Below are 64,349 nucleotides of genomic sequence, written 5' to 3'. Positions count from 1 at the left end.
ATGGACTGATAGGTTGGATCTTGATGGTTCCTGGGGTCTATTCACACAGAGAACCTAACGTACACCACCCTGGAGGTGATTTTCATGATCACGGCAGCACGTTTTTCAGTCATTCCAGTTGGAAAAAATTGCTTCCAAGGAGCCACAGCTGGGATTGGGTGACACTTTAAAGTGCTCTGAGGGCCTCATTAAACATTATCTGCTGATGCATGCAAACAAACCCCAACATAACTGCAACTCCTTTGCAAGGGAGGGAGCAGTTTACAGCAGAGTCCTGGCAGAGGGATCCATTGTATCAGGACTGTGCTGCAGAATGAACCTACAATGAAGCATTAGTCCGGAGGGGCCCTCAGTGAAAAGCAAGTGAAGAATGACAATTATAGAATCAATTTGCTCGGTTACTCCTCTTTCTTTGATGGTTTCATGTTCAGCCTGTTTTCCACTATGTGTCTGAAGACAGAGTTTAGTAGATAAAAACTCTTCATGTGTTTTCCAGAAGTGAAGGTCTCAGAGTTGAGACTACTTACTTCTGAGAAATCACATTGCTTCCTGAAAAGTATACTAAAATCCCTCGGACGTTGCTGTGTCGCAGTGTCCTTTGATTTAGACTCTTAGCAAGGAATCTTGCTACTTTCCCCTCTGATCAGATAGTGGTTTACTGAATAGGTTTACAAGGCAGCCAGTCTCGAGTATTATTTATCATTTGTTCTTTTTCTTTCTTTCAGCTCTATGTCTTGAGCCAAGGGCAGTGCATTTACCGTGGGAAAGTGTTAAACCTAGTCCCTTACTTGAGAGATTTGGGTTTAAATTGTCCAACGTACCACAATCCAGCAGATTTTGGTGAGCAAATGGATTGATTTCTTGGTTGTGCTTACTGTATTTGTTTTTGTTTTGAACAAGCTCTTGAGAGCAAAACGGAAATTTATTTTTAATATATGTCATAAAATGATAACGTCTTTCTTGTTAAATCACACCCTCTAGTGGTAGGCAAGCATGCTGAACTCAGCACATGAATAAGTTCTTAGAAATGAAAAATTTGGGCACAGGCAATGTCATGTCTCGTTTCCTACCATCATTTCCCCAGAACAACTGAAATGATTTTAAAAATCTGAATTTCCTGAGGTTCTTCCTTCTGTTCAATAGAAAAATCCAAGAAGTCCAGTTTTCTTTGAATTTTGAAACCGTAGTGGCTGGACTTGCTAATAAATTTGATATTTTAAAAGTTTCAAACTGGCTTGCCATATTTCAGAAAATGAAAATCCAGAGATTTTTTTTGGCAAAGTTGTTGAGGTGGGGTTTTTTTTTTGGGGGGGGGACATTTTTTAACTATTTCTGAGCAAAATCATAAAAAATGACACTACCGACATGGGCGACCATATGTCCAGATTTTCCCAGACATTTCGCCAATTTTCACCTGTTTGCGACTGCAGTATTCCGGATGTATGGCAACCCTGCATTTCATCAACATATAAAGTAAAGGTAACCAAATAAATGTCAGGGGGTGTTCAATGATAATTATTTAATTAGTGGACAACCCTATACAGTAGTACTTCGGGTTACATACGCTTCAAGTTCAGGTTACAGACTCCGCTAACCCAGAAATAATACCTCGGGTTAAGAACTTTGCTTCAGGATGAGAACAGAAATTGTGCTCCGCCGGCGCAGCGGCAGCAGGAGGCCCCATTAGCTAAAGTGGTGCTTCAGGTTAAGAACAGTTTCAGGTTAAGAATGGACCTCCAGAACAAATTAAGTACGTAACCAGAGGTACCAATGTATATTACAATCATATGGGTCTGGTCTTACAAGGTGTTACACTTACTTAGTCCTGTGATTAAGCCTATAACATATTTCAAAGCTGTTACAATCACTGTCCTGACTTCTGCAACCTGTTGCACCTGGATGTTTTGGACTACAGGATAATGGCAACTGTAGTCCAAAACATTTGGTGGGCACCACATTGGGGAAGGCAGCAACATGCTTTTAGCTACTTCTATAGTCCAGCTTTCATTTAAAGTGCCAGTATAGTGTGTACTGCATGTCTGAAGAGCAGGTGACCTTCTTCAGGAACTGTCTAATAATCCTAGTTTGCGCTATGATGTTGCTCATGGAGTGAACATACTGGGGTGTGTGGCTTACAGAGTTGCAACCCCTGCCCCTGTCATGCGTTCATCATAACTTATGAACAGGCTGCATTGTATTCATATTGTATCTCTGCATGCAACCCGTGACCTGCATTTCTTCAGAAGTAAAATATCACAGGTTTAGATGCTACAAGCATTTCCTTGTCCCAGAAACCTGCTATAACCATGGGATTGTTGAATTTCTTAGATTGCCATGGCTGGATTTTGTTCCAAAATTTCGTACTCTTTGAAATAATTTCTGGATGCAGTTTCTGCGTCCCAGTTGCAATTGTCTTTCATGGTGCTTTAATAGCAGCGGTGGGGCTCTTCAGATATTGGATTTCAACTCCCACCAATTAGCAGTGGTCAGGAATGATGGGATTTGTAGTTCCAACAACATCTGAAAGAGCACAGGTTCCCTATTTCTGCTGTACAGTTTCGCCCCCCCGCCCCCCGTGGAACACAGTTTACCATCCTCAGTGGTCCAGTAGGATACAAGCCTCATCTAAAATAATCATGAGTTCAGTAGCTGTTGTAATCTAGAGCCCACTTTCTCAAATGCATGGAGTATTGAGATAGCTACTGCTACCCTTTGAACTTTAGGGCCCACCATTTACACAAATGCACAAAAATATCTCTGCACCCACTTCTGAATATACCTGCCAGCTGAGATTGTTTTGTGCACCAGTCCTTTTGCCTTTTCCATAACTATTTCAAATGGAGGTGGATAGAATGATTCTTTTCTGTTCTGTTTAGTGATGGAAGTTGCCTCCGGAGAGTATGGAGACCAGAACAGTCGTCTAGTAAGGGCAGTCCAAGAGGGAATGTGCGATTCCGATTTCAAGAGAAACTCTGGGGGAGAAAGTGAACTTAACCCTTTCCTATGGCACAGACCATCTGAAGAGGTAATTTAAATGAAAATTGTGACTTAAATGGCTGAGGAAAGGCGATCAAGCTAGTTGCTACAGTCCTTCAAATGCCTTCTTTGGGGGGCAATGCTACTGACATAAGCCAGAAATAAGCAGTTCAAGAATGGCAATTCTACATCATGATTGGTGCCATTGCTCCAAGGTTACATAAACCAGACATTTGAGGAGACATTTGCATGGAAATGAACTTTGTTATTAATGTTTTATTCAGCCAAGACTTCTAAGCAAGATTGTTAAGCAAATTCTCCTAACTTGGGGTTATATCGAACGGTAATTCTACTCAGGGTAGTTCTGTTAAATTCAATGGGCGTGACTAACTGAAGTCCATTTGTTTCAGTGGGTCCTCTCTAAACAAAACTTAGTTTTATACAACCCTTGAATTTGTTTGAAAGCATTCATATTCACATTCTCCTTAATTGATTTCTTCCAATATTCTCAATGCTATGGGATTTTTGGGGAGGGAGGGAGTCAAAACAAAATCTCAATTTGACAAGCTGATGCTTATCATTCTTGCCTTATCATTGTGCCTTTATTCTTGTAAACTGCTTGGAGGGTTATTTATTTATTTACACTCAAACAGTATATAAATTTTATGAAATAAACAACAAAAATAAAAGGTCAATAACATTCATATTTGAGTTTTTTAAAATAGAAAAAGGAAAAAAATCTGAGCTGAGTTAAAAAAAAATTTCACGTGAAGCGCTTCATCCAGAGTTATTTTTTGGAAGTGCTTAATATTCTTTCTCCTCATCTGAGACTGAAGGGAAACTCAGGTAGAAAGTACTTGTTCCCGCAACCCACCATTAAGCTGTGTGGCAATGGGCACTGGTTTTTCAACAGAGATTAAATGCATTCATGGATGATAAATCCAACAGTGGTGACAATGGCTGAATGGGGGAACAACCGGCTCTAGTGTACAACCATATACTGGTTGCTGGGAGACGGCCAAAGAACAAGGGAGAAGTGTTCCCTTTCTACTTTGCTGGTGGGCATCTCAGAAGCATATGCTTGGCTGCTGTTGCAAAGAGGATGTTTGACTAGATGGGTCCTTCATTTCATTCAACAGAGTTCTTGCATTCATTGATCCAAAACCTGTCCTGAGTGGTACATTTAACTACCTTTTTGTTTGTCTATTCCTTCAGGATTCTTCATCCACAGAAGGCTGTCACAGCTTCTCAGCCAGCTGCCTTACTCAGTTCTGCATTCTGTTTAAAAGAACATTTCTCACCATAATGAGGGATTCGGTAAGGCTGGTTTCAATGCTTAAAAAAAACTCCTCCCTTTAGGAATGTCCAAACGATGATGAGAGTTGAAGTCCCAAACATGTATTAGCTTGGAGGAGGCTGGTATGGAATGTGGATAGGCTGTTGCACGGTATACAAATGATAGATCCATATCTACCAAATTAAGCTATGTTACAGCACTTGTCAACTCAAAACATTCTTAACACAAGCATATCTTTGCCTTCCTACCAGGTCCTGACGCATCTGCGGATCACATCGCACATTGGCATTGGACTCCTCATAGGATTGCTGTACTTGGGGATCGGAAACGAAGCCAAAAAAGTCCTGAGCAACTCTGGCTTCCTCTTCTTTTCCATGTTGTTTCTCATGTTTGCTGCACTCATGCCAACAGTCCTTACATGTGAGTCATGACCTGTGCAGGAGGCATTTTTTTTTAGGATTTCTGTGATGCTGTTGAAATCTGAGAGAATTTTGCCAGTGACTTGGCTTCCAACCTCTTGACTATTTAATTGATTTTAATCAAACAAGGAAATGTAATGGCCTTTACAACTATTATTATTATTATTATTATTATTATTATTATTATTATTATTATTATTATTATTATTATAAAAATCCCAAAATGGTGTGTTGTCTTTGTTCATTGCCCACAAATTGACACAGAAGTAAACCACCATTCAGCCTTTTGTGATTCCGTATTTTCTGTGTCTACAGCTAGTAACTTGATAGGCCACCTACAGGATTTATAAAATTCATATATGAATATATACATAGGTAGATATAGGATCCTGCTTTTCCTCTAAAAGGAATACATGCTTACAGTGCTGACCAGTGCATGCATGTAAAATCACCCCCCAACTGGTGAAGCATGAGCAGGTATGGCCAGGGCAGTGGAGGTCCATGTGGGCACTTGCAGCCCATGGGCCAAATTAGGCCCACTCGTCACTCACCTCATATCACATGAAGTTAGCTGTGGAATTGGTAAGCCGCAGCTGCAAACCTAGGACCTCTTCCACTTTACCTGCTCCTTTATGCTGACTGAATACAAGGAACACCACCTTGTAAAACCCAGCTATCACATTTGAATCGTAATGTTATAATCTACAATTGCTTTCAGTTTATCAGTTGTTGTTTTTTAATTGTTCAACATAGTTCCTCTAGAGATGGGCGTATTTCTTAGAGAACATCTGAATTACTGGTACAGTCTGAAGGCCTACTACCTGGCTAAAACGATGGCTGACGTCCCTTTTCAGGTAGATCTGTCGTTTCACATCTCTCTCTGTAATTTTGTAGAACAGCAACAACAGTAGGAATCCTGAACACACTCTACTCTACTCTTATCTTTTCCATATAAATGAATGGGTGCATGTGGGGCAGCTTTGCAGTGGGGACAGACAGGGGCGGAGGAAGGGGGTGAGGTGGGAGCGGATCGCCCCGGGTGTCTTCGCTGAAGGGGTGACATTTAGCAGTCACGAGCGCACGGCGTGCCGAATGTCCACCGTTGGTGGCTTGCTCCACCCTTGACTGCAGGGGATGCACCGCTCCGTGCACCCGAGCCACTATCCCACACCTGGGAGGGCACCCTCCATGCCCCTTGCTCCTCAGGAGTGCGCCCTGCCCCCCCTCAGGAGCGTGCCCACCCTGGTGAGTGTGGGCATATGCTCCACTGCTGGGGACAAGGCATACCATGACAGCTGGTGGCATGGCCTCCCTTGGAGCAATCTGGGGGTAGGGGCAGTATGCAGAGAGTTTAGACAAACATTCTGCACACCACTATGTGATATATTTTCTAAAAACAACAAAAGTGAATTTCGAAATATAGTTAGCGCTCTTCTGAAAGGTGCTGGTGGACACTGGTTGAAGTTCAGTTGCTAAACAAAATATGGCTTACATGATGAGATGAAGAAAATGTATTATCCCTCTTCCCATGTGTTTCATCACTGCATGCGGGGAGGAAAGATGCCAACCTACAGTGATACCATAAAGAGCTGATGTAGCAGGAAGCTCCCATTCCTCCCTCCCCTAAGCAAAAAACAGTGCCGATTACCATATTTTTCCATGTATAAGACTATATTTTTTCCTATCTTTTTGAAGTTTAAAATAAGAGGTCGTCTTATACACGGATAGTGCATAGTGCATTTTCTTAATTTTGGGTTGAAAAAATAGGGGTCGTCTTATACATGGGGGCGTCTTATAGATGGAAAAATATGGTATTTATATCAAAAAAGAAAGAAGTTGTATAATGCCATATTCCTTAAAAGATGTCTGTCTCTTTGCAGATTATGTTTCCTGTAGCATATTGCAGCATTGTGTACTGGATGACCTCACAACCCTCTGACGCGCTCCGATTCGTCCTGTTTGCAGCCCTGGGGACAATGACATCACTCGTGGCTCAGTCACTGGGGCTTCTGATTGGGGCAGCATCCACTTCACTCCAGGTCTTGGCTCTTGCTTTTTTGTGATATTACACCAGCCTTGGCCAAGCTGCTGCTGCCTTCCACCTGTGTTGGACTACAACTCCCATCAGCCTATGCTGGTGGGCACTGATGAGATCATAGAAGTATAGAGTTGGAAGAGACCACGAGGGTCATCTAGTCCAACCCCCTGCAATGCAGGAATCTTTTGCCCAATGTTGGGCTCAAACCATTGGCGCTGAGATTAAAAGTCACATGCTCTACCAACTGAGCTGAAGATCAGACATATAGTCCAAGAGCTCTGAAGGTCACCGACTTGGCGAAGGCTGTATTACATATCCCTGTTCCTTTCGGCAATTGTAGCTTCAGTTTATTGGCATGCTTAAGGATGGTGCATGCCATCCAACAAATGCCATTGGCACTGAAAAGCCTTCTGTTAGTGATGGGTCTGGCAAAAATGCAACCCTCGTTTTGCTTTAGTTTTTAATCTTGATATCTGCCTGTTTTTTTTGTTATAGGTGGCAACATTTGTAGGCCCTGTTACAGCCATCCCCGTTCTCCTCTTCTCAGGATTTTTTGTCAGCTTTGATACCATTCCAGCTTACCTCCAATGGTTGTCCTACATCTCATATGTCAGGTAAATGTGAAGGGTGCTGATTGGCACTTCAAGTACAATTCTAATAAAGTTTCACCATTGATTAATGCATCCTCTTGGTTCAGAGAGTTAGCACTTTTTAAAAATGAGAGCATGTGCATGAAATGGATGGGTGTGGTTTGAGTTTAAAGGGGCCATGTTTGGCTAAGTCTGATCAACTTGGTAGCATATAGGACCTGAGCCAGAGAATCCTGTTTTCAAAGCTTAGTTCAGAGAGTGTTAGCACATACTCCCTGTGTGACCACAGCTAGGCAATACACCTTTCTGCCTTTCTCTACTGAAGAAATGGAAGTTTTAGCCTTATGTCATTATACAGAGTTGTGGAAGTGCCCCACTTTACAGATCCTTGCAGGTTTTCTTCAATTAATCGCCCTCGCCAGCTTCCCAGCAGGTGACCAGTCTGCAGAAACTGGAATTTATTTAGTTATTTAAAACATTTGTGCTCCACCCTTCACTTGAAGGTCCCAGGACAGAAATACACACATCAAAATCTAATGAAGAATCTAAGCCAACAAACTAGGAAACAAAACACAACACAACAAGTTATACAATAAAATTGCAAGTCAGTGAAACAGCAAAAAAAGGGAAGACAATCTCATCTCCCAGCTTCTCCTTTACCAAAGGCTGGGGCATCCCTTTTCCCCTGCTGATAAAGCCAAAACAGTGATATGGTGAGGGGTGCCATCTGTTTGATGGTTTCATACATGGCTACAATCTAGCAAGAATTAGTTTGAGTTCATATATGGGAAACTGCTTCTGCAGTTAAGATTGTTCTTACCTAATCTGGGTATCCAATAATATTTGTTTAGGGATTTTTTTTCTTTGCTCAGCTGGCTTGTTTTCTGATGTATGCCCCCCATTTTACCTTCATAACAACTCTGTCAATTAGGTTAGTAAGATCTTATGATTTGTCCGGAGTTACATAGCGAATTTCATGACTGAGCAGTGGTTCAGAACTGCATCCAGATCTAGCATCATATTCCCACTGTGCAACACATAACAATCACAAGCAGAAACTAAAGCTACTGATATTGTCATTATTGCTTTTATGGCTTAGCTTTGGGACTGTACGTGGATCGTCATGGATGTAAATATAGTGATTAAAATGGCCAACCCCTTAAGCAATAATTAATTCAATTACTGTTGTTTTAAGGTACTTGATTATTATTTTTTGCCTGATAGATTTGATTCCGCTTTGACCTTGCAAACTATTATTTTCTCTAGATACGGATTTGAAGGTGTCATTCTATCCATCTATGGTTTGGATCGGGAAGATCTCCACTGCGACAAAGATGAAACTTGCCATTTTCAAAAATCAGAGGCCATCCTCAAAGAGCTGGATGTAGAAAATGCTAAACTTTATTTAGACTTCATCGTGCTTGGAATTTTCTTCATCTCCTTACGCCTCATTGCCTACTTTGTCCTCAGATACAAGATTCGAGCAGAGAGGTAGAGAGGAAGCAGATGCAACAAACAACATTCAGTTGTAGACTGTTATTGTCTGATTGTGGCAGACAAGTCTCCAGTGCCGAGCTGCAAGTGGGATTGTGATCTAGCCCATAGAAAACCATGTCCTGGTGGTTTAATGGGTGCATAGTTAACCATGATTGTGAACTGACTGGGTTTGGTCATATTTCTTTTATGCTTTCTAGCTTTAACTAGGAAGACAAACTAGAAGGGAATCTTGTTTCACATCTGGGAGCCATTGCTGCTGATCACAGGAATTTTTTCTCATGGAAGCTGTGTTTTCTTGTAAGGTAGCTGTACTCATGTGGCAACAAGGTAAAAAAAATGGCTGGGGATCTTTCTTCTATGTCCTGCAAAAATGTGAGGAATATATTATCTCATCCTGTTGCATCACTGCAATTTTTGCACGTATTTTCCCCACAAGAAATCCCCCATGAAAACAGATGTCTGCAGATTCGTCAAACCTTTATCAAATGAATGGGTTTTTTTTCTTAAAAGAAAGGATATATAAGTAACTTGATATCTGTTGTCTTCTTTACATACAGATTTCTGGAGCTTTATTCTCATGAGCTGGTCTCATACTCCCAAATCACAATATTAGAAAGAAATGTCAAATTCCACGAACTCTGTAAAAAGAATTCTAGGGTGCAAAAAGTGCATCTTATCTATAAGCTGACCACAGATGATTCCTTTTAGCATTTTTCTTTCAGGATATTCTTTCAACCCATGTTTCTTATGGTATTTGAAATATTCATTGTCCACATTTTCCTACCTCCCATGGATGCAAAAGCTTGAGTGTTCCTGCACTGGGAATCTGAGGCAGTCTAAGCAAAATAGAATCAGATCTAAACACGTGTTTGAATGTTCTAAAATATTTTAATAACACAGATATTGACAGAAGGGAGAATTGCCAATGGTGCAATGTCATGACTCCTTATGGAATAGTAAAAGTTTTCTCTAGTGCATATGTAGTTCTTCCGGTTTTTGCAAGGCCAGCATGTATAACAAAAGTCATCAGTTCTGTTTTTCATGAGTTCCAACATACATTTCTCGCAAAACATACTGCCATTATAACCCAGCACAGAGGCTCGGTGGCTCTAACCCAGTAGCAGGCAGCATGGGGACTCCCAACAGCTGAGTCATTGCTACTTACAGGAGGGAGAGGGTGAAGGGAGATATGACCGAGAGGTCAGCATGGTGCAAACGCATCAGCAGGAGTGCTGGATTGGCTCATCTGCTGCATTTGCATCATGTCAACCTCCCCACTGCCTTGCTGTTCTCCTTCTGGTAAGCAGCAGCTCCTCAGTTGTCAGGAGGTCAAGTGGGCATCACTGCCCCACTATACCATTCTCTACTGTCCTAACCCCATTGAAATAAAATGGCTTAAGCTTGCTGGATTGCTTGGTTGCTAGATTGCAACCAAGTGGTCTAAACAGAGGCAGCCAACATGGTGCTGTCCAAATTAGACTCCATCACTCTTGACCATTGGCTGCAACTGATGGGAGTTGGAACCCAATAAGTCTGGAGAGCACAAAGTTGACTATCCCAGGTCTAAACAATAATTAACCAATTTTTGCCATCCATTAACATTTTGCTTTCCTTTCGGACCAAGTCAGCCTCGTAAAATGTACGCAGGGTAATTGGAAGGGAGTTGGCTCTGCATTCCTGATTTCTGCCAAGCCAATGTGCTTCTGTATATTGGTAGAATTTTGTATAGTAATTGTGGGTTTACCCAGCAGTTTAAAGGGCGATATAGAAAATTAACAGAGTAGGAAGTCAGTAAAGCACCCTAGATCTGGAAGAGATCCAAATGTCATGCCAAGTTCAGCCCAGTGCACTCAGGTTGGGAAATTGAATGAATGGCATTATGTTGACTTTATGAGTGAATCAAATAAGACTGTTTTCAGGCCAGAAGTGGTTTTGTTTCAGCAGCTCATTCAGCAACTAGATAAAATGGCCCACTCAGAGAAATTGGATCACAGTGAGATTCCCTTTTGTGCGTGTAATCTAGAAGAGCCATTGTTCAACGGACTATTTTAAGCACTTCAGAGAGATCTTTGTTAAACCAAAACTGCTAGAATAAGCCACAGCTTCTGGGTGTCTCTCCCTCTCCACAATTTGGAAGATTGAAGGAGAGGTATTGGCTTCTAGAGTGATAAATGGCAAATTTTAATACAATTTAGATTGTTTTGTGAACAGATTTATATTGCTAGAGATAATAAGTTCTTTCCTTTTTACATATGGCGGGATTCAAATCTGCACCACTAACTAGAGACCCAAAGTGCAGGCAGGCTTCCAGTAACCCATAAGGTCTACCTTACCCAAAAGCAACAGTAATCTGATGTGACAGTGTATGCCTGTCATTGTAATCTGGGAGCTGTTCAAATAACCAGACTTCTTATCTAGTTGAGTGTCCTCAAATTCATTATTGTAATTCAGGTTAAAACAGGTTTCTGTTTTTAAAAAAGTTACAAAAACCCGTATTAAAGACACAACTCTTTCAACTTGAGATCATTAAATCATAATACAATGAGCAGATCATTCTGATGTGATGTTGTCCCATCCCCCCACCTCCAAGTTTTAAGACGCTTCACTTTTCAGTGAAAGAATGCAGCAAGAGAACCTTCCAATTTGCATGTGGTGGTAATCTGTGGTGTTGGGTTTTATTCTGGTGCCTCTTTTATCAGAAAGCTGTCACAGCTTTCAGTATAAGTCAGTGATGGGTTTTCGATGCAACAGTTGTGTTCAATTGAAATTGAGGTGAGTGTGTAAACCTTTCCATCACGCACAAAATTTGATTAAAAACGGAACAGGTGCACAATAGGAAATTGATGGAAGACGAAATGAAAACTCAAGACACCTCTTTGTGTTCTTATGTTCCAAGCTGACGTTAGAATGTTCTCCTTTACATCAGTTCTGCACTTGGGACAACATACCTCCTGCTGGTGGCAGGAGACCCCCCCCACTGTCCACTTTGTCTATGCATCAAATCAGACATGATTGACCATAATAATCCATCTTCCATATATTGCCATGAAGAGGCAAAGGGCTAAAGCTGCCTAGAGCAGGTGAATGTCACAAAATGTCATCTGATTGTAGGATATAGCCACAATCAGCCTTCCACAGTTTGCGAATGATGAATTAGATGTCATGGATTTACTTAAGATGAAACAGAACTTGATTGGGCAAGAAGAACTGGCTTCTTGATGCTTTCCATAATAGCCTCAAATTACTTTGCCAATATGTCCATTTTGTATTTTCAGTTTTGGGAATTTAAAGTTGGATTGTTTTCTTTTTGCCACAATCATTTATAATATTCTTATCCCTACCCAGTTGCTTCATGTCATACTTTCTCATAAATAAATAAACAAACATATCTGCCACCGTGGGACCCAGCTAAAGTGGTGCAGCTTGGAAAATGAAATTTTAACAAGGAAATGATTTGATCCAGAAATATATTGAACAATTTATATATTTAAGTTTCAATTATTACAATGTTAGTGGGTGCTTTAGGGAATTTTGTTTTCTGTTGGTTTTGGGATTGGTATGACCTGTCACTAGCTGCTTTTAAGAGAGGCTGTGCCCCATAATTATAGAGAAATGTCAAATTCTATTACCGGTGGCTTATGATAATTTTTATAGCTCCTTTTCAGTGTGTTGAATTGTATAACACAGCCCATGTCAACCTTGTGTCCTCTGGCTGTTGTTGGACTACAACTCCCATTATGACCAGCCAGCATAGCAGGTGGATGAAGGCTGGTTATTTACTCTGTGAATCATGCACTGAAAAAACATGTTCCTGGCTTAGTATCTAGAAGATTTGAATAATTCCACTTGTATTGGTGCATTCCATTACAAAACTAAAATATGGGAATTTTTTTAATTTTTTTTTGCAAGGAATGGGGGGGAAACTGTGAAAGAATTGCACCTGTGGCCTATTGTTTCTTTTCAATCATTTATGTATTCATAGCTACAGCAGTTATCTTCTGCTTCTGTGGCTGGAGATAATTCCACAGGAGTTACAATTGTGCATGCTATTGTTCTTGCTTGTGGAAGCGCTTGGCAATTGCCATGTTTGCTACAGCATGTGAGCCATCTGTTATCATAGCAATGGCTGAGACACCTGACCTCAAAGCAATTGTGGAATGTTCATAATGCCTCTGGTATTCCAACTAGGTACTGAATCCTGCCCAAATGATGTTTTTCCATTTAAAAAGGACACTCAAGTGGGTCTTAAAATGGCAAAGGAAATGTTGCATTTGAAATGACATTTGTGTAAAAGTTAAAAAGGGAAACTGCACAGTTCCTATCAATTTATTCCAACATCGGGGTCTCCTTTCTTGCTTTCCCAGAAACTAATTTCACATATTTCACGAATGCATGGGGTGGGGGAACGACTCAGGATTGTGTCCACTGTTCCCCCTCCTATGTGCAAATAGGCCCTATGTGCTTGCAGATTGCATGCGTATGGACTATGCACAGTCAGGAACCCAGCAAAAGACAGGGTCCCATATCACTCATACACCTGGTATGTGCATTGACTTGGCTCAGGCGCTCGGCTGAACATGCAAGCATTGGGTTCAGCAACAGTAGACACAATCTTCCTCCTCTTCTTCTCTCTCTACACATTCAACGCACCTGCAGTTTTCTTGTGAAAAGGGCTCAAGGTGTTTGCTTTTCAAAAAAAATGAAATCAAAAGTAGGAAATTTTATAGGTCTATATACAGTGGTGCCCCACAAGACGAATGCCTCGCAAGATGGAAAACCCGCTAGACGAAAGGGTTTTCCATTTTTGAGCTGCTTCGCAAGACGAATTTCCCTATGGGCTTGCTTCGCAAGACGAAAACGTCTTGCGAGTGTTCCGATTTTTTTTGCTCCTCCCCCCTTTTTCTAAGCCGCTAAGCCGCTAATAGCCTTTTAGCTGCTAAGCCGCTAAGCCTTTAATAGCCGCTAATCTGCTAATAGCGCTAAGCCGCTAATAGGGTTGCTTCGCAAGACGAAAAAACCGCTAGACGAAGAGACTTGCGGAACGGATTATTTTGGTCTTGCGAGGCACCACTGTATTCATTTAGGCCTCTAGATCTCAGCATTGACATGGTCTAACCCCAGTTACTCAAGAGTAAGTACCATTGAATTCACTAGGACTTACTTCTGAGTAGACAGGATTAGGCTTGTGCTTGCACTGTAAGTGTATTTTCCAGAGGATTATCTTTCCTTTTATTTATGTGATCTGTTAGAAACCTGGAAGTACTAAATAGTCTGCGGAGCTCCTTCTCTTCCTCAGGTTTTGCTGAAATTTTACTAGCCTGATAGTCTAAAAAGAATCCAGCGATATTTGTCCTTGTAGCTTTAAACGAAACATTGAATTGTTCTTTTTTTAATGATCATGAGGCATCTTTCTTTTTTAAAAAATGATTTTCTGTATGTGAGTTGTAGTGTATGGTATTGCTGACGGTGGATTTGAACTATTTGTACAATTCTGGCTCTCGGATGCAGCGAGCTGTTGCCCTTAAACCTTATTTAGTTATTTAAGATACTTAATGTGTGTATGTATGTGGGTGGGGTTTTTTTTAAAAGAAAAATAATAAATAAAAACAAAACGCAAGAGTCAATGCAAGTAAAATGTCAAAAACTCAGCGTGCTGAAGTGTGCATATACTGTATGATATCCTTCACTAAGCTGATGCTGTCCAGATGTTTTGAACTATAACACCCATCTACCCCATCAACAGCTGTGTTGGCTGGGGCTGATGGGAGTTGTGGCCCCGAACCAACTAGAGGACACCAGTTTAGTCAAGGTTGCTGTCTGTCAACTAGCTCTCCTCTCTTGGATGTGTAATGCACCCCCTGCATTACTTTGGATTCCTGTTGGTTTTGCTGTTTTAGAGACTATTGCTGCTTGCACGCTGTGATACATTTGCACTGTTGTAGATATATGTAAACATTGTCTTCTTTCTACCCCCTGCTCCTCCTCCAGGTGACTTCTTCATATTTTGAAGTTTAGACAATGTTAGTGAACGACATGTACCTGATTCATGTACCTAATCAAAAGATTTAGGATGTTGGTATTCTAACTCTCTACTTTAAAGATACTAACATGAAAAGGCTTTGTATATTTCTGTATAGTAAATTCCTAGAGGATCTTTGTATGTGCATTATTTTCCAAATTAGAGCTCTTGTTTTCTGAAAATGGAGAACACTTAACAATGTAACAAACAGAGAATAAAAATAAAAGTATTGCTATTTTCAGATTATCAGCTTGGTCGCTCTTTAATGGCCAGATTCAACCATCCTTCAGCTTTTCAGTTCAAGGATCAGTCTTTAACCTCAAACAGTAGGGCATGTTGGAGAATTCCAACAAAAATGGGAACAGAAGCAGAAACTGCCAATGTTTGCTTATTCATGCCATGCCCAGAATGGCAATCAATCCAATGAATACTGATCAGAATTCATCATTATTGTTGTTTTTCAGTCTACAAATGAACATAACTGCGTTGAAATGGATGGTGTGGAAATAATTACATCATTGTGTTAAGTTTGTAATTTAAGTAACTTATGTAACTAATTGCATAAATTACATTAAATAGTAGACAGCAAGATAAATAACACAATATTTAGTGGAAACCGAATGGCAGCAGAAAGGAAACACTGCTGATTGTAAGAAATACAGTTGGAACAGAAATTGGTTGCCTTCTTGCATCCCTAAACACAGGACCCACTTTTTTGTTTTTATGCCATATATGTCTGCCTTTCTCTTTTTTCTGTCTACTCACTCCCAAGTCTGCCTCTTTTTAGTCCCTTTTTAGTCGCATTAAAACAAATTGGCTCTCTCTGCTAATTCATAGAAACCTTATTCTATGAGGCATACTGTGCAATTGCACTTACATAAGTGGGACCCAGTAACCAAAATAACCTTTCCTATTTTCCTTGTCTAGAAAGTAAATGGAGAACATAGTATATCTCATTATACATAGTGTGGAGAGAATGACGAGAGAGATGCTAATAGTAAAACTCAGGGCCATCCAATGTAGCTGAACAATGGAAGATTCAGGGACATCAAAAAGAAAGTACTTCACCAAACAGTTAAACTATGAGATTCATTCTTTCAAGTGATGGTCACCAACTTGGATGGCTTAAAAAGAGGATTGTCATAGGTTTCTCTTTGGCTATTGTGACAACAGGATGCTAGGCTAGATGGACTAATGGGTTCTTCTTACATTTCTCCTCTTTATGCTGATTTTTATTTACTTTTTGGCATGTAGTCAAAGACTGTACACTAGAGGGTGCTGTGAGATTTCCTCATTGCAAAGTGAGACCAGAAATGGTCCTTGCTCAAAAATATTTTTACTGAATACAATTCTGTAAAAGACATTAGAACATCATGGTTTATACTTGGTGTAGACACATCTGCTAAACTATGCTTTACAGCACTTAATATTAATTTCTTCCATATACTTCTGACATCTCAAATGGGTCTGCAAATTATTTGGGAACCTGTGCTCCAAGGATCACATACAGCTCTCAAGCTACTTTAATGTGGGGGTAGGAAAGGGTGAAGAGAAAGAGGGTGAAAATGGGTGGGGAGTCAAAAATGGAAAAAATCCAAGGCTATGAATGGCTAGCAGCAAGGATGGCTGTGTATTATACCTGAAGGAGTGTCTCCACCCCCATCATTCAGCCCAGACCCTGAGGTCCAGAGCTGAGGGCCTTCTGGCAGTTCCCTCACTGCGAGAAGTGAGGTTGCACGGAACCAGGCAGAGGGTCTTCTCGGTAGTGGTGCCTGCCCTGTGGAATGCCCTCCCATCAGATGTCAAAGAAATAAACAACTATCTGACTTTTAGAAGACATCTGAAGGCAGCCCTTCAGGGAGGTTTTTAATGTTCAATGTTTTATTGTGCTTTTAATTCTGTTGTGGCTGATGGGCGGGGTATAAATTGTTGTTGTTGTTTTCCAGTAATGGGGACAGGATGCTTCTGAATACCAGATGCTGCAAAGCGCAGAGGTAATTGCTGTTGTGCTCATGTCCATAGACAACGGCTTGGCCATTGTGGGAACAGGTGGGACTAGATCAGTAGGAAGCATGGGCTGGTAAGGCAGGGGGGCCTGAGGCAGACCTGCCAGCTTGCCCCCAGGGCCACGGGTGCCCAGGGCCACGCATGCCATTGGCATGCCCATCCGACATCAGCATGCCCGCTGATGTACTTGCCTGATGTCAGCATGCCCCATGGCATGTGCAAAAATTTGTGGGTGCCCGAACCCTTCATGGGGAATGTTGTGGGGGGGGGGGCTGGAGTGCTTGGGGACCTGGGCACCTGGCACCCATGGCCTGGGGAGATTCCCAAAAGCCCAGAGAGAGAGGCTGCCAGGCCTGAGGTTCTCCACATCTGGTTTAGATCTCTGGCAAGGAGGGGGGAAAGGGAGGGGATGTGAAATTAAGGAGTGGGGGAAGCTGACTGCAAGCAGTCGGTCTAGACCGCAGGCAAGAGCAATCTGTACAACCCATGATAGCCTATTGGATCAGGAGGAAGAAAGAGGAGGAGAGAGAAAGAGGAGGGAGAGTCACAGAAGGATGAAATGAGAATGCACCACCCAGTCCTTATAAGTCTGTTAAAAGGCCATAAGTTTCCCTTTCCCTCCCCCTCCACACCACACCAACTGCTAGTGGGCATAGATTGGAGAAACGACCATAATATTTCTGTATGCTCCTTTTATTATTATTTTAGGGTGCAGTAGAGTGTTGAAAAACATGCATTACTGGCAGCAGAGTTCCCTTTCATCCACAGGAGAGCACATGCAGGTGCATGTAGTTTCACTTTATTTTTCTTCCAGAAGATCATCAGAGCAGAAAGGCAGATTTGCGGCTTATTTTGATTTTAAGAGATGCATTCTGAAAACAAAATAGGGTTTAAAAGAAAACGATATTAACTGGGCTTGGTGGGAAATATGTACACTACAGGGCTGCCATTTGGAAATCAATTTATTTCATTATTTGGCAATTTCAACAGACCACTCCTAAACATGTTTACCTGATCCATTAAGCCCCATTGTGGGTCAGAGGCCCACATGAAATAACTACTTCTGAAGGCAGTCCTGTTTAGGGAAGTTTTTAATGCTTGATGTTTTATTCTGCTCTAATATTCTGTTGGGAGCCGCCCAGAGTGGCCGGGGAAACCCAGCCAGTTGGACGGGGCATAAATTATTATTGTTATTATTATTATTACATAAAAACAGAAAATCAGCTTTTAACAAAAGTGCTCCGGCCATTCCAGAAATCCTTCTATGAGCCCATGGGATGGATAACTAAACTAGTTCACTGCTTGTACCTCAGAGATCATTGAAGTTGCTGCGCAGCTGAGATCTGTGAGCTACTGACTCACGTCAGGTTTCGGGCCTGAATGGATGAGTCCTGCGAGTGAAAAGAAGTGACCTAATGTAACACATGAACTGTCTTGGAAAAGCATGAGGCCTTACTGTCTGATCTCGCTTCATCCTGTAGGCACACATGGAAGGGCTTGCTGGTCACTCTGTATCATTTTTAGAGCGTTGCCTTCTTTTTGTATTTTCTTTTGTATTATTTTGGCTTAAATGTATTCTACTGAAGTAGTAGCTGCCATGGGCAGCAAAAAAAGTAAAAAGTAAAAAAGAGAGGAGTACCATCACAAAAAAGCCATTGCTAATAAGTCCCTAGAACTAGGATGAAAAGTAAGACTCTAATAAAGTAGAGAGGGAGATGTATGTAGAGGGCTTTGCCTCATCCTCAACTGTATTTGCAATGCACATATGCATTCCTGAACTTTAGAAATATTTCAAGACGGGACATACCCTCCAACACGTCCCAGAGGAAAACCAGGATGTACGTCTTTCGAGGCTGTGCGCCCATGCAAGTCACATGACCCATTGAAGAGCACTGCACACCAAAGCACAGTCTTTTGGACCGCGATTTTATGGGAGTCAGGTGACTCACACAAGAGCAGCCCCACCCAATGGGATATCCCTATTTAATTAGGACAGTTGGGGGGTTTGACACAGAGTATGGTGTCCAATGTGGTGCCCTCAATATGTCCCAACTCCCAAAAGTCCCATTCAGCATGGCCAAATATCGGGGTTGTGGGAGTTGTAGTTCAACGATATCTAGAGGCTGCCACATTGACCATTGCTGCTGTACAAGTTTTTCTTCTGTTGAACTAATCTGCACATGGGATAAGAAATTGAAACTAGTGTAATTGGTGCCATTGAGAAACTTGAGCAAGTAGATCTTATATTGTTATTTTACTACCATTGCTGTTCTTGTTTGTATTATACTGTTGTATTAATGGGAGATTGCGTCTGGGGGAGGTGGTATTTGTTGCTTGTGTTGTTGTTGTTTTGCTATATATTTTTATGTCTATCAAAGCTGACTTGCCCTGGAAGGTAGTCTAAATAACTATATACATACCTGAATCACTTCCAGGAAAGAAGCACCAGATGACTCCAGGAATACTTGAATCAAAACAGCATCCTCTGCTGTGGCATGTCTGAGCACTGATGTATGGGTAGCCACAGTTCACTCTTGCTTTGGGCTGCACTGCACATTGTTGTGTGGCTGTTAGAGACAAAGTTCAATTGAATCTGTCATATGGCACTTCCTTTATGAAGGGTAGGCCCATCATGCTGCAGCCTGATTTCAAAAATTCTGAATTCATTGATTTCCTCTGATTCTTATGTTGTCTCATAACAACGGATAATTACTCTCTAGAAACAGCCACCCATTGTGTCCTCAGGGAAAGGTTCTATGGCAGTGGTAGCCAATGTGGTGTCGCCCAGATATTATTGGATTGTAGCTCCCATAAACTCATCGCAGTGATGACTGAAGTTGTAGTCTAACCCCAGAAGGGCACCACATTGGCTACCCCTGTTTTATGGCATAATTTGTTTTGGATGTTTCTTTCTGCTTTCAGTTTGCCAGACACAATACTATGCTACACCAAGCGCTGTTAATCAACACAGAGAATATATTTCTGTTGTATGACTTGATTCCTGAACAAGCCTATTTCTTTCTAGATGAGGAAAAAACCTTACAAAAACAAACACATCTCACCAGCACATCTCAGCCAACATCAGGCCAAAGGAAAAGAGTAAATCCCATTACAGTTACAGTTAACAGATCAGCGGAAGGTGTGTGTGTCAGTAATGAAAGTAAGCAACAGCCAAGGCAGCTACTCTGTACATGCTTTCTCTTCTTGACCAAATCTGATCTTGACCAAATTCCCTATTGCAGCAAGCCTATAAATTCCAGTAATCCACTTTACACCACTAGGGATGGTTGATCTGCCAAGTTCAGTTCCTTTCAGTTTTTCACTTTCCTAATCATAAAATTCAGTTCTCCATATTTCCGCATCAGTTTGCAATTTCTTTTTTGTATGTCCTCAACAGTATTTCAGTGTGAATTTCTCCTAATATACATGTTTGTATGTAATTTTGCCTAATATACACAATTTTGCAAAGCGGTTTCCTCTAATGTAAAGAACTACCTCTTTTATTTTCACTAACATGTGCAATTATTTTTGCACACTTAATCCCACTATATATACATTTTTGCACACATTACTTGGTTGGAGAACTGCATTACACAATTCGGAAAATGATGGCTTTCGAAAGATGGCTCTTCATAGCATTTTGAAAAGCTTGAATTATGCAGGTTTGCCTTTAAATGTGAACAGAACGGAATATCAACCCTATCCCAAAGAACAACCATTTCCACCACAGCTTCAGGCTTCCATGCATGCACCTTTGCTGAGAAAGTCCTCTGCATGTGCAAGCAGCTGCTCTATTTGCAATTCCTCTGTCTCATCTACTATCCTGGCCTTAGCCTCAGTTAGACAGTCTAACTAGGCTCTGTCCATAGCTTTGGACTGAAAGCAGCAGAGAGGGCTGAACTTTTCTCAATTGTCCCCTCTCTGCTAAACAGCTACTCAGTACTATTCAAGGGTCTCTGTCCCAGGTGAGCATGTGCAAAATACCAGAAGGGGCCATACAATATCCAACTGCATCCCCAGACACTTAAGGATGAGGAGTATACACTGGGTGACCCTCAACTGACTGTGGCTCCCTGCCAGATGTCCCCTGCATATTTGAACCTAAGAAGAGCCCTGTGGGATCACACCAAGGTTCCATCAAGACCAGCATCCCACTTTCCACAGCAGGCAACCAGATGCTTAAGGGAAGCCCACAAACAAGACATAGGAGCCACAGTGCTCTCCAGCTTGTGTTCTCCAGCAACTGGTGTCCTGAGCCTCTGAGCCTAGAGGCTTTGGAGTCTTGTGCCTTCAAATATACTTGCGTCTTCCTTTCACAGCAAACATTGGTGTGACACTAGTGGTACCCACGGCAAGAAGGCCACTGGCATAAAGTGTGAAGTGGGTAGCTCTTATTTAATGTTTCAAGGAGCTGGTTTAATATTCCCCAAGAAAAAAAATGAAACAGTTCCACTCACGTCTTTGGAGAGTAAATCCATTAGTCAGGCTGCTGAGTCCTAGAATCAGGACAATAGCGAATAACAAGAAGCTCTTGTGCACCATGGCAGCTCACCGTCCTCTGTCCTGAACCTTCAGGTCTCCTCCAGAAAACAAACAACAGTGTTAAGGTCTAGGCAAAAGATTTGCAGAAAACAATTTTTATAGCGGCCAGTTTGCTCAACATTTTCAGATAATTTTTATCTTGGGAGGCAAATGTCTTTGTCATCACGACTCCACCTGTGTTTTGATTTTGATTAAAGATTTGTATATATGTTCCAGATACATTATAAAGTGGCAGAAATGATGATTCGATCGGTAAACTTAGTGGGAGGGATCTGTGGCAAAGATCGGCCTCAGATTCTTTCCTCATGAATCACCCCCAGCCACCCTTAAATCGATCCACATCATGTTAGTGCAGTACTTCAGGCAACTACAGTACCCATCACTTGACTGGGAAAGAAAGAGGACTTGCCAAATTGTGTCAGTTCACAGACGTATGTGAATGTGCAATAGTCTGTTGAGGACTCTATGCATTTGGAAAAAAAATGTTGAGTTTTTGGGAAACTTCTGTCTTATACATGCATCTGGAAAAAGATTCAGAAGAAGACAGAAGACAATCCCACTTCCATCATTTGCATTTATATAAAAAGCAAAATGCTGTTTCTAATTGAATACGTGCACTAGTGGACATAGAAGGATGATTTTATGGTTTACTCTGTTTAGGGTTGCAAGACGTATGGCAGCCCTAACTTTGTTACCAAAGTCAGCAAGAAGCAGCTGTTCCTAAGATTGCTCTCTGTTCCAGTACTGATGTAGGGCAAATGTATATTTTCACATAAACAGTTTCCTGCTTGGTAAGAATCTATGTTATCTTAATTTGCCAATATTAGCTCCATTATTGCAGTCTTAGCTGTTAGAGTCATGCCTATGTAACAAACAAACAAAAAAATCTCTCTCTCTCTCTCTCTCTCTCTCTCTCTCTCTCTCTCTCTCTCTCTCTCTCTCTCATTTTTATAACTGTACATGAAAATAAAATTTGAAAGCTGAGTAATGCATTGACCAAAGGTGTAACTGATGGGGAAGGGTTACTGTGATTAATAGCACCAAAGTCACCCAGCACGGCACAAATATGCTAATCAACTGATAAGTCTCCCCACAGATAAGCAAGACCAGTATTGCTTCATCTGTGATCCTCCCTAATTTGAGATTAAGTATTTGAAACTCTCCAACAATGTCAAAAGTAGAACTACCTGGTTTACCAATCCTGCCCTGAGAGCAGGTAAAATGGCTACTTACAACAATGACCAAAAATGAGAAAATGTATCACCAAAAAGGGGACTAATTGTTCTATGCATAATGTTTGTAGATGCCAATAGATATGTAAAGGTACACATTTATAAATAACCTCTGGAATTTAAAAGGAAATACACTGCATCTCATTATAATATGGAAGACCACATGACCCGTAGGCCTGCTCAGTCAACAGTCCTGGTGATAACTATTGCTTGGCATCTTCAAGGCCCCTGCTTCTCTCCATTCTTGTGCTTCTTCATCTTTAAATTGTACTTTGAAAAGGCCACTTCTTCAAATATAGGACTCTCCTCTCACAGCCCTTCAGTTAGATGGCTGCCCATGGCAAGATAGGACTTATGGTCATTCTAAGAAAATGGCTTTTGGAGTGTGAAGCTTTCAATTTGCACATGCAGTAGAAAGAGAAAGCAAAAATATACGGACATGCATTTCTGGTTTTGCTGCTTCTACTGTAAAATACATATCAGTTTTCCATGAATTAGTTTAGGCAGTGCTTCTTTTCTAAAAAAATGTTTAGGGGTACTTTCATTTTACTACCCATATTGAAATAATGCCTCTCAATAAGGCCAAACTTAGATTCACAAACTGTTTAGGGGTATGCGTCCCCCTGCACCCCCCCCCAGAAAAAAGCACTGAGTTTAGGTTTGTTATGGATGGGGAAGGATCAATGGTGTGATCACTTAAAGTGTATTTCCTCTCACTGGGGAATACACACAGTATATGCATGAGATATCCTTTACCAAACTCTGATAGCACACACAGGTGGACACTACTAGCTAATACAGTGGTACCTCGGGTTACAGACACTTCAGGTTACAGACACATCAGGTTACAGACTCCACTAACCCAGAAAGAGTACCTCGCGTTAATAACTTTGCTTCAGGATGAGAACAAATCGCGCAGCAGCGGCACGGCAGCAGCAGCAGCAGGAGGCCCCATTAGCTAAAGTGTTGCCTCAGGTTAAGAACAGTTTCAGGTTAAGAACAGACCTCCGGAACGAATTAAGTACCACTGTAGTTGCCAAAACTAGGTCGCTGGGAAGCATGATCAGAGGCTTGTAGATTATTTTTTTAAAAGCCTCTTGGAATTATGCATAATGCATAATGGTGGAAGAATGTACAAAATACAGTCAATATATGTACATTCCCCAAGGCTGTACCGCCCCTTGGACTGGTTGTAAGTAGGAAGGCACACAGATGAAGGCTGGCTGGGAGCAGAATGAGATTGGTGTGGCAGTATCCTTTTCCCCCTTTTCACACTTAGTGGTACACAAGAACCATATTTGGAATTCTGGGTGTCTTTTACTTTCCTTAAAAGCAGCCACGCAGACCCATGGACACCCCGTGTGGTGCTGAGAGAGAGCACTAGCTATCTCTTGGTGCTATTATACGCATTTAAATCACACCCACCCCAAAGCTGCATTAGCCACAGGGAGAGATGAGCAGGTACCATACTGGATAAAGGACTGGTTCTGTAGCTGATGCAAACCATTTCAATTTCACACTGACACGTCTTGATGGACACTCTCATACTCGAGAAAGAATGGTGGAATTGTGTCTCTTTGGATTTCACAGTGAATGGATTGGATGATGCTCTGAGTCTGAATGATTGTCATAACATGGATTGGACGATTTCCCATAGTTCCACCACAGCTCCCCCTGCCCCCTTTGCCTCTCCACATCATGTGGTGTGGCCCAACAGCCTTAAGTCACCTGAACCCATTTGTTGCACAGGCACCTTTCTGCAGTGCACCTTTGAGTTAAAGGTTGATGGATGAATGTCCACTGTTGGATGGGAGAGATACCTAGAAGGAGTATAGGCCAGCTAGGCTGGATCTAGACACATTAAAAAACATTTCAGGAAAACACATTGTAAATCTCACATTGGCGAAAGACAGAACTCTACATTGCCATCTGGTGTCACAGTGTTATAGCACTTTTAAAATGCCTTTTTCTTTACTAATGTAGCTGAATCCCTAGTTTATGATTCTGTGAGTGTGGCCAAAAATAATCTCAAGCTCTAGACTGTATTATTGTTGTAAAATATATTGCTAGATATCCAGCCTACTTGAATAATAGACTTGTGCCACTTTGCACTGCTGTGAGATAAGAGCTTAAAGGTGAAAAAATGTCAAGTGCATCAAAAAGAGAAACATGTCACATCATTATTTTTTTGCAATGCTTTAATATGCTGAATGCGCAAGAAAGTTTTATAAAGATAAAGCAAACAGTGGAAAATAAAATGCATTTCCACATTCTCAAGAGTAATAGCAAAGGTTGGCAAAAATTACTATGAAGCTGAGACTAATTAGCTACATTTATAGCAGACATAGGCAAACTCGGCCCTCCTGATGTTTTGGTCAGCATCCCTGACCACTGGTCCTGTTAGCTAGGGATGATGGGAGTTGTAGTCCCAAAACATCTGGAGGGCCGAGTTTGCCTATGCTGGTTTATAGCTTTTGGGGGAGATGATTTGCAGTTGTTGTGTGCAGACTGACCTCCCTGGCAAGTAAAGAAGCAAAAATTCGTGATAGAGAGCAGAAATGAAGAAAGTGACTGCTACGCTAGCGTTTTGTTTTCTGTTTTTGTCTTAGAGCGATGCCGTTGTCAGACGTTCCTGGTCTGCGCCTTCATTTCGTTCTAATTTGCTGAAATGAAAAGAAGAGAAAGCTGCTTTAGAGGGTGAACATTCCTGTTTCAACTGTCTGACTAGGGCTTGGGAGAAATTTCATTGGTTATGGATAAGTTGGGGGTTATCCTTGGTCTTGTCTGGATGGCTTCCTACTTGGGTTGTCAACTAAGGGTGGTAGACCCAAAGAAATCAATGGACTGAACTTAGTTATGACTTAGTCCAACTTTATTGACTTCCTGTGTCATTGCATCTGCTGTTTCTTTCTCTTCCATTCCCTTTCCTTGCTACCCCTATAGCCTTTGCCCTCTCTGGATTGTATCCCATGTTGTGGGAGAAAAGTTGGCCAAAATGATTTAGGGAACCTTCCTTTACCCAGGGGTTAAGTTAAACGCATCCATACGATTGTAAACATAGTAGATTTTTCCAAATGGGAGGTTGTGGGTTGAGAGAGATCAACCTCTCTGATGCAAAACATGAAGGAAATGGGGAAGGAGGACTACACTTGTCATGCAAAATGGTAGAAAGAGGGGCAGAGACAGGGTTCGTAAGCCTGCCAGTCCTAGTAACACCCAGCAGTTGCAAAGTGTGTGTGTGTGTGTGTGTGTGTGTGTGTGTGTGTGTTCAAGAGACTTTGGACCAAGGTAGGTCAGGATTATTATTTTCTCAGAAATTGGAGGTGTTTGATAATATCTGTAGAGAACCCACAACGAAGTGCTGCTTAAAATGAGATAAATGTTGATGGGGGCTGAGATGGGGAGACTTCCGAGCTCTCAGTCCTTTACATTATGCTTCCTAAAGCAAGGGCATAGTGTGGGTTGCTGGAGCCTGGGGATGGTAGACTGGGCAGCAGTCAGTCCCTTTGCTAAGCGACATCTAATCGTGAGAGTCTCTCCTTGCAAACTAGCCCCGACTGGTAGCAGAGATAAGGCAGAGAAACCCAAAGCCAGGAGTGCCGCTGTGTCGCCTCACTCTCCTGTTCTTGCAGCGAGGCGCAACACACATGACTCTGGCAGTGCTTCCCCGCCTTGATACGTCTGGCCCAGGGGCAGGGCACGTACTGGCATCCCTTCGCCTGCCACAAGAAGGAGGCACTGCCACTGGTTTAGCCTCAAAGGCCTCATTGAGGGAGCCTGACGTGGGGGCAGCTGGTTGCGCCTCCTTAGAAATTTGTGCTCAGGGCCCCACCGTCACTGTCCAGAAGCAGTGTACAAGTGCTTCACCTTAAACTTGGCTAGGGCAGCACTTTTTTTAAAAAAACCAGATGTATTACCAAATGTATGGCATATCCCCCCATTCCCCGGGAACAGCTGGAGAATAAGCTCTTGATATCTATTAGTTTTTGGGTTTGTTTTTTTAATGAAAACAAATAAAACCTGTCGCTTACCTCCTCAGCCTCGACCCCCGCGGCGGCCCCAGCGCCAACCTCGGCGAAAGCCTCGGCGAAAGCCACCTCGGCGGCCTCGTCCGCCTCCCCGTCCACGCCTGGCATCTGCCACACTAGCCAATCCTACGATCAGGAGAATTGCCAGCAGCCAGATCCATTTGAAGTTCATTTTTATCTGAAATCTTCACAGAATCTTTAGCCCTGTTAAAGCATTTCATATCAAAGGTGTGACTCAACAGAGGTTCAATCTGCTTTTTTCCCATAAAGAAAGGCCCAATATAGCAGTGTTTGGTTTGACGTTTGTATAGCATTTCTGGTGTCCAAAAGTGCTGATGTGATGACATCATTCCTCTAAGGTAAACCAGTATTATTATCTCCCACATTGTGAGGGCTGAGACTGAAAATGGCTTGCTCAAGTGGCAAGATTCAAACCAATGAAAATTCACATCTGAGTAGGTGCATGTACTCCTAGGGTATCACTAACCCCCCCCCCCCCCATGTTTCAAAGTTTAGGAATGTGTCATTTGTTATGATGCTGGACTTGATAAAGTTTGGGTTTGATCCAGCAAGGCAATCCTAACTAATAAAGTTCTGAATCTTTCTGTTTCCTGCTGCATCAGAGAGGAGAAAGAGGTAAATATTAATGAACTTGAGCAGCAAAGTTACACAAATAAAGGGAAGGAAACAGGTAGAAATACAAGATAAATGTACTTGAATGGAGGAATAAACTACAAGATAAAAATTCATCAACTGGCACAAACACTTAAGCAGCTGTGTCTTATCGGCACGGATATCATAGCAAGCATGGTATATTTACAAAGCACGAGGAAACCTGGCTCTCCCGGGCTCTTTCTGCAGGCCACAACTCAATTCAACTGGCTCATGGAAATCAAAAGACTCCAACTCCATTCATGTGCATTCACACTCTCACACACCAGTTAGAGATGGATGAACCTGTCAGTTTCAGAGTCTCTCAATTTCTCATTTCAACAATCTCAGATTCAGTTTGCTGCATTGTGCCATCAACTTTGAATTTTCTTATAAGTTTGCATGAAGATTCATCAGAATTTCTCTTCTAACATCCCCCTTTTTTGTATGGAGCTTGCCTCACGTACACATTTTTCCAAGCAATATTCCCTAAGAATGCATTTTGGTCTGCTATTTTCACCTTTATCTGCCTTTCTAAGCCCCTTATGTGCACTTTCTGTACATCTTCTTTTGGTTGGAGAGGGTAACACAAAATTCGCAGAAGTCTGAATTTATAACAAAAGCCTCATTTCAGTTTGTGTATTGCGAAGTGGGTAGAGTTGCATTAAAATGAAAATCAAACCAAATCCCTTGCCTCCCAGTCGCTAGAACCACTTGACTTACCCCACCTGAATGAGATGATGAACAGCTCAATGAGAAACAGCAGGATATCAAAACTCAGAAGGGCAAAGCTAATTTATATGGTTCAAGAAGACCTCCTCCTTCCTGTTGCAGCCCCTTGAGGTGAAAATGCTATCAATAATTGGGCCAATGAAATAACCGTTAGTAAACCCAAAAGCCAAGAACTGGACGTCGGGTTCAGGAAACCATGCAAGTCAACGGACTTTTGTAGCAACATTTCAGTTGATTTCTTATATCTTTTATGTCAAAAAATCCAACCGTTTTGTGGTCACAAGAAGCTGCTGTTTCCATGTGTTGCATTTTCCTATCTTGAGCAACAGGTAAATGAGACTTAGGACATTTTAACTGGCAATCTCGTTTATCTGGCAATGTTTCTTTTCTTTTTTACCTGCAACTTTCTCATGCAAGGAGGAACACAACTTTAGCAGATTCATTGTGTATCCCCCTCATATATGCTCATTTTTAAGGCAATGTTTCCACAAAACCAATATTAGAATATCTACTTGAGAAGGCTTTTGATGGTGCTGGGCAAGGTTTATATTTCAGACTGGGCATTTTTTTTTAAAAGTGTATAATTTTTCTGTAGTCACTACAAGGAAGAGATTTTTTTAGGAGCTCAGTAATTTCTGTTCCTTTAGAACAGAATGTATGTATTTATTATATTTATTTGTCACTATGTACAAGTGTCTCAATGTGACTGACATAATAAAAATAAGAAATAACACAAAACATTAGACCCAAAGATAAAAGTATCAATTAAACAAGACCTCAAGTGCTACACACACACACACACACACACACACACACACACACACCTCACTTAAAAGAATGAGAACAATAAAAGTGGTCCTAGACATGAATAATTACCCTCCCAATATGGTAGAGTAGGGTAACCAATATGGAGGGCTACCACAAATCATGCAGTTGATTTTCCAGAACTTGTGAAAATCGCAGGGGTCAGCACACTCACAGTGAAATGGATGAGCCTCAACATGGGAAAACCCCCTTTGTGATTCGTTCAAAGATGATGTATTGATATGTCACTAAATATTTATTCCTGTCATTGTTTCATGGTTCATATTGCTTTTGTGGTAATGACTTGTTTTGATAGGAAGTATGCTCCATAAACAGGAAGGAGAGGGATGAGGAAGCAGTATCAGTGGATTCTACTTCAGACTTGTCCAAAGCTGCTTAAAATTTGAAATGCAGATGTGCTCCTTCTGGTCCTCAGGACAATGGGAATAGGAACATGTCCTTTTCTCATACTATGACCAAGTGTGTATGCTAACTTCATTATCTCCTCCCAAATGAGAAATAGCAGCTTCTAGCTCAAGGGGAGTACTTGGTGCATTAATATCCAATTTCTGAGCAATTGAGTTGCACGTATGCTAAGTGCATAACAAACTTCCCTGTTGTATTCTGAACGTGTGCATCTCAGTCAGAGAGAATGGAACCAACTTATATGTCAAGAAGGAGGTTTCATTTCGGAGCTCCATTTCTGCTCTTTTTCTTTTTGTGATGGTGTCAGGAGGGTAACTGATATCCATTGAGTCTCCATCAAATCTCATGATTATTTATTTATCTATTTCATTAATATGTATACTGCCCATCATCCAAAGTTCACTGCATAAAAATACAAAATGGGAACACAAAATACAGCATGAGACAAAAACAAACCATTAACACACACACCCCTTACCGGGATGTAGAAGGATGTAGAATTTTCTTCAGGAAAGGCCTGGTTATAGAGAAAACATTTTGCCTGGCCCCTAAAGATATATAAGGAAGGCACCAGGTGAGCCTTCGTGGGGAGAGCATTGCACAGACAGGGAGCCACAGCTATGCCCATTCTAAGAAAAGGGCTATTAGAGGAAGAAGCATTTTGTTCTGTGTTGACATTCAGAAAAGCATATTGAAGCCACTGAAGGCATTACAGTGGTGCCTCGCAAGACGAAATTAATTCGTTCCGCAAGTCTCTTCGTCTTGCGGTTTTTTCGTCTTGCGATGCACGGTTTCCCATAGGAATGCATTGAAAATCAATTAATGCGTTCCTAGGGAAACCGCCTTCAGACCAGGTCCGGGGACAGTCTGTCCCCCGACCTCTTCTGAAGGCTGGGGGGGGGACAAGGGCTTTTCTTCCCACCCCCAGCATTTTAAAAAACCCCGGGACAGCGGAGGACTTCTCCGCTGTCCGGGGCAATCTTAAAATGCTGGCGGGCGGCATTTAAAAATCGCCCGGGACAGCGGAGGACTTCTCCGCTGTCCGGGGCGATGTAAAAGCCCCTGGGAAGGCAGGCAGGGGGGACAAAGACTTTTGCCCCCCGCCCACCTTCAGAAGAGGTCCTGGACCTCTTCTGAAGGCGGGCGGGGGGCGAAAGTCTTTGCCCCCCCGCCTGCCTTCAAAAGCCGTCCGGGAAGGCAGGCAGGGGGGAGCAAAGACTTTCGCCCCCCGCCCGCCTTCAGAAGAGGTCCTGGACCTCTTCTGAAGGCGGGCAGGGGGTGAAAGTCTTTGCCCCCCCCCGTCTGCCTTCAAAAGCCGTCGGCGAAGGCAGGCAGGGGGGTGCGAAGACTTTCGCCCCCCGCTCGCCTTCAGAAGAGGTCCTAGACCTCTTCTGAAGGCGGGCGGGGGGCGAAAGTCTTTGCCCCCCCGCCTGCCTTCAAAAGCCGTCCGCGATAGCGGGAAGCTCTTCCCTGCTATCCTGGACTGCTTTTAAAATGCTGGCGGTGGGGAGCAAAGCCTTTCGGCCCCCGCCGGCCTTCCTGGACCTCTTCTGAAGGCCGGAGGGGGGGAAAGGCTTTGCTCCCCACCACCAGCATTTAAAAGAGGTCCCCGGAGATTTCCCTATGGGCTTTCGTCTTGCGAAGCAAGCCCATAGGGAAATTCGTCTTGCGAAGCGCCTCCAAAACAGAAAACCCTTTCGTCTTGCGGGTTTTCCGTCTTGCGAGGCATTCGTCTTGCGGGGTACCACTGTACTTTGCTGGGTATCACAATTCATTATAAAATGGTGGACAAACAGCCACCTATGTTGTCCACAGGGGCACCGAAGCAAGGGGGTGCAAAATAATTATAATACTTAGATTTATACAGATACCTAATCAAAGTTAGAAATATTAAGTTGGGGGAGTGGCATGCTCAGGGTGTCGTATTACCAAAGTTCACCTTGCCCTCATTAAGAGAGTGCAGGCCAGGAGATGAGATGTACAAGTTCCCAAGATGCACATGCAAAGAAAGTAAAAATATACTAATATGCATTTCTGGTTTCCTTTCTGCTGTATATAGATATCAGTTCTCTGTGAATTAGTTTAGGGTGTTGTGGGGTGGGATTAATGGTGTGATCACTTAAAGTATATTTTTCCCCCACTAGGGAGTGCACACTGTATATTTGTGAGAGAGCCTTTGCAGAACTCTAATAGCAAATGCAAGTTGAGAATACCAGCAAATGGTTACTAAAACAGGGTACTGGGAAACTTGAAGGAGTCATTAACATGTTCAGAGATCACTAGAATTACAAAGATTGTTTTTTAAAAGCCTGTTGTGGATTATTCCTAGGAGTTTATCTCAGTGAAGACCTTACTTGGAAAATCAATACAACCCAGATGGTTAAGAAAGCCCAACAGACACTCCATCTCCTCAGAGTATTGCGAAAGAATGATGCCAATCAACATTTGATGATCTCCTTCTACCGGTTCACAGTAGAAAGTGTCCATACATACTGCATCACGGTGTGGTACGCTGATTTGACATCAACTGATAGGAAGTGCCTACAGAGGGTGGTGAATACAGCACAAGATATTATGGGCTGTCCCGTGAATCTGCTGTATGAAATTGCGGAAGAACGTTGCCTCAGGAGAGTGAGGAAAATTCTCAGGGATGATTCATACCCTGGCCGGCACTTTCTTGATCTCCTGCCCTCAGGCAGAAGATATAGAAGCATTATTAGTCACACCAACGGGGTAAAGAACAGCTTCTATCCGTGGGCTGTTAGGCTGCTGAATGAAAAGATAACAACAGGGCAACTGACTTTCAGGTTTGGTGAGTGTGCGTTAGTAAATGAGGGGAATTAAGACCAACAGAGCTGAGTGGGGGGTGCTCGTGTAATCTCACTGTATACAAGTTGTACAAGTGACAATAAAGTATTTCAATTTCAATATTCATAACAGTAGGAGAATGTGCAATATTTAGTTGATATATGCACATTACCCAAGTCTTGTGGGAGATTAGGTATATTGACCTCTTCCTGAAAGGATTATGTGCATGTTTTCCACGAGGCCTGCTTAATGTGCACAGCTGTCAGTTGTTATGCACAGTAACCTCTCAACGTACATTTTCCATACGATAGATAGCCCAAACAGCCCCAGAATGTTCCCTATAGCCATGATGCATACAGTTCAGTTTAAGTTGGGAAAGAAAAACAGAAAACTGAGGGGGGTGGGGGGTGGCAGTGGTACGTCCTGGTTGGAGAGGATAGCTGGCTGGAACCCTGAACAACAGTGCTTCTGTAAGAAGGTGAGGATATGCTGTAGCATTTTGTTGTAGGTCCTATTGTCCTATCTTGGGGAGTGGGCTCTTAAGTTAAAATATTTCTGAAATTGTTTGACAGCCCTGCCCCATGGTATGAGAAGCCCACTCACCTTTTGCGTGCGGCGGCATTGCAGGATGGAGGATGCTTCACTGGGGCCCTAAGAGAGCTGTTCAAACTGTCTGGGCCCTTCCTGGTGGGCGGAGAGGGCATAAGCCTGCTCCCTGCTTTGGCAAATGGGGATGCAAGCTGGGACTTGGGCTGTGTGGAGGGCAAAGCCAATGGAGCCGATGGTGGGTTTTCCTCAGATTGCCCATTTAAGCAGCCAGCACCCTGACTCCAAGTATGAGAATAGGGTAGTGAATGGATGATGCTTTGAGTCTGAAATCATCCCCGCAAAGCTGCATTAGCCACAGGGAGAGAGAGCAGGTACCAAACTGGATAAAGGACTGCTTCTGTAGCTGATGCAAACCATTTCAATCTCACACTGACACGTCTTGATGGACACTCTCACACTCGAGAAAGAATGGTGGAATTGTGTCTCTTTGGATTTCACAGTGAATGGATTGGATGATGCTCTGATTCTGAATGATTGGCATAACTTGGATTGGACGATTTCCCATAGGTCCACCACAGCTCCCCTTCCCCCTTTGCCTCTCCACATCATGTGATGTGGCCCAACAGCTTTAAGCAGGGGTCTGCAACCTTTAAGACAAAAAGAGCCACTTGGACCCGTTTCCAAAGAAAAAAAAACTGAGAGCTGCAAAACTCGTCATTATAAAAATAACTTTTTTGTCACTTTTTTATTATTTCTTTGTTTGACCCCTCAGAATTACTCCTCCTCATAGAAATAAACGTTAAATTAACAAGTTACCTTTTGTGTGTGTGTGTGTTCTTCACTCCCCTTCAAAACAGTGACCAGCGTACATGCCCCCTTTCAATGCAGTGACCAGCGTACATGCCCCTTACAATGTATCGGGCGGGCGGGAAGGTGACGTCGGGACGGTGCGTGACTAATGCACACACCGCCCCCATGCGACGTCACAGCCAGTACAGCGCCCACCACAGTGGGGAGTGTCGGGGCGCACAATGCGCCTCCTCCTCTCGCTAGTATCTGCCCCAGAGCCGTGGCAAAGGTGTAAAAGAGCCACATGCCGCTCCGGAGCCGCGGGTTGCAGACCCCTGGCTTTAAGTCACCTGAAGCCATTTGTCCCCCAGGCACCTTTCTGCAGTGCACCTCTCCTTTGAGTTAAAGGTTGATGGATGGATGTGCACTGTTGGATGAGAAGCTTGTAACACCAGCTAATCCAGGAGAAAAATAATCTCAAGATCTATACCAGGCATAGGCAAACTCAGCCCTCTAGTTGTTTTTGTCCTACAACTCCCATCATCCCTAGCTAGCAGGACCAGTGGTCAGGGATGATAGGAAGTGTAGTTCCAAAACACCTGGAGGGCCGAGTTTGCCTATCCCTGCTCTAGACTGTATTCTTGTTGTAAAATATATTGCTAGATATCCAGCCTACTTGGAAAATAGACTTGTGCCACTTTGCACTGCTGTGAGATAAGAGCTTAAAGGTGAAAAAATGTCAATAGCATCAAAAAGAGAAACACATCATCATTTTTTTTTGCAAGGCTTTAATATGCTGACTGCGCAAGAAAGTTTCATAAAGATAATGCAAACGGGGAAATAAAATGCATTTCTACATTCTCAAGAGTAATAGCCAAGGTTGGCAAAAATACTATGGAGCTGAGACTAATTAGCTACGTTTATAGATTTTGGGAGGAGATGATTTGCAGTTGTTGTGCGCAGACTGACCTCCATGGCAAGGAAAGAAGCAGGGATCAGGGTAGAGAGCAGGAAATGTTGAAAAGCGACTGCTACGCTAGCATTTTGTTTTCTGTTTTGTCTTGGAGGGATGCCGTTGTCAGACGTTCCTGGTCTGCGCCTTCATTTCGTTCTAATTTGCTGAAATGAAAAGAAGAGAAAGCTGCTTTAGAGGGTGAACATTCCTGTTTCAACTGTCTGGACTCTGAATAGGGCTTGGCAGAAATTTCATTGGTTATGGATAAGTTGGGGGTTATCCTTGGTCTTGTCTGAATGGCTTCCTGCTTGGGTTGTCAACTAAGGGATGTAGACCCAAAGAAATCAATGGACTGAAGTTAGTTATGACTTAGTCCAGCTTTATTGATTTCCTGTGTCATTGCATCTGCTGTTTCTTTCTCTTCCATTCCCTTTCCTTGCTATCCCTATAGCCTTTGCCCTCTCTGGATTGTATCCCATGTTGTGGGAGAAAAGTTGGCCAAAATGATTTAGGGAACCTTCCTTTACCCAGGGGTTAAATTAAACGCATCCATACGATTGTAAACATAGTAGATTTTTCCAAATGGGAGGTTGTGGGTTGAGAGAGATCAACCTCTCTGATGCAAAACATGAAGGAAATGGGGAAGGAGGACTACACTTGTCATGCAAAATGGTGGAAAGAGGGGCAGAGACAGGGTTCGTAAGCCTGCCAGTTCTAGTAACACCCAGCAGTTACAAAGTGTGTGTGTGTGTGTTCAAGAGACTTTGGACCAAGGTAGGTCAGGATTATTCTTTTCTCAGAAATTGCAGGTGTTTGATAATATCTGTAGAGAACCCACAACAAAGTGCTGCTTAAAATGAGATAAATGTTGATGGGGGCTGAGATGGGGAGACTTCCGAGCTCTCAGTCCTTCACATTATGCTTCCTAAAGCAGGGGCATAGTGTGGGTTGCTGGAGCCTGGGGATGGTAGACTGGGCAGCAGTCAGTCCCTTTGCTAAGCGTCATCTAATCGTGGGAGTCTCTCCTTGCAAACTAGCCCCGACTGGTAGCAGAGATAAGGCAGAGAAACCCAAAGCCAGGACTGCCGCTGTGTCGCCTCACTCTCCTGTTCTTGCAGCGAGGCGCAACACACATGACTCTGGCAGTGCTTTCCTATCTTCCTACGTCTGGCCCAGGGGCAGGGCACGCACTGGCATCCCTTCGCCTGCCACAAGAAGGAGGCACAGCCACTGGATTAGCCTCAAAGGCCTCATTGAGGGAGCCTGACGTGGGGGCAGCTGGTTGCGCCTCATTAGAAATTTGTGCTCAGGGCCCCACCGTCACTGTCCAGAAGCAGTGTACAAGTGCTTCACCTTAAACTTGGCTAGGGCAGCACTTTTTTAAAAAAAACCAGATGTATTACCAAATGTATGGCATATCCCCCCATTCCCCGGGAACAGTTGGAGAATAAGCTCTTGATATCTATTAGTTTTTGGGTGTGTTTTTTTAATGAAAACAAATAAAACCTGTCGCTTACCTCCTCAGCCTCGACCCCCGCGGCGGCCCCAGCGGCGGCCCCAGCGAAAACCAGGTCGGCCATCGCGTCGACCACCTCGGCTGCCGCCTCGGCGACGGCCACGCCTGGCATCCGCCACACTAGCCAATCCGATGATCAGGATAAGTGCCAGCAGCCAGATCCATTTGAAGTTCATTTTTATGTGAAATCTTCACAGAATCTTCAGACCTGTTAAAGCATTTCATATCAAAGGTGTGACTCAACACAGGTTCAGTCTGCTTTTTTCCATAAAGAAAGGTCAAAAAATGCAGTTTTTTGTTTGCCATTTGTATAGCATTTCTGGTGTCCAAAAGTGCTGTTGTGATGACATCATTCCTCTAAGGCGAATCAGTATTATCATCTCCCACGTTGCGAGGGCTGAGACTGAAAATGGCTTAGTCAAGTGGCAAGATTCAAACCAATGAAAATTCACATCTGAGTAGGGATAGGAAGGAGTGCTTGTACTGCTGGGGTATCACTAACAACCCCACCCCACAACAAATTTTGAAGTTTAGGAATGTGCCGTGTGCCATGATGCTGGACTTGATAAACTTTGGGTTTGATCCAGCAACACAATCCTAACTAAGAAAGCATTTTGGTCTCCCTTTCTTAGTCCCCTATGTGCACTTTCCGTACATCTTCTTTTGGTTGGAGAGAGTGACACAAAATTCGCAGAAGTCTGAATTTAGAACAAAAGCCTCATTTCAGTTTGTGTATTGTGAAGTGGGTAGAGTTGCATTAAAATGAAAATCAAACCAAATCCCTTGCCTCCCAGTCGCTAGAACCACTTGACTTACCCCACCTGAATGAGTTGCTGAACAGCTCAATGAGAAACAGCAGGATATCAAAACTCAGAAGGGTAAGGCTAATTTATATGGTTCAAGAAGACCTCCTCCTTCCTGTTGCAGCCCCTTGAGGTGAAAATGCTATCAATAATTGGGCCAATGAAATAACCGTTAGTAAACCCAAAAGCCAAGAACTGGACGTCGGGTTCAGGAAACAATGCAAGTCAACGGACTTTTGTAGCAACATTTCAGTTGATTTCTTATATCTTTTATGTCAAAAAATCCAACCGTTTTGTGGTCACAAGAAGCTGCTGCTTCCATGTGTTGCATTTTCCTATCTTGAGCAACAGGTAAATGAGACTCAGGACATTCTAACTGGGAACATCCTTTATCTGGCAATGTTTCTTTTCTTTTTTTACCTGCAACTTTCTCATGCAAGGAGGAACACAACTTTAGCAGATTCATTGGCCTAGGTATCCCCCTCATATATGCTCATTTTTAAAGGCAATGATTCCACAAAATTCCACACTCACAGTGAAATGGATGGGAAAACCTCCTTCATGATTCATTCAAAGTTGATGTATTGATATGTCACTGAATATTTATTCCTGTCTTTGTTTCACGGTTCATATTGCTTTTGTGGTAATGACTTGTTTTGATAGGAGGTATGGTCCATATACAGGAAGGAGAGGGATGAGGAAGCAGTATCAGTGGATTCTATTTCAGACCTGTTCAAAACTTCTTAAAATCTGAAATGCAGATGTGCTCCTTCTGGTCCTCAGGACAATGGGAAGATGTCCTTTTCTCAGACTATGACCAAGTGTGTATGCTAACTTCATTATCTCCTCCCAAATGAGAAAAAGCAGCTTCTACCTACTTAGTGCATTAATATCCAATTTCTGAGCAATTGAGTTGCACATATGCCAAGTGTATAACAAACTTCCCTGTTGTATTCTGAACGTGTGCATCTCAGTCAGAGAGAATGGAACCACCTGATATGTCAAGAAGGAGGTTTCATTTCTGAGCTCCATTTCTGCTCTTTCCCTTTTTGTGATGGTGTCAGGAGGGTAACTGATATCCATTGAGTCTCCATCACCTCTCATGGTTTATTTACCTATTTCATTAATTTGTATACCGCCCATCATCCAAAGTTTGCAGGCCGGTTCACTGCATAAAAATACAAAATGGGAACACAAAATACAGCATGAAACAAAAACAAACCATTAACCCCCCCCCCTTACTGGGATGTAGAAGGATGTAGAATTTTCTTCAGGAAAGGCCTGGTTATAGAGAAAACTTTTTGCTTGGCCCCTAAAGATATATAATGAAGGCACCAGGTGAGCCTCCCTGGGGAGAGCATTGCACAGACAGGGAGCCACAGCAGAAAAGGCTTATTGTCATATTGCCGCTCTCTAGACCTCTTGTGGAGGGGACACACAAAGAAGGGCCTCCCATGATTATCATAAGTACCAGTGACAGCAGTCGGCTCCCACTCCTCTTGTCCTGGAGTCTCAAAGCAGTTCTGGGCCAGAAACATAGTAGGTCATGCCATGGATCATGACACAGGGTCTTTTCAGTTGTGCTGCCCCAACTCCAGGGCCGGATTAATACCTTCGAGACCTGAAGCACTTAAAAGATATTGGTTTGCCCATATATATCTCATTCAAAAGATAACCAATAATAAACCGTAAAATAAAACTTTATTTTTCAAAACGAAAGAGAATCTACAATGTTTATTTTTCTATACAGTGGTGCCTCGCAAGACGAAATTAATTCGTTCCGCAAGTCTCTTCGTCTTGCGAGTTTTTCGTCTTGCGATGCACGGTTTCCCATAGGAATGCATTGAAAATCAATTAATGCGTTCCTAGGGAAACCGCCTTCAGACCAGGTCCGGGGACAGTCTGTCCCCGGACCTCTTCTGAAGGCTGGGGGGGGGGGACAAGGGCTTTTCTTCCCACCCCCAGCATTTTAAAAAAACCCGGGACAGCGGAGGACTTCTCCCCTGTCCGGGCGATCTTAAAATGCTGGCGGGCGGCATTTTAAAATCGCCCCGGGACAGCGGAGGACTTCTCCGCTGTCCGGGGCGATTTAAAAGCCCCTGGGAAGGCAGGCAGGGGGGACAAAGACTTTCGCCCCCCGCCAGCCTTCAGAAGAGGTCCTGGACCTCTTCTGAAGGCGGGCGGGGGGCGAAAGTCTTTGCTCCCCCCGCCTGCCTTCAAAAGCCCTCTGGGACAGGCAGGCAGGGGGGAGCAAAGACTTTCGCCCCCCGCCCGCCTTCAGAAGGTGTTCCCTCTCCCCCGCCCGGCTTCGGAGCACCGTTCCGAAGCCCGGCGGTGGGGGCGGGTGTTCCCTCCCCCCCGCCTGGCTTCGGAGCACCGTTCCGAAGCCCGGCGGCGGCGGGAGGAGGCGTTCCCGCCCCACCGCCCGGCTTCGGAGGAGGTCCGAGGACAGTGGGGAAGACGCGCTGCGCTTCCCCACTGTCCCGGATATTTCCCTATGGGCTGTCGTCTTGCAAAGCAAGCCCATAGGGAAATTCGTCTTGCGAAGCGCCTCCAAAACGGAAAACCCTTTCGTCTAGCGGGTTTTCCGTCTTGCGAGGCGTTCGTCTTGCGAGGTACCACTGTACTTGTTTAAATAATGTTGGGGGGTTTTTTTGTTCAGCTGCACCATATTGTCCATGGTAAATCTGGCAATGGAAAATTTCTGTGGTGCACCCCTTCCCTTATTCCATAAGCACATGCTTATTTTGCTTATTGGATATTCCAGCCCTCCCCAACTTTCAAACGCTGTCCCCAGGGGGAGTCCCCTAATGCTGAGAGTGATGTATCTCCAGGCCTCCCTATTCACCATCCCATGGGCTCAGAGAAGGATTTCTGCAAATGCTGGAACACTTTTGTTAAATACTGGTTTTCTGTTTTTATATTACTACTACTACTGCTACTACTGCTACTACTACATACATACATACATACATACATACATACATACATACATATATACATATCCCGCCCATCTGGCTGAGTTTCCCCTGCCAATCTGGGCAGCTCCCAACAGAATATTAGAACAGAATAAAATATCAAACTTCCCTAAACAGGGCTGCCTTCAGATGTCTTCTAAAAGTCAGGTAGTTGTTTATTTCCTTGACATCTGATGGGATTCCACAGGGCGGGTGCCACCACTGAGAATGCTTTCCGCCTGGTTCCCTGTAACCTCACATTTCATAGTGAGGGAACCGCCAGAAGGCGCTGGACCTCAGTGTCCAGGCTAAACCATGGGGGTGGAGACGCTCCTTCAGTTATACTGGGCCCAGGCCATTTAGGACTTTAAAGAGCAGCACCAGCACTTTGAATTGCGCTCAGAAGCATGCTGGGAGCCAATGTAGGTCTTTCAGGACCCGTGTTATATGGTCTTGGCTGAAGCATTCTTCTTCCTGTGTTCTTTGCTCTCCTCATGGAATCCTCCAACTTCTTACACTTTCCTCCTCATATTTCTGTGCTACACTCTTAGATCACTAGTCAATTTAAACTGGGGGATACCAAGTATGGTTTCTCTCCCTTTCTACCTGTTTAGCTTATTGCATTGAAATGACCGTACAGGGAGCTAGTTCTGGAATTATAGAATCATAGAGTTGGAAGGGACCCTGAGGTTCATCTAGTCCAATCCCCGGCAATGCTGGAATCTAAAGCATCCATGACAGATGGCCATTCAATCTCTGCTTAAAAACCTCCAAGGAAGGAGAGTTCACAATCTTCCAAGAAGTCTTCTTCACTGTCAACAACTCTTACCATCAGAAAGTTATTCCAGATGTTGAGTTGGAATCTCCTTTCTTGCAACTTGGATCCATTGGTTCAGTTTCTACCCTCTGGAGCAGGAGAAACAAACTTGCTCCATCTTCCATGTGACAACCCTTGAGATATTTGAAGATGGCTATCATATCTCCTGGGATCCTGCAAGTTTAAGCCGTTTTAACCTGTGTGTGAATATGTGTAGCTCCTGAAATATAGAAACATATCCATGTGCTGGAACATGCTGTGCTGGAACATGCTGTGGAATATGTTCCCTGTGGAATAATATGTGAACCACTCGCCAAGAGCTATGCATTCTGCCGGCATCTGGCCCGCTGTTCTCTCTTTCTGGCGCTCTGAAATCTCCCCTGTGCAGAACCATCTAGATGGGATCATATTGAGGAAGGACCTCACAGTTAAGCCAGATAGGTCTATCAGTTCTCTTCCATTGCAATATGCAAGCTGAAAAACAACAGTCCTTTGGAATTCACGCTTCTCTGAATTTCGCAGTGCAATTCTTCAGATAAGTAATGCATACAAAAGTACATATACTAGTGTATAGTGTACATAATAAAGAGTGCTTATATTGATGAAAATAATATTAAAAATGTATTTCATTGGGTGAAATGGTCTTGCAAAATGTGTACATCAGGCAAAATTACATTAAAATGTGTATATTGGCAGCACTAATCAGTCACACTAAAATGCTGATTCAAAAGGACTTTTTAAAATAAATGCACAGTGATGTGGAAAGATAATCTGAACTTGAGAGATTTGGTCATCCCTAGCAATCTGCCACCTTCGTGAGGATGTGTGTGGAAGTGACTCTTCTGCACTGCATCCTGAAGGATTTCTCTTTGCGTGGCGATACCCGCCCCCTCCCACAGATGAATAAATAACGACACCAGACACCAGAATTTAGGTTGATGGGCGAAAAATGGCCACAACTTTATTTATTACAGGTAAGAGCGGTATTGGCCTTAGGCATTGGCCCTAACAGTCTATCCGGTCTAACCGGGGAGGGTTAAGCACCAACAGGGGGAGCCCCCCAGATGTACATCCGTAGACGCTCCCCAAGGGGTTACCGCTCGGGAGCGCGCTTTAGGCCCTAGCCTCCGTAGGTTTCGGACGAGGCGACGCCCCCCGGAGTAATTTAACGAACTACCCTCCAAGCATTGGGGGGAGGTGATGGCGATCCTCCCCCCGTCCCCATTTGCATAACAATACCCCGGCCAATGCCTAACCGCCACACGAGCCCAGCTCGCCGCCAATATCCTCAAACCTGTAACCAATCCCTGAGTCCCTGGAAAATGTCGGCCAGCCAAATGTCGTTACCCGCATCTGAGAGATGCACGCCATCCCCCCGATAGAGTGTTTCCTTGCTAAACTGGATGCGAGGGTTTTCTATGACCCGTCCCCCCATCTCAGCCACTCTACGCGCCACCGAGCGCTCCAGGATCCTCCTGGCTCTATTCACGGCCACCGGATTTGCTGCATCCCGCCAGCAGCGCCTCTCAAGCAAAGATGACCATATTATTGCCATATTTGGATACCACGCCCGCAACTACTCCAAGTCATTGACAATATTCCACCTCAAGTCCAATCCTTTTCTATAGGCCAGATCGTTCTCGCCAAGCTGGACGACCAACGCATCAGGTGGGCCTTCGGCTGCAATTCTTTTTGTTACTGCAGGGAGAAATTCAACCCAACGCATTCCACGCCGCGCAATCCAGGACACTTTGACATTTCTAGGGAGTTGCAGGTCCTCGCACCCGCCTCTGGCAACTGCACGCCGACTTGCCCAGTGAACAATACTGTGGCCCACGATCCAAAGATGCACTGCCCCAATACCTGAAAAGAGAGAGTAGGAGAGCTGGGTCAGGGGGATTGAGGGGAAATGGAAGTTAACGTGTTTTTCTGATGTAACCCCTGTACGCATTAGACTTCCACCGCCCCATGTCCATTATCCTCTCGGCCGGTAAACCCATGTGGACAGCGGTGGTTGCGGCCCCAATGCGGAAAGAGTGCACGGCATACTCCTCAGGTGGGAGTCCGACGGCCGCAATCGCCTTGCGCATAACCCTTGTGAACTGATGTTTTGACAGGTTAGAGCCGTCGGCATGTACAAAGAAAGGGCCACTAATTTTAGGTCTTATGCACATAAACTTTCTAGTGTCCTTTACCGGGCAGGGGCCGGCCTTCTGAGTTGCTTTCAGGCGGATTAGGGCCCCTCAACCAAGCTGATCGGTCTTAGAGCTGCGGATTTTCAAAATTACATCTGAGCTAGACAAGGTTACATCCTCCAACAGGAGCCCCCTAATGTTGGATGACTGGTCCTCACAGACCACCTCGCCTATTCGTAAAGCCCCAAAGAAGGCGAAAGAAAATGCTGTGGAGAATAACCTGGCTTCGTACCTGGACCAGCAGATAACCCTGAGCTTGTACCGAATTTGCATGAGTATGTCAAAAGTTATGGGCCTTCTGCTGTCAAGGCTAGGCGGCCGAGACCTGCGCCAGCCCTCCAGCATCTTCCGAACCACGAATTGAGAACAGGGCTTTGGAGAAAAAGGATATTGCTGCTGAATGTATATTAAGGGTTTTGGGGGCCCGACCTAGATCACGGAGGTGCACCAGATATTCAATAACCTCGGGCTTAGAGGGGGGCCTGCCAGGTTTAAACCGCTCTTTTTTTTTGGCGAACGGAGGTGAAATCTAACCACGCCTTGTTATACGATCTTAAGGTTGAAGGTGCGACTGCCGACAGTACTCCCTTTATTGCTTCTCGTTGCCAATACTCCAGAGGTGCTCTGGAAACGGCTGCGGCAGCTGCTGTGCATCCGGCGCCAATGAGCGAAAGCGATCCATCTGGAAACGAGATAAAGCATCCGCGATGTTGTTATCGATGCCTGGGACAAATCTGGCAGAGGCATATAGGTTTAGCCGGAGGCAGGAAAGAACAAAATACCGCAGCAGGGATGCTACTCTGGGGGAGTGTGAAGATTGCTTATTTAAGACCGACACCACAGCCTGGTTGTCAGTCCAGAAACAGATCCTATGGTCTTTAAATTGCTCAGCCCATATGTGGAAGTGACTCTTCTGCACTGCATCCTGAAGGATTTCTCTTTCTAAGGCACTAGGTCATAAGCAGGACTTGAATTACCAGTGGAGGAGTAACATTTGCCCCATTTGTAATGCCTGCCTAAGGAGGTACTTAAAAGATTCAAGCACAGGCCCATCACACACATTTGCGTAAAATATGCATATCCTAATTTATATGTATAGATGCAAATTTAGGTCTATGGGAAAACAAAGGTGGTAGCTAATTCTCACTGTGCTTTTCCTGAATTTCCTGCAGTCCTTATCCAGGGACAAGAATGAGGAAATGCATCTCGAAAAGGGAGACAAAGTGCATAACATTTGCACATTTATAAATAGCCACTTGAATGTAAATAGGAATACACTGCATTTCACCATATTAGGGAGGACTATGACCTGCTCAGGCTGCTGTCCTGGTGGCAACAGTTGATGGGCATCTACAAGGCCCCAGACTGCTCTTCCTTCTTGTCGTTTTTCATCTTTAAGCTGTACTGCGACAAGGCCAGTTCTTCAGATATAGGACTGTTCCCCAACAACCCATCAATTAGAGTGCTGCCTGCTGTAAAAAAAGGAGCTATGCCCATTCTAAGAAAAGGGCTTTTGGAGGAAGAAGCATTTTGTTCTGTGTTGACATTCAGAAAAGCATATTGAAGCCACTGAAGACATTACTTTGTTGGATATCACAATTCATTATAAACTGCTGGACAACCGGCCACCTATGTTGTCCACAGGGGCACTGAACCAAGGGGGTGCAAAATAATTATAATACTTAGATTTATACAGATACCTAATCAAAGTTAGAAATATGAAGTTGGGGGAGTGGCATGCTCAGGGTGTATTACCAAAGAGAGTGCAGGCCAGGAGATGAGATGTACAGGTTCCCAAGATGCACATGCAGTAGAAGCAAAGAAAGTAAAAATATACTAATATGCATTTCTGGTTTCCCTCCTTCTGCTGTAATATAGATATCAGTTCTCTGTGCATTAGTTTAGGGTGTTGTGGGGAGGGATTAATGGTGTGATCACTTAAAGTATATTTTCCCCCCACTAGGGAGTGCTCACTGTATATTTGTGAGCGATCCTTTGCTAAACTCTAATAGCAAATGCAAGTTGAGAATACCAGCAAACGGTTACTAAAACAGGGTAATAGGGAAATGTGAAGGAGTCATTAGCATGTTCAGAGATCACTAGAATTACAGATTGTTTTCTAAAAACCTGTTGGGGATTATTCATAACAGTAGGAGAATGTGCAAAATTTAGTTGATATATACACATTACCCAAGTCTTGTGGGAGATTAGGTATATTGACCTCTTCCTGAAAGGATTACCGTATTTTTCGCCCTATAAGACACACTTTTCCCCCTCCAAAAATGAAGGGGAAATGTGTGTGCGTCCTATGGGGCCAATGCAGGCTTTCGCTGAAGCCTGGAGAGCGAGGGGGGTCGGTGCGCACCGACCACTCTCGCTATCTAGGCTTCAGGAAGCTATTCGCTAGCCGTGGGAGACCCAGCTCTCCCAGGGCTAGTGGAGAGCTTGCCTGCACCCAGAAGCTTGAGGCGCGCTGAGCTCCGCACGCCCCAAGCTTCGGGATTAGCGCAGCGCTGTGCTAGCCGTGGGAGAGCCGCGCGGCTCTCCCATGGCTAGCGGAGACCTTGCCGGCACCCAGAAGCTTGGGGCGCGCTGAGCTCCGCACGCCCCAAGCTTCGGGCTTAGCACAGCGCACCTGGGGGGGAAATAACATTTCCCCCCCTTTATTTCCCCCCAAAAAAAACCTAGGTGCGTCCTATGGGCCGGGGCATCCTATGGGGCGAAAAATACGGTATGTGCATGTTTTCCATGAGGCCTGCTTAATGTGCACAGCTGTGAGTCGTGATGCACAGTAACCTCTCAACGTGCATTTTTCGTATGATAGATAGCCCAAACAGCCCCAGAATGTTCCCTATAGCCATGGTACATACAGTTCGGTTTCAGTCGGGAAATAAAAACAGAAAACTGAGGGGGGTGGGGGGTGGCAGTGGTACGTCCTGGTTGGAGAGGATAGCTGGCTGGAACCCTGAACAACAGTACTTCTGTTAGAAGGTGAGGATATGCTGTAACATCTTGTTGTGGATCCTATTGTCCTATCTTGGGGAGTGGGCTCTTAAGTTAAAATATTTCTGAAATTGTTTGACAGCCCTGCCCAATGGTATGAGAAGTCCATTCAAACTTTTGCATGTGGCGGCATTGCGGGACGGAGGATGCTTCAGTGGGGCCCCAATGGGGGAATTCAAACTGTCTGGGCCCTTCCTGGTGGGCAGAGAGGGCATAAGCCTGCTCCCTGCTCCAGCAATTGGGGATGCAAGCTGGGACTTGGGCTGTGTGGAGGGCAAAGCCAATGGAGCCGATGGTGGGTTTTCCTCAGATTGCCCGTTTAAGCAGCCAGCCCCCTGCCCCCTGGTATGAGAATAGGGTAGTGAATGGATGATGCTTTGTGTCTGAAATCATCCCTGCAAAGCTGCATTAGCCACAGGAAGAGATGAGCAGGTACCATACTGGATAAAGGACTGGTTCTGTAGCTGATGCAAACCATTTCAATCTCACACTGACACGTCTTGATGGACACTCTCACACTCGAGAAAGAATGGTGGAATTGTGTCTCTTTGGATTTCACAGTGAATGGATTAGATGATGCTCTGAGTCTGAATGATTGTCATAACTTGGAATGGACTGATTTCCCATAGTTCCACCACAGCTCCCCCTGCCTCCTTTGCCTCTCCACATCATGTGATGTGGCCCAACAGCTTTAAGTCACCTGAAGCCATTTGTCCCACAGCTACCTTTCTGCAGTGCACCTCTCCTTTGAGTTAAAGGTTGATGGATGGATGTCCACTGTTGGATAGAGAGCCATTAAACACCAGCTGATTCTATGAGTGTGGCCATAAATAATCTCAAGCTCTAGACTGTATTCTTGTAAAATATAGCGCTAGATAACTAGCCTGCTTGGAAAATAGACTTGTGTCACTTTGCACGGCTGTCAGATAAGAGCTTAAAGGTGAAAAAAAGAGAAACACATCATTTTTTTGCAATGCTTTAATATGCTGAATGTGCAAGTATGTTTCATAAAGATAATGCAAATGGGGAAATAAAATGCATTTCAACATTCTCAAGAGTAATAGCAAGGTTGGCAAAAAAATACTATGGATCTGAGACTAATTAGCTACATTTATAGCTTTGGGAGGAGATGATTTGCAGTTGTTGTTTGCAGACTGACCTCCCTGGCAAGGAAAGAAGCAGGAAATCGGGGTAGAGAGCAGGAAATGTGGAAAGCTACAGCTAAGCTAGCATTTTTCTTCTTCTGTGTTTGTCTTGGAGGGATGCCGTTGTTGGATGTTCCTGGTCTGTGCCTTCATTTTGTTCTAATTTGCTGAAATGAAAAGAAGAAAAAGCTGCTTTATAGGGTGAACATTCCTGTTTCAACTGTCTGGACTCTGAATAGGGCTTGGGAGGAATTTCATTGGTTATGGATAAGTTGGGGGTTATCCTTGGTCTTGTCTGGATGGCTTCCTACTTGGGTTGTCAACTAAGGGATGTAGACACAAACAATGACATTGCATCCTTTTTTGTCACCTGGGGCGCATCTGCGTGTGCACCAGGGAGGACCAGGGGTTGGGCGTGGAGGGTGAACATCATCATTCCACAGCATTGAGGGGAGGAGTGAGAAAGATACTGGTGTGTTTACATAGTAGTGGTTTCTACAAAGAATGGTTAAGAATATTCTAAGAAAATTATGCAAGACTGACTTTTTATAGTGGAGGAGATGAAAAAGGAAGAACCTCAGAAAAATATTTACTGTGAAATTTCTGCTTAGCTTTACATTATTCACACACACTGGTACCTCCTGGCACTTTCTTTTTCTACTGCAACATCACTGAATGGAAGGGAGTAAAAAAAATATGTTTCAAAGTGGGGGAGGGGCCACACATGAGAATATTTTACTCAAATGTGCTACTCACCGTGGAAACACCATATCGTGTTCCTGATAGAATTGTTGAAACAGCACCCTCTTCTTAAACATGTAAATCTAGGTATTCCAGAGTATCCACATTCTCTTCTCCGGTTAGGAGGTACATTGCAGTTGTCTATTCAATAAGTAAAGTTGAGAGTTCTTTATTCATTGAAGAATAGTTTAATTTAGCTTCAAGTCAACATTAGCCATGAAGATTTCCAAGCAAAAGAGAAACAGGATACAGCCTGATCACCAAAGTCCTTCAAAATTCCAAATGTAAAACAATGTTCTGTTTGTAGGTACACATGGAAAATAAGTATGCTCAGTGGTAACCTTTAGATTCAAAGAGTGAAGTCAATGACACACAGAGAGAAACCTCAGCTCTGCCATTAGCTTTAGTCTATTGGTTGCCCAAGAGCCATAGGGGAGATACTCCCAAGGGTGATTTTTCAAGACAGCAGGAAGCTGGAGGTCCTCAGATCTTAAGAACTTGGAGCTGTGTGATGCCTGAACTGTTCTGAGCAGAGACAGAGAACCTCTCATATTCTTTCAGGCCTTCCTATTCACCTGAGACTTTCAATTTCTGAGGTCTTATGCATTGTTTCTGGCACAACGAAATCTCCAGAATGCAGAACAATCTACATGGGGTCGTATAGGGAAAGAAGAGCCCACTTATAGGGATGTGATTGTATTCTATGACTGACAACTTCCAAAAGAGGAGCCAATGCTTAGTTTGTCACCAGAAAAGCAACAAATAGATCTGTGACATGTAAAGACTAATACATTTACTGCAGCATCAGCTTTTCTGAATTACAAAAGCTGATGTTACGATAAATACCTTCAGGGGCAAAGTTCTCTTCTGATCACTTGGCTTATCAGCCATGACTCTTATAACCTTTTGTACGGGGGCAAATGAGTAGCCATACAGAGGTGGGGAACCCCCAGTCCATGGGCCAATGAGTCCCACCAGGTGTTCCCATTTGACCCATGAGCCTATGTGGGTGAAGCTACACCCACCTGCACTTCTCCTTATCATTATCACATCATCTGATGAGGAGGGGGGAGATAACAATCTGACTTGCTGATCTAGAAGGCTCTGTAGCCCAAAGGAACTTGCAGAGTATGACCCATTGACATCAGCTAATTGTACTTTTAAGTAGACATGCATTGGATTGTGCTGAAAGACGGTAATGGAATGGATCCACTCAGAATCATCCACCAACACAATTCAGGCCACCTCCTTTTTGGCCACCTGCCTTTGGAGGCTGTTGAAATCAGTGGTCAGTAACTAGGTTGTCCAGGGAGCCAAACACTGGTAACTTCCCACTGCTGCTACCCTGCTTTTTATGCACTGTAAAAAAAAAATGCCATCCAATCATGTTTTTCCAAATTTATGGCATTGTTCTCCCTCCCCCACTTCTAGGAACAGGGTCACAGCTGTAGAATAAACTAGTATTAGCTATTAAATAGTTTTCAAAAAAAGGGAAAGTAATTTAAATTGCTGGCTTACGTCTTTGTCCTTTGCCACCTTCGCCACCTCCCTGGCCATTTGCGAAACTGGCGAATCCTAAAACCAGGACAATGGCCAGGAGCCAGAGCAACTTGAAGTTCATTTTTTTCTGAAATGTTCTCCAAATCTTCAAACCTGTTGAAAGATTCCAGATCAAAATTGTGACCTAGTAGAGGTTTAATCTACTTCCTTTTCAATGAAAAAATACATAACAAATGGAGGCTTTCAGACTGAGTTGGCAAATCATGAGTTCAGAATAGGTGACACTTAACATCTGTATAACACTTTAGTGTCCAAAGTGCTTTGCATGCATTCTGTAGCTGTTATCATGGCATCAATCCTCTGACATTGCAGGGAAAACAGGTAGAAATCCAAGATAAATGTTTCTGAAAGGGAAGATCAACCGCAATATTAAAATTTATCAATAGGCACAAAAATTAAGTGGTTGTATCTTATCTGCACAGATAAGTGTGACATATTTAGGAAGCTCCTTGCTTGATTCAAGACAGTTGAGATCTGAGGAAACCTGGTTGTACCAGGCTCTTTCTGCAGACCAAAGTTCAACTTAAAACTGGCTCATGGAAATCAAAATATTTCAACAACATTCATGTGCATATGTGTACACACAGACACCACTTAGAGATGGATGAATGTGTCAACTTCAGTGTCTCTCAATTTCTCATGTTTACAATCTCAGATTCAGTTTGCTGTATTTTGGCATCAGCTTTGAATTTTCTTATAAATTTGCATGAAGATTCATCAGAATTTCTCCTAACATCCCCCCTTTTTTTGTATGCAACTTTGCCTCACATACACATTTTTGCAGGCAATATTCCCTAAGAATGCATTTTGGTCTGCTATTTTCACCTTTATCTGCCTTTCTAAGCCCCTTATGTGCACTTTCTGTACATCTTCTTTTGGTTGGAGAGGGTAGCACAACATTCGCAGAAGTCTGAATTTAGAACAAAAGCCTCATTTCAGTTTGTGTATTGCGAAGTGGGTAGAGTTGCATTAAAATGAAAATCAAACCAAATCCCTTGCCTCCCAGTCGCTAGAACCACTTGACTTACCCCACCTGAATGAGATGATAAACAGCTCAATGAGAAACAGCAGGATATCAAAACTCAGAAGGGCAAGGCTAATTTATATGGTTCAAGAAGACCTCCTCCTTCCTGTTGCAGCCCCTTGAGGTGAAGATGCTATCAATAATTGGGCCAATGAAATAACCGTTAGTAAACCCAAAAGCCAAGAACTGGACGTCGGGTTCAGGAAACAATGCAAGTCAACGGACTTTTGCAGCAACATTTCAGTTGATTTCTTATATCTTTTATGTCAAAAAATCCAACCGTTTTGTGGTCACAAGAAGCTGCTGTTTCCATGTGTTGCATTTTCCTATCTTGAGCAACAGGTAAATGAGACTTGGGGCATTTTAATTGGCAACCTCTTTTATCTGGCAATCTTGCTTTTTTTTTAGCCTGCAACTTTCTCATGCAAGGAGGAACACAACTTTAGCAGATTTACTGGTCTCATATATGCTAATTTTTGAAGGCAATAATTTCACAAATTCAATATTTTTAATTTTTTTATTTTGCTTTTAAATTACTTTATTGAACTTAAAACAAATAACACAAAATCAAAATTATCCATAACAAATAAACATCAAAGAGTTGTCGATATTATTACAGTTCATCAGTCTTCTTCCAGTTTCATTGACTTCCCGCCAACTCCATCCTGCTTTAAATGTATCTTTATCTAGTGCTCTGTTTGTGTCTATTTAGATAATTGCTTAGCCAAAATATTGTACTTTCTTAAACCTGTTCGGTGTATAACAGAAGCTATTCAAAGGCTGCCACAGATTTTATATTGTTCCAATCTTTTATGTAACTTTTAAATAAACCCCATTTATTGAAAAATGCTTAATCTGCATGGTCTCTTATTCTTCCTGTTAGCTTAGCTAGTTCTGTGTACTCCATTAATTTTTGTTGCCACTCCAATTTTGATGGTACTTTTTCTCCTTTCCAATTTGATGCTATTAAAATTCTCACGGCCAGTGTCGCATATAAGAATAATTCCCTTACACTTTTTGGCATATCGGAACCCAGTATCCCAAGAAGGAAGGCCTCTTGTTTTTTTTTGTAAACACAATCTTAAGCATTTTTTTGAAGTTCCATATATATTTCATCCCCAAATTCCTTAATTTTTCTGCAACTTCACCACATGTGCAGCATCAATCCCACTGCTTCTTTGCATCTCCAACATTTGTTTGATACATTCTTATACAATTTGAATAGTTTTAAGGGAGTAATGTACCAACGGTACTGCATTTTCAGAAAGTTTTCTCTCAATGTGTAACAAGCAGTAAATTTCATATTTGTCCTCCAGAGGTTTTCCCAATCCTTCATTAAGATATTATAGCCAAAGTCCTGTGCCCATTTTATCATGATGGATTTTACCTCCTTTCCAGGTTTACCTGACTTCCCAGTCAAGGAGGAGCCAGTACATTTTGGAAAGCATTTTAGTTTTTGAATTAATCAGATCATTCTCTAATCTAGATGGGTCTGTTGCAAATCCTTTTCTTATGTCTACTTTAAATGTCTCATTCAACTGATGGTATAGGAAGCAATCTGACAAGTGTTTTCTTATTTCCTCGAAATTTTTAAGTTTCAATTGATTATCTTCCTCCTTAACAAATATTTTGTATGCCATCCAGTTTTCTTTCATATTTTTCTTTTTTAAGAAAAGTGCTTCCAGGAGGAAATCCGCCACAATTCTTTGGGTTCCAAGAGCTCTTTATAGTTTGCCCAGACGATGTAAAGCCTTCTTATGATGTAGGTTAGGAAGTTTGTATGGACCTTTACTTTGTCGTACCCTAGGTACACATGCCAACCATACTGGTTGTCATAGCCTTCCAGATCTAGTAGGTTTGAGTTCTGTAAAGTACACCACTCCTTAATCCAGGTTAGGCAGGCAGCCTTGTAATATAATGTTAGATCCGGCAACGAGAACTTCCCTCTTTCTTTTATGTCAATTAAAAACTGGTGTTTGATTCAGGGTCTTTTCCCTTGCCAGATGAACCTGGAAATATCTCTTTATCATTTTTTGAGGCTGTCTTTCCCTCCTATCACAGGTATTGTTTGGAATAAAAAGAGCATTTTCAGTAACACATTCATTTTTATGGTTGAAATCCTTCCCAAAAAAGGTAAGTTTAAACTACTCCATATATCCAAATTCCTCTTAATTTCACTCCAAATTTTGACATAATTGTCTTGAAAAAGATTAATATGGGGGGGGGGTGATCCATATACCAAGGTATTTTACTTTTTGGCAGATCTTCAGGTTTGAGGGGTTTTTTCCAGATCTTCTCTGTCTTGTATTGTGAGGCTTTTAACTAGAAGCTTTGTTTTTGAACTGTTAAGTCTAAATTCCACTACTTGTCCGAAGTTATTGATTATTTCTAGTGTCCTTAATTGTCAGGGAACTGCTATCGGCTCAGAGGTGAGAAATAGAAGGGAAGTTGTGTTATGGGGAGCCTCCGAAAATCTTGCGAAGCAGTTCCTCTTCCGGGGAGGAGGAAAGCCTGGCCTCCAGTGGGGAAGAGGTGCAAGGACCAGAGGATGCTGCTGGGAGCCTTAGCACCGCTCCTGGGCAAGCCGGACAGGAGGGAAACACACCCTTGCCATTGCCCATCCTGCACAGTAGTCTAAGGCGCAAAGAGGGAAGGAGAAGGTTGGGGGTAACGAAACTCTTATGTTGTGGAAGGTCCAAAGAAAGACCACTCCCGTATCCTGCTAGTGATTGAGCCAGACATGAGCTTTGGGGCTCTTCACTGTAAATAGTTTGCACCAAAATAAAGCCTGTAAAAGACAGGTTGGAGTCCTGCCTGGTTACTCTCGAGCAACCGCAACAGCCATCTGACATTAATAGACTTTCTTCAGGGTTTTCGGTCATTATAATAAGGTCATCTGCGAAGGCTTTCAGTTTGTACGCTTTCTCACCTAATGTAATTCCTTTTATCTCTCGGTCTTCTCTTATTTGATTGTTCAGTACTTCCATGACCAAAATGAATATCAATGGGAATAGTGGACACCCTTGTCTTAATCCTTTTCTTATTATAAAATCCTCTGTGATGTTACTGTTGATAATTATTCTTGCTTGTTGATCTGAGTAGATCACCTTAGTTTGCCTACCCATGCTCTAGGGCCTGCCAGAGCCATCATGACTCCTTCTCAAAGCCCAGGTCTTACTATGTTTTGGGAAGGAGGCAGGAAGTTTCCCCCTCAGCTAGCCGCCTAGTGCAAGGGAACCAGTTGCACCACTCCAAATCTGCCTTTGATGTAGTATTCTTTAACATGTAACACAACTCTTTTGTTGTATATTTTTGTGATAATATTCAGAGCTACAAATCGCTATTTCCTCATCTTAATTCCCCCCAATGTAATAGGAAATGCAAGGTGAGAATCCCAGCAAATGGTTACTAAAACAGGGTCCACTGGGAAACAATGAAGGAGTCATTAGCATGTTCAGAGATCACTAGAATTACAAAGATTGTTTTTTAAAAGCCTGCTGCGGATTATTCATAACAGTAGGAGAATGGGGAAAATTAAGTTGATATATGCACATTACCTTGTGGGAGATTAGGTATATTGACCTCTTCCTGAAAGGATTGTGTGCATGTTTTCCATGAGGCCTGCTTAATGTGCACAGCAGTCAGTTGTTATGCACAGTAACCACTCAATGTACATTTCTTTTAAGACAGATAGCCCTAACAGCCCCAGAATGTTCTCTATAGCCATAGTGCAGACAGTTAGTGTCAGTCAACAGTTCGGTGTCAGTCAGGAAAGAAAAACAGAAAACTGAGCGGGGTGGGGAGGGTGGCAGTGGTACGTCCTGGTTTGAGAGGATAGCTGGCTAGAACCCTGAACAACAGTGCTTCTGTTAGAAGGTGAGGATATCCTGCAACTTTTTGTTGTAGATCCTATGGTCCTATCTTGGGGAATGGGCTCTTAAGTTAAATCATCCCCACAAAGCTGCATTAGCCACAGGGAGAGATGAGCAGGTACCATACTGGATAAAGGACTGGATCTGTAGCTGATGCAAACCATTTCAATCTCACACTGACAAAGGGATGACACCCTCACACGCGAGAAAGCATGATGGAATTGTGTCCCATATGATGATCTCTTTGGATTTCACAGTGAATGGATTGGATGATGCTATGAGTCTGAATGATTGTCATAACTTGGAATGGACCAATTTCCCATAGGTCCACCACCACTCCCCCTGCCCCCTTTGCCTCTCCACATCATGTGGTGTGGCCCAACAGCTTTAAGTCACCTGAAGCCATTTGTCCCACAGGCACCTTTCTGCAGTGCACCTCTCCTTTGAGTTAAAGGTTGATTGGATGGATGTCCACTGTTGGATAGAGAGCTATTAAACACCATGTGTGTGGCCATAAATAATCTCAAGCGCTAGACTGTATTCTTGTTGTAAAAAAAAATAGCTAGATATCTAGATATCTATCTGTTTGGAAAATAGACTTGTATCACTTTGAATGGTTGTGAGATAAGAGCTTAAAGGTGAAAATATGTCAAGAGCATTAAAAAGAGAAACACATCATTTTAACAGTGCTTTAATATGCACAAAATGGTTTCATAAAGATAATGCAAACGGGGAAATAAAATGTATTTCTACATTCTCAAGAGTAATAACCAAAGTTGGCAGAATGGAGCTGAGACTAATTAACTACGTTTATAGATTTTGGGGGAGAGGATTTGCAGTTGTTGTGCGCAGACAGATATGAACTGACCTCCCTGGCAAGGAAAGAAGCAGGAAATTGGGGTAGAGAGGAGGAAATGTTGAAAGCTACAGCTATGCCAGTATTTTGTTTTCTGTTTTTGTCTTGGATGGATGCCGTTGTTGGAGGTTCCTGGTCTGTGACTTCATTTCGTTCTAATTTGCTGAAATGAAAAGAAGAGAAATCTGCTTTATAGGGTGAACATTCCTGTTTCAACTGTCTGGAAGCTGAATAGGGCTTGGGAGGAATTTCATTGGTTATGGATAAGTTGGGGGTTATCCTTGGTCTTGTCTGGATGGCTTCCTACTTGGGTTGTCAACTAAGGGATGTAGACACAAATAATGACATTGCATTCTTTTTTGTCACCGGGGCTCATCTGCGTGTGCACCAGGGAGGACCAGGGGTTGGGCGTGGAGGGTGAACATCATCATTCCACAGCATTGAGGGGAGGAGTGAGAAGGATACTGGTGTGTTTACATAGTGGTGGTTTCCACAAAAAATGGAGGAGAATATTCTAAGAAAACTATGCAAGATGGCCTTTGTATAGTGGATGGGATGAGAAAGGGAAAACCTCAGAAAAGTATCTACTGCGAAATTTCTGATTAGCTTTACATTATTCACACACACTGGTCTCCTCCTGGCATCCCCCCCCCCGTTGCAACTGAATGGGGGGGGTAAAAGTTTGATGTTTCATAGTGGGGGAGGGGCCACACATGAGAATATTTTACTCAAATGTGCTACTCACGGTAGAAACACCATTTTGAATTCTTGATAGCATTGCTGAAACAGCAGTTTCTTTTTAAACATGTACTTCTAGGTATTCCAGGGTATCCACAGTCTCTTCTCCGACTAGGAGGTACGTTACAGTTGCCTATTCAATAAGAAAAGTTGAGAAATCAAAATTCATTGAGGAATTGTTTAATTTATATTCAGGTCAACATTAGCCATGAAGATTTCCAAGCAAAACAGAAATAGGATACAGCCTGATCACCAAAGTCCTTCAAAATTCCAAATGTAACTCAGTATTCTGTTTTACTGAAAGCTGTTTGTAGGTACACGTGGAAAATAAATATATGCTCAATGGTAACCTTTACCTTCAAAGAGTGAAGTCAATTACACACACAGTGAAACCTCAGCTGTGCCATTAGCTTTACTGGTTGCCCAAGAGCTATGGGAGAGGAACTCCCAAGGGTGATTTTTCAAGACTGCAGGAAGCTGGATGTCTTCAGATCTTAAGAACTTGGAGTTGTGTGGTGCCTCTGAGTAGAGACAGAGAACCTCCCTGAACCAAATGAGCCTCTTTATATATGTTCTGGAAGCTTTCTCTGGCCTTGTCTCTAGTTTTTTGGTCACTGTTGTTATGTTAGGAAGTTGTCACATATCTAAAAGGTCTCACTGAGCTAAGCAAATAAATGGGCAGAAAATACAAAGGCTTATTTCTCTCTCTGAAAGTTGTGACCCATCAAGGTGAATGGAGTACACCAGGCATTGTATTGTGGCCTGCTAGGTGTTCCAACATCTGCAAGTATATAGCACAAACAGGAAGTTTACCACATCTCTGATGGCTCACCATATGTGGTTGGTATTTGGCTTGGTGACCAACAAGATGCTCAGGCATGGTCTTAACTTTTTCCCACAGCACGCCATTACATTTTGCTTCCTGAAGCAGACCTCAGGTGCTCCACCATGAACCTGCCTAGGGTCAGCAAGTTGTTTATTATTATTATTATTATTATTATTATTATTATTATTATTATTATTATTAGTCTTGTTGAACATTCATATATCAGTTCATGCCTTCATCTATTTCCTACATGAAGCCAGTCACTCCATCTTTCTGTAAAGCAAAGCCAACCCTGACTGTTTGAAAGCCCCCCTCTGGTCATTTGGCTTATCAGCCATGACTCTTGTAACCTTTTGTACAGGGGCAAATGAGTAGCCATACAGAGGTGGGGAACCCCTGGTCCATGGGCCAATGAGTCCCACCAGGTGTTCCCATTTGAGCCTTGAGCCCATGTGGGTGAAGCTACACCCACCTGCACTCCTCCTGATGTCATCAGCTGATTGTCAGATCTTCAGGAGCCCCGTTCAATGGGTTGGGGAAAATTGGGCAAAAAAAAAGGTCATCTGAATTCTTAATGGTGTCAGATGATATCATTATCACATCACCTGATGAGGAGGGGGGAGATAACAATCTGACTTGCAGATCTAGAAGGGTTTGTAGCCCAAAGGAACTTGCAGAATATGACCCATTAATATCAACAGATTGTACTTTTAAGTAGACATGCATTGGATTGTGCTGAAAGACGATAATAGAATGGATCCACTCGGAATCCTCCACCAACACAATTCAGGCCACCTGCCTTTTGGCCACCTGCCTTTGGAAGCAGTTGAAATCAGTGGTCAGTAACTAGGTTGTCCAGGGAGCCAAACACTGGTCCCTTCCCACTGCTTCTATCCTGCTTTTTGTGCACTGTAAAAAAATATGCCATCCAATTGTGTTTTTCCAAATTTATGGCATGGTTCCCCCTCCACCCCTTCTAGGAACAGGGTCACAGCTGTAGAATAAACTAGTATCAGCTATTAAATAGTTTTATAAAAAGTGAAAGTAATTTAAATTGGTGACTTACGTTTTTGTCCTTTGCCCCCACGGCCTCCTCGGCCACCTCTACCACCACGGCCACCTCCACCACGGCCACCCCTGGCATCTGTGAAACTGGCGAATCCTAAGACCAGGACAATGGCCAGGAGCCAGAACCACTTGAAGTTCATTTTTATCTGAAATGTTCACCAAATCTTCAAACCTGTTGAAAGATTCCAGATGAAAGTTGTGACCCAGTAGAGTTTTAATATACTTCCTTTTCAATGAAGAAAGGTATAACAAATGGAGGCTTTCAGGCTGCGATGGTAAATCATGAGTTCAGAATAGGTGACACTTAACATTTATATTATAACACTTTCTAGCGTCCAAAGCGCTTTGCATGCATTCTGTAGCTGTTATCATGGCACCAGTCCTCTAAAACAAACTATTATCCCTGACATTGCAGGGAAAACAGGTAGAAGGAGAAGGAAACAGGTAGAAATCCAAGATAAATGTTTCTGAAAGGGAAGATCAACTGTGATATTAAAATTTATCAACAGGCACAAAAATGTAAGTGGCTGAATCTTATCTGCACAGATATCAAAGCAAGTGTGACATATTTAGAAAGCTCCCTGCTTGATTCAAGACAGTTGAGCATCTGAATAACCTTGCTCCAGGAGGCTCTTTCTGCAGACCAAAGTTCACTGCAAAACTGGCTCATGGAAATCAAAATATTGCAACAACATTCATATGCACACACACACACACACCAGTTAAAGATGGATGAATGTGTCAATTTCAGTGTCTCTCAATTTCTCATGTTTACAATCTCAGATTCAGTTTGCTCTACTGCAGTATCAGCTTTGAATATTTTATTTAAGTTTGTGTGAAAATTCATTAGCATTTCTCCTAACAGACTTTTTTTGGGGGGTATGCCTCACATACACATTTTTGCAGACAATATTCCCTAATACTGCATTTTAGTTTGCTATGTGAAAATTCATTAGCATTTCTCCTAACAGACTTTTTTTTTTTTTGGTATGCCTCGCATACACATTTTTGCAGACAATATTCCCTAACACTGCATTTTAGTTTGCTATTTTTACCAATATTTGCATCTTTATGCCCCTTTTGTGTATATTCTGTACACCTTCTTTTGGTAGAGGAACCATTCCACAATATTCATAGGAATTTAAAAGGAAAGGCACATTTCAGTTTCTGTATTGTTTTGAGGGGTGGTAAATTGATAAAACTTGCATTAAAATGAAAATCAAACCAAATCCCTTGCCCCCGCAATCCCTAGATCCACTTGACTTACCGTACCTGAATGAGTTGTTGAACAGCTCACTGACAAACAGCAGTTGAACCAGCTATAAATAGTTGGACCAATCCCAACTGCTTCCAGTCCCAAAAGGCAAGAACCGGATGTTGAACTGGGGAAGCAATGCAAGTAAAAAGACTTCTGTGGCAACCTTTCCATTGACTTCGTAACCTTCTGTGTCAAAAATCCACCTGTTCTGTGGTTACAAGGACATTTCTTACCTAAATGAGACTTAGGACATTTTAACTGACCACTGCTTTCTTTACCTGCAACTTCCTCATGCAAGGAAGAACACGACTTTAGCAGATGCATTGGCCTAGCTATTCTCCACATTTGAGCTAGTTTTAAAAGGAAGTAGCTCTACAACATCACTGTTTTAATACCTACTTGAGAAGGCTTTTGATGCTGTTGGGCCAAGGTTTATATTTTAGACTGGGCATTTTTTTAAAGTCTAGAATATTTTCTCTAGTTACTACAAGTAACAGAATGCATGTATGTATTTATTATATTTATTAGTTGCTTTGCATGTCAAAGTGCCTCAGGGTGATCTACATAACATAAATAAGAAATAACAGAGAACATTAAACCCAAATATAGAAACAGCCATAATACAAACCTCAAGACCTCATCCATATGGAACAAATCCTACCCACCTCACTTAGAAAAAGGGCCACAGACATAATTAATTACCCTCCCAATATGGTACTTGACAGTCTATAATTCATCCATCTACTTTGATATGTCACTGAATTTTTTTTCCCCTGTTACTGTTTCGTGGTTCACTCTGTTTTTGTGGTAATGGTTTGGCTTCATAGAAGGTACGGTTCATGTAAAGTAAGGAGGGGGTTGAGGAAGCAATATCAGTGGATTCTATTTCAGACAAGTTTGAAACTCTGTAATGGAGATGTGCTCCTTCTGGGCCTCAGGACAATGGGAATATGAACATGTCCTCTTGTCTGATTATAACTAAGTGTTTCTTATTTAATTTTTTTCCTCCCAAATGAGAAAAAGCAGCTTCTATCGCAAGGGGAGTACTTAACCAATTAATACCCAACATGGAGCAACTGACTCACACATATGCCAAAGACCAGTAAGTAGCAAACTTCCCTGTTGTATGCAGAACCTTTGTATTCCAGCTACAGAGGGGGATGGGCTAGATGACTGTCAGAGTCCCCTTCAACTCTGCAATGCTATGATTCCAGAAATAAAGTGATGCTTCAAGCAGCCTAATGCTTTAAAAAGAGGCAGATGTTGGCTGCATTAATATATACAGAAAAAAGTCCCACAAAATCAATAATTAAAGTTTATTATAACCTTTTATTGCTTTGAAAAGATGCCAAGCACTAATATTGTGAGCAGTGGGAGACAAAATATGTGATTAATTGTGTTATTGTGGGAATGCAAAGGCAAAGCAAAGTGTCGTGGAAGTCAGAATTACAAGAGCACAATGTGCATGGTGACATGTTTTCCTTTTTGAATTGTTCCATTGGCAGAGATGCTCCTTGTGCAAATGTCCATTTCTGAAGCTTTGTTTTAACATTCTGAAAAGGCAATAAAAACAAAAAGTATAAGAACTGGGGTAGTTTAGCTCTCCCTTGTCCACCTCCATCAAATCAAGTGACAGCAGGAGTAATGCCCCTAGTAGCTGTCTTTAATATTCTGCCCCGCCAAAAAATATGTTGTACTCAGTTACGCATGCTTATACGGACCATGGGCCTAATCATTTGCTCCCCTCATGCAAGAGAGGAAGCAGGGGCACTCTGCCTGACCACACCCGTCACATTCCTGCTGGTCTATTGCTGCACCCCTCCATGTGTTTGGGCTGACCCTTTGCAGCAGACAGCCTGCTTGACTTGTGTGGGCTTCCTGTGTGGTGTAGAATCTTAGAGGATCAGGGTTCTAGATCATTTAAAATTGCTGTACAAGTACAAAGCCTCCCTGCTGAAGACGTCCAGCTCAAATGCATGGAAGGCTGCAGGGATAAGCCATCTGTAAGCAACAATGGGTGGGACCAACAAGACTGTCCCTCTCCTCACCCCAGGACTAGAATTACTGCCCTCCCTGCTCATACTAATGGACTTGCATGAGGGATAGTAACCAAATTTGGGGAAGGGTGTATGCAGTTATTCTAAAGCTTTTCGCATCAGATTTCTTTCCATTTGCACTTGACCGATTGCTTGCATGCTCACGCTGAAAGGCATTTACTATTGACTGGTAGTATAGTCTCTTGAAGATATAATGTGCGACAAAATACAAGGAGTAGCATGTGCCTCAGTACAAAATTTTGTTCCATTTGTGCAAAGGGGGAAAATATGTTTGTTACTTTACCTTCTGCTACCTCAACATGGAAGAAACACCATGGAACTGCGGGAGGACGGGACTCAAAACAGCATCCTCTCTCTTCACATGCAGCAGCAGAGATTCCTGGGTATCCACAATTCTTCCTGACTTTCACCTCTGAAGGACATACCTTTTTATCTGTTTTGAATAGTTACCTGAAGATTAGTGGATCAAAGTCACAGTGTAGCTCGTAGTCTTTGTCTAGCTGGTGCTGCTTTTGCCCTTGCTTTTCTGTTTTATATATATATATAATGTCCAGTAGCACCTTAGAGACCAACTAAGTTTGTTCTTGGTATAAGCTTTCGTGTACATGCACATGAAAGCTTATACCAAGAACAAGCTTAGTTGGTCTCTAAGGTGCTACTAGACAATTTATTTATATATATATATATATTTCAACTGCGTCAGACCAACATGGCTACCTACCTGTATTTTGTGATTATTTCCTCTATGTGGGCTGTCATTAGTTTCATCTTACATGCCTGAACCAATTCGTGCACAAACTGGGATGAGCTTAGATATTAATCAACTAATCAACTCACATTTCTAGCAAAGCATAACAAAGGCTGAGGAAAGAAATATAATCCCTGTGGACAAATTGAATAGCACTGGATTGTATCTGATTAAATCATACTCAGAGTAAAACCATTGATTCCAAAAAGGTCTTCTCTTAGTATGACTTGGTTGGGAACAGCCCATCATCTGCTTGTACTTATATAACCACATTATCCTTAAGCAGCTGTGGGAATAGGCTATCTGGTGTACTGTACACAGTTTAGGTATTTTATTAATCCTTCATACCTAAAGGTTCATCATAAACAAAAATGGTGTGCTTACTATCTACCTACCTACCTACCTATCTATCTATCTATCTATCTATCTATCTTTCTTTCTATCTACTATCTATCTATCTATCTATCTATCTATCTATCTATCTACTTTCTCTCAGGTTCTGGCATGAAGTCTAACATCAGGCAGGGTTCCAGTGACTGAGAAACAGTGGTTTTTCATATTTCCTTGGACAGTTTCTATGTTTGCCTATAAGACAAGACTAACTGAATGCCTGATAGCAGAATTCCATCCCTCTGACCTGTGTATCATTTTTAGTATCTCAGAAAAGCCAGGTATGCTTCAGAAAAATACATTACATTTTGGGGGGCTTGGAGCAAAGCACCAGGGCACTCCTGAAACTTCAGAACTGAAGCAGCACCCGGCATCCCGGCATTGCTGGGGAGTGATTCCAGGAGGTCCACAGTTAACTCTTGCTTTGGGATCAACGTGACATCGGCATTCCGCTGTTGAGAACAGAAATCATGGTTAGCTCTTTTCTTGTAAGAACATGGTAGCCTCTGGCAGGTCTCATTGACCTTTCAATGGGAACTTCCTTCTGTTCAGATATTTGCCTAAATGTAGCCCTCAGTTGAACACCCAATGGCTAAAAGAAGGGAGGGGCACAGGTATGCATGCAAACCCAAGCCCTCTGAGCGCTGGATTGAGCAGGAAAGTCTCTGGAGCTGAGCTGGCCTTTGTGAGGACTAGACTCCCCCCCCCCCGCCCCAATTTTCAGTCCATGCAGGTTCAGGCTCAGTGGCTAAGAGGGCTCATGAATTTCCTATCTAATAAAAATGCAAACCTTTGTTTAGATCCCTCTGATAGTAGAGATGCCAGGGGTTAAGCCTGTTGAAATCATACAACATGTTTCCAGTAATATTAGAACACGTTATTATTTTTATTTTTATTATTTATTATATTTCTATATTGCCATATACACACAGGTCTCAGGGTGGTTCACAACATAAAATCACAATCTGAAACAGCAAAATACATTTTTTTGCTGCATTCCCAGCAGCCCTGTAAGTAAAGTTTTTAAAAACAAAAACAACCCAATAATCACCCCCTCCCCAACACATTTTAAAAGGGTACCTTTGTGAACTTGTGTGTGATAGGTAATTTCCCTGCAGGTAATTCCTGTGGGATTTGGGGTTATATTTTATCCCTCTCCCTTAGGTACCAAATCATTAGCAGCACCTGTACGGGACAGCTCTTGTACCTTTGGCAATACCCCTCTAAGGAGGCAAATTGCTAGGTATTTAAAAGATTCTGAATGCAGGTTCATGATGCACATTTGCATTATGTACATATCCTAATGTATATGTAGAGATGCAATTTTAGATCTATGAGAAAATGAAGGTGCTAGATGACTCAGGTCTCACTGGCAATATGCTTTTGCTGCATTCCCAGCAGCCCTGTAAGTAAAGTTTTTAAAAAGTTTTTTTTTTAGAAAAGAAAAGGCGCAGGAGATCTAAGACAGTGAAAACAGCTCAGGGCCTAGTTCCCCCTGGGCAACCCGTAAGAACACCACTGCCCTTAACCCCTGTTTTTGGAACGCTGTTGTAAGTGGGCATTATTTTGTTACCCTTAGGGGAGCTAAGGCTTGTGGAGTTCACTAATGGTCTGCAACCTTTCCCTCCTGCAATTTGAGCTCTCGGATGTGGCTGGTTCGACTTTCCAAGTGACTTGGCTTAGGTTCAGTTGTAAAGGTCATCGCTGATATCACTGAAATGAATTGAAATTTTTCTATTGCCCACGCAGCGGAATGTAACCCTTTACTTCCTTATGGGACAGGGGGAGAAACCTTCCATATTTTATAGCTGTTACACAGTTTGATGTGCACTCTTACAAAATATATCTAATTGATTAAGGGACTTTGTTGTGCTTCTCTTAATGTTGGTAAGAAGTTGGCCTTAAAGTTTCTCAACAGCAGGGGCAAGTTCATCCAATTCCAAATATTGGCAACATATGCCTTCATTCCATTAATGCACCATAAGGAAGGATAATCTAAACAGCTCTTAAGATACTTACGTGGAGCTTTCTTATCATCGGCCAATGCACCAAGTCCTAAAATTAAAATGAGTGAAAGTATCCAGACCCCCTTCCGCTCCATCGTAGCTTCCAGCTCTTGGTAAGCAAGCTTTAAAATCAAGGAAAGTACCTCACAGTCCCTATGGGCCTTATTTTATACCACAATTAATGTTTGTGTTCAACAGTCAGATAACAAGTTTCTAGCCATGCTCCACCTCAAGTATCTCTCTTCATTTGATTAGAAAATGTATCTAAGGGGTTTTGCATATGTGTGTGTGCATGTGAGTGTGTGTTTGGCAACATATGAGGTGGTGCTACCTGGGTGGTAAGAATCAAATGAAAGTAGATAAACGATATTGGTCAGGCACTGTTGATTACCTCAGAGGAGACATTAGTC

At 42.8% G+C, this 64,349-nt stretch overlaps 5 protein-coding genes and 1 long non-coding RNA gene across 8 annotated transcripts in view; 1 reads left to right on the top strand and 5 right to left on the bottom strand.

Moving 5' to 3' along the window:
• ABCG1 (ATP binding cassette subfamily G member 1) overlaps positions 1–12,253 on the top strand; it is a 46,559-nt gene extending 34,306 nt beyond the window's left edge. For both annotated transcript variants that reach the window (XM_081199153.1, XM_081199154.1), the window contains exons 8-15: positions 726–840; positions 2,877–3,025; positions 4,192–4,293; positions 4,525–4,693; positions 5,446–5,546; positions 6,573–6,731; positions 7,226–7,344; positions 8,587–12,253. In XM_081199153.1, coding sequence (XP_081055279.1) covers positions 726–840; positions 2,877–3,025; positions 4,192–4,293; positions 4,525–4,693; positions 5,446–5,546; positions 6,573–6,731; positions 7,226–7,344; positions 8,587–8,815 — 1,143 coding nt within the window. In that variant the 3' untranslated portion in view covers positions 8,816–12,253. The remainder of the gene's footprint in view (positions 1–725; positions 841–2,876; positions 3,026–4,191; positions 4,294–4,524; positions 4,694–5,445; positions 5,547–6,572; positions 6,732–7,225; positions 7,345–8,586) is intronic.
• A 5,267-nt stretch (positions 12,254–17,520) lies between these two features.
• On the bottom strand, positions 17,521–21,461 carry LOC308588562 (trefoil factor 3-like). Its single transcript, XM_081196968.1, has 4 exons — positions 21,301–21,461; positions 19,264–19,410; positions 18,152–18,234; positions 17,521–17,715 (listed from the first exon to the last, which is right to left on the bottom strand). Exons 1-3 carry the CDS (start codon positions 21,383–21,385, stop codon positions 18,194–18,196), a joined length of 273 nt encoding a protein of 90 aa, XP_081053094.1. The 5' UTR covers positions 21,386–21,461; the 3' UTR covers positions 17,521–17,715; positions 18,152–18,193.
• Positions 21,462–24,835: 3,374 nt separating this feature from the next.
• LOC308589551 lies at positions 24,836–28,055 on the bottom strand. 2 transcript variants are annotated; one of them, XR_014009379.1, is made up of 3 exons: positions 28,025–28,055; positions 26,649–26,849; positions 24,836–25,280 (listed from the first exon to the last, which is right to left on the bottom strand). It is a non-coding gene; the product is annotated as an uncharacterized lncRNA (long non-coding RNA). The 2 variants fall into 2 exon arrangements; XR_014009380.1 differs by having other exon boundaries at positions 28,020–28,051.
• A 6,135-nt stretch (positions 28,056–34,190) lies between these two features.
• On the bottom strand, positions 34,191–58,758 carry LOC308589775 (trefoil factor 1-like). Its single transcript, XM_081199193.1, has 4 exons — positions 58,748–58,758; positions 49,055–49,189; positions 47,552–47,677; positions 34,191–34,523 (listed from the first exon to the last, which is right to left on the bottom strand). The coding sequence occupies exons 2-4, from the start codon at positions 49,155–49,157 to the stop codon at positions 34,516–34,518; spliced, it is 237 nt and encodes a 78-aa protein (XP_081055319.1). The 5' UTR covers positions 49,158–49,189; positions 58,748–58,758; the 3' UTR covers positions 34,191–34,515.
• Positions 54,711–58,336, bottom strand: LOC308589222 (trefoil factor 3-like). Its single transcript, XM_081198096.1, has 3 exons — positions 57,479–58,336; positions 55,594–55,719; positions 54,711–55,011 (listed from the first exon to the last, which is right to left on the bottom strand). Exons 1-3 carry the CDS (start codon positions 57,618–57,620, stop codon positions 55,004–55,006), a joined length of 276 nt encoding a protein of 91 aa, XP_081054222.1. The 5' UTR covers positions 57,621–58,336; the 3' UTR covers positions 54,711–55,003.
• Positions 58,759–60,047: 1,289 nt separating the features above from the next.
• Positions 60,048–64,088, bottom strand: LOC308589774 (trefoil factor 3-like). The gene is made up of 4 exons (XM_081199192.1): positions 63,953–64,088; positions 62,239–62,385; positions 61,079–61,228; positions 60,048–60,291 (listed from the first exon to the last, which is right to left on the bottom strand). Exons 1-4 carry the CDS (start codon positions 64,032–64,034, stop codon positions 60,284–60,286), a joined length of 387 nt encoding a protein of 128 aa, XP_081055318.1. The 5' UTR covers positions 64,035–64,088; the 3' UTR covers positions 60,048–60,283.
• Positions 64,089–64,349: the final 261 nt, after the last annotated feature.

Source organism: Podarcis bocagei, assembly GCF_964188305.1.
Source record: "Podarcis bocagei genome assembly, chromosome: 6".
In the NCBI taxonomy this organism is placed as follows: Eukaryota; Metazoa; Chordata; class Lepidosauria; order Squamata; family Lacertidae; genus Podarcis; species Podarcis bocagei.
Note: the sequence above shows the minus strand (reverse complement) of the source record. Positions and strands in the feature narration are given on the sequence as shown.

Bases quoted from the DNA above. Each gene is read 5' to 3' on its own strand.
- LOC308588562 (XM_081196968.1), bottom strand. From the start codon at position 21,385: ATGGTGCACAAGAGCTTCTTGTTATTCGCTATTGTCCTGATTCTAGGA. The intron at 19,411-21,300 runs GTGAGTGGAACT...TGTCTCTAACAG, and splicing joins TGGATTTACTCTCCAAAGAC to CCACACAACAATGTGCAGTG. The intron at 18,235-19,263 runs GTATGTATATAG...TTTCACTCGCAG, and splicing joins CTTTCCTGGAAGTGATTCAG to GACTCATCCATTCAGGCCCG.
- LOC308589775 (XM_081199193.1), bottom strand. From the start codon at position 49,157: ATGAACTTCAAGTTGCTCTGGCTCCTGGCCATTGTCCTGGTTTTAGGA. The intron at 47,678-49,054 runs GTAAGCCAGCAA...CTTATTGAATAG, and splicing joins AGGTGGCAAAGGACAAAGAC to ACAACTGCAATGTACCTCCT.
- LOC308589222 (XM_081198096.1), bottom strand. From the start codon at position 57,620: ATGAACTTCAAGTGGTTCTGGCTCCTGGCCATTGTCCTGGTCTTAGGA. The intron at 55,720-57,478 runs GTAAGTCACCAA...CTTATTGAATAG, and splicing joins TGGGGGCAAAGGACAAAAAC to GCAACTGTAACGTACCTCCT.
- LOC308589774 (XM_081199192.1), bottom strand. From the start codon at position 64,034: ATGGAGCGGAAGGGGGTCTGGATACTTTCACTCATTTTAATTTTAGGA. The intron at 62,386-63,952 runs GTAAGTATCTTA...TGTTCTCAACAG, and splicing joins CGATGATAAGAAAGCTCCAC to CGGAATGCCGATGTCACGTT. The intron at 61,229-62,238 runs GTAATGTATTTT...TATTCAAAACAG, and splicing joins TGCTCCAAGCCCCCCAAAAT to ATAAAAAGGTATGTCCTTCA.